The 72,089-nt window shown below is 43.3% G+C and overlaps 3 protein-coding genes, 1 long non-coding RNA gene and 1 pseudogene across 4 annotated transcripts; all 5 read left to right on the forward strand.

The window, feature by feature from the left end:
- The first annotated feature begins 2,471 nt into the window (after window positions 1–2,471).
- On the forward strand, window positions 2,472–4,878 carry LOC118964836 (vicilin-like seed storage protein At2g18540). The gene is made up of 2 exons (XM_036979320.1): window positions 2,472–3,306; window positions 3,890–4,878. Exons 1-2 carry the CDS (start codon window positions 2,493–2,495, stop codon window positions 4,438–4,440), a joined length of 1,365 nt encoding a protein of 454 aa, XP_036835215.1. The 5' UTR covers window positions 2,472–2,492; the 3' UTR covers window positions 4,441–4,878.
- Window positions 4,879–19,073: 14,195 nt separating this feature from the next.
- On the forward strand, window positions 19,074–19,615 carry LOC118936656. The gene is made up of 2 exons (XR_005052009.1): window positions 19,074–19,181; window positions 19,335–19,615. It is a non-coding gene; the product is annotated as an uncharacterized LOC118936656 (long non-coding RNA).
- A 9,133-nt stretch (window positions 19,616–28,748) lies between these two features.
- Window positions 28,749–34,411, forward strand: LOC118964795 (annotated as a pseudogene).
- Window positions 32,679–34,411, forward strand: LOC118964837 (reticulocyte-binding protein 2 homolog a-like). Its single transcript, XM_036979321.1, has 2 exons — window positions 32,679–32,838; window positions 33,423–34,411. The coding sequence occupies exon 2, from the start codon at window positions 33,455–33,457 to the stop codon at window positions 33,971–33,973; it is 519 nt and encodes a 172-aa protein (XP_036835216.1). The 5' UTR covers window positions 32,679–32,838; window positions 33,423–33,454; the 3' UTR covers window positions 33,974–34,411.
- Window positions 34,412–46,542: 12,131 nt separating this feature from the next.
- LOC118964838 (trichohyalin-like) lies at window positions 46,543–48,880 on the forward strand. Its single transcript, XM_036979322.1, has 2 exons — window positions 46,543–47,641; window positions 48,226–48,880. Exons 1-2 carry the CDS (start codon window positions 46,633–46,635, stop codon window positions 48,774–48,776), a joined length of 1,560 nt encoding a protein of 519 aa, XP_036835217.1. The 5' UTR covers window positions 46,543–46,632; the 3' UTR covers window positions 48,777–48,880.
- The last annotated feature ends 23,209 nt before the right edge of the window (window positions 48,881–72,089 follow it).

Below are 72,089 nucleotides of genomic sequence, written 5' to 3' on the forward strand. Positions count from 1 at the left end.
CGTTCTCTGCAAATCTTTTGAAAGTATGTCTTGGTAATAGATTATCACTAATTTAACCTTTTAAAATGAAGCAAGAGATTGAGAGATTGAGGCTATGGCAGAAAGTCATGGAGGATCAGCGACCAAGACTGGCCTGGAACAACAAACCTATTGAGACAGGAAGAGAGAGGGAAAGAGAGAGAGAAAAAGAGAGAGAAAGGGAGATGGAAAGGAAGAGAAAAGCAGAATTGGAAAGACAAGAAATGAAGAAGAAAGTGGAACAGGCAGAAGAAACGATAAAAGCGTTAGAACGAGAGATTGAGAGATTGAAAGAGATTGAGAAGGAAATCATATTTGAAAGAGAAAGAGACATGCGTATTGCAGAGAATGAGAAAGTCAAACTGGTTAACGAAAAGGTAAAAGAGTTAGAGAGAGAGGTTGAGAGACTGAAAGAAGATATGACAACAAAAGAGATTCAATACAAAATCAAATTTGAAAGAGCGAAAGAAGCGTTTAGAAGACAGAATGAGAGAGTGAAACAGGTTAACCAAAATGTACTAGTGTTAGACAGAGAGGTTGTGAGAATGAAAGAAGAGATTAGATTGAAAGACGAGACTGAACCAGAGAGAACATTTGATAGAGACAGAGAGAGAGAAAATGATTGGAGACGAAGTGAAGAGGAGTTGAAAAATAGAGTGGAGAGAGAGATGGAGATGGAGACAGCCCTCATCAATGACAAAAATACGTCTGAATTGGAGGAAGTCTTCAAGAAAATCAAGGAACAGCAGATAGAATTAGAAAATATGGAAACAGACAAATATAAATGGAAACAGAACCAAATGGACATGGAGGAGAAGATGGAGGGTGAGCACAACAAACAGAAAGAGGTAGAAAGAAAGAGAATGGAGAAAATACCAAAACAGAGACAAGAAGAAGATGAGAAGAAGAAGGAGATGGAGAGAGAAGAAGAAGAGGAGAGACGCAAACAGAAGCACATAGAGATGGAAGAGGAAGAAAGAGAGAGGGAGAAAGAGAGACAGAGACAGATCAAAAGGAAGAGAATGGAGAAGAGACAGAAAATTATGGAAAGAGAAGAAGAGAGACAGAGAGAGATTGAAAGAGAGATTGAAGAAGAAAGATGTAAACAGAAGCAAATAGAGATGGAAGAGGAAGAACGAGAAAGGGAGAAAGAGAGACAGAGAGAGATCAAAAGGAAGAGAATGGAGAAGAGACAGAAAATTATGGAAAGAGAAGAAGAGAGACAGAGAGAGATTGAAAGAGAGATTGAAGAAGAAAGATGTAAACAGAAGCAAATAGAGATGGAAGAGGAAGAAAGAGAGAGGGAGAAAGAGAGACAGAGAGAGATCAAAAGGAAGATAATGGAAAAGAGACAAAAACATATCGAAAGAGAAGAAGAGAGACAGAAAGAGATTGAAAGAGAGCACGCAGAAGAAAGATGTAAACAGAAGCAAATAGAGATGGAAGAGGAAGAACGAGAGAGGGAGAAGAGACAGAGAGAGATCAAAAGAAAGATAATGGAAAAGAGACAAAAACATATCGAAAGAAAAGAAGAGAGACAGAAAGAGATTGAAAGAGAGCACGAAGAAGAAAGATGTAAACAGAAGCAAATAGAGATGGAAGAGGAAGAACGAGAGAGGGAGAAAGAGAGACAGAGAGAGATCAAAAGAAAGAGAATGGAGAAGAGACAGAAAAACATGGAAAGAGAAGTGAGACAGAAAGAGATTGAAAGAGAGAATGAAGAACAACTATTTAAACAGAAGCAAATAGAGATGGAAGAGGAAGAAAGAGAAGAAGAGAGACAGAGAGAGATCAAAAGAGAGAATGATGAAGAAATGTGTAAACAGAAGCAAAAAGAGATGGAAGAGGAAGTACAAGAGAAGGAGAAAGAGAGACAGAGAGAGATCAAAAGAAAGATCATGGAAAAGAGACAAAAACATATCGGAAGAGAAGAAGAGAGACAGAAAGAGATTGAAAGAGAGAATGAAGAAGAAAGATGTAAACAGAAGAAAATAGAGATGGAAGAGAAAGAAAGAGAAGAAGAGAGACAGAAAGAGATTGAAAGAGAGAATGAAGAACAACTATTTAAACAGAAGCAAATAGAGATGGAAGAGGAAGAAAGAGAAGAAGAGAGACAGAGAGAGATCAAAAGAGAGAATGATGAAGAAAGATGTCAACAGAAGCAAATAGAGATGGAAGAGGAAGAAAGAGAAGAAGAGAGACAGAGAGCGATCGAAGAGAAAGAGAGACAGAGAGAGATTGGAGAGAAAGAAAGACGACAACAACAAGTGGAGAGAAAGATAATGTTTGAGAGAGATCAAGAAGAAGAAAATATATGGAAACAGAAGCAAATTGACATGGAGGAGGGAAGAGAGAGGGAGAACAAGAGACAGAGAGAGATAGAAGAGATACACAGACGACAACAACAAGAGGAGAGACAGAAACAAATGGAGAAGGAGAAAGAAAGAGAGAAAGACAATGACAATCAGAGAGAGATGGAATTAAAAGATCAGCAACAGAAAGAGATGGAGAAAGAAAAGATGATTATGAGAGAAAGGGAGGAAGCAGGAAGAAGAAAGGAAGGGCAGAAAAATATTTTGGGGGAAATTGAGGGACAGAATGAACTGGAGATAGAACAGGAGAGAGAGATGGAAGAAAAGCAGGAAGTGATTAAGGAAGCAGAGGAAGAGTACAGGGAAAGAGAAGAGAGAGGAAAGGAAGTAAGCATGAAGAAACATGTAGTAGTTAATGTTAAAGCAAAAGCACGGGAAGTCTTCAATAGGCGTAAAGAGAGGAGGTTAGAAGTGTTGAAGGGGGAACGAGAACACATAGAAAGAGGACAACAAATCAGGAGGGAGAAGGAGGAAAGACGGCTGGAGATGGAAAGAAAACAGGAGAGGGCAAGACAACAAGAGGAGCAGGATAAAAAACAAGAGATTGAAATTGCTAGACAGAAAGAAATGTTGAGACTACGAGAGGAGGAGAGGCAGAGAGAGGAAGAGAGAGAGGAGGAGAGAAAGAAAGCCATTAAATGCCATTTATCTTTAATCAGAGAGAGAGAAAAAATAATACAGGCAAAAAAAAGAGAGGAGATGGTGGAAGAGGAAAGAAGGGAGATCCTTGAGTACAAGAGGGGTGAGTTAGAGGAGGAAAAAGAAGATGTCAAGGAGGACATTCTCCCATCCGATAAAAGTATCCGAAGGAGAGCCGTGGGCTGGGTGAATAAAAAATGGGAGAAGAGGAACCTCAGAAAGATAGAGAGAACGTATCAGAGAGAGGCTGAGGAGGGCCATAAGATCGTCCACATAGGTAAGACCTGTTTTCCCTCTACTTATGACATTATCCTCTTTAGTCTCCTCTACACACATTTGTTCCACACCAGTCATCATGTTGCATCATTGTTTCAATATAAAACTACTGTCCAAAGAATATGTTAGCTGACATGGCTCATTGAGTGACTGACTGACATAACAAGAAAAATACTGCTGCTAACAACCACGTTTTTAAATGGTACCTTGTGTCATCTACTAGTCTAACTCTCAAGACTAAGTAGAGACCCAGAAAGAGTTCGTAAAAAACACACACAAAAACGTGTTTTGGGGGGATCCGGGGGCTACTAGTGGCCATGGGGCCCTAAGCGATCACATATGCCCTGGCACTATACAAAGAATAGGTGCCATTCTGGACTCATGTTCAACTTAGGGCCAGGTCAATTCAGGATGGGGATTATTGCACTTTATTGACAAATTCCATGCCTTGCTCAACTGAAAAGAGTAAAGAATCATTGAGATCCAATTGTGTTTTCTATTCTTCATTCCCTGTGTCCATTACATTTAAGTTGATACCAGATCCACTAAGATGAATGTGAACTCTACTTCTTCTCCCCTCCCAGCCATCCCTGGACACACAAGGCTAACATCCACCATGACCCGGGCAGAGAGAGAGAGGGAGAAGAGGAAGGAGCTGCTGAAGGCTGAGGAGAGAAGGAAGAAGATGGAGGATTTCAATAAGCAGTGGAGAGAGCGGTCCCTGCTTAAAAAACAGACTCATCAACAACTGAAGGAGGAGAGGGAGAGGATGAAGGAAAACTACCTGGATCAGATGAATCTGGAGGCTGATGCTCAAATCAACACCCGGTGTCTAACCACCCAACACAGCCACGATTACAACCACGGTCAGGAGTTGCCCGGGTGGGCCAATGGCCAACAAGTAAGCCAAGAGCCCACTGGATCTGCTGATGGCCACCAGGAAAGGCCAAGGAGGCAACAGGCATGGGCAGAGAACCAGGAGGGGAGTTCAGAGAACCATCAGGGGGGGCCAGAGAACCATCAGGGGGGGCCAGACAGCCAGCAGCTAGAAGCTCCAGAAGAGGTTGAAACATCAGAGCGAATATCCAAGACAAAGAAAAAGCCAAGCATCTGGAAGAAAATTAGGATGAGGTAAAGAATGTTTAAACATCTATTCATGTTTTACACTGTTAATATACATGTCATCACTTTAAAAAGTGACATTATCCAAATGTGAGGGTTTAGTGTACATGCAACACACATGTAAATATATAGATACTTACCTGTCTCTGTGATGTCTTACAGCCTCCCTGACGTGCTGTCTGCCTAGAGCTGGAACTCGATGAAGCCACAGTTCCACTGAGGTTACGTTGGTAATTAAAAGTGTCGCCCAATAATTCCTCCTCCTCTTTAAGTCATCGAGCCACATGTCCTCCTCAAAACATTATAGTCTCCTCAAGCCAGCAAGTATCCTCTTTATCAGGCAACAAACCATCGAAGGTCAGTGACCCTCCTCCCAAGAACAGAGACTCTCATCTGTATCCAAGTTAAATTAATCTCTGCTTACCACCTCTACAGTCCTAGAAAATATCCCCAAAATGGAAATGGTTTCAACAGAAGTCCTCCCCTCAGACCAGTGGCTCCACAGACCAGAGTTTCTCATCTTTATTCAAGTTGAATGCAACTCTGATCATTTTCACCACCTCTCCTGTTAAGGGGAGGTGCTGAAAAGGAGGTCTGGGAGGAGGTCTGCAGGTAGCCTGGACCGGACCGGTAGCAGCTAAGTTGCTGGCTCCATCCCCGGGCAGAGCTGCTCAAGTCAGGCCAGTGATGTTTGATGATGTCATTTTTGTTAGCAAAGTTTTACTCTTTAATAAAAGCATTTAGTAAAAAAGCAATGTTGTTGTTACGGTGTGGATTGTTTTGTTATTTATTAGAATTGAAACATCCAGTAGTCATGGTAGATGTTAGACTTTCAATGAGACACCTAACATTCCATCAGTTTGATACAATGTGTGACATGTTATATTAGAGAGGAGTCCTCTATACACATCTATTTTAGACCATAGGAGTAATATCAGATTGAAATAGCTTCTCTAAGAGTCTGAGGAGAGAGCAACAGTAGACGCATCGTTAGCTCTCCCACCTCCAGTTCAGTACTCGGGTCATTCCACCAATTGAGCACCTTTTGGGGGGTGTAACTTTATATTTCACCTAATTCTAACATTCTGTCATAAAGAGCACATGTTCAACTTAATACAAAACATGTTTTTCCATCTCAAAGTAACAAATACATACTATAGTAAGTGCCTATTAAGTGCCAAATAAAGTGACAGGGTTGACTGTAACAGAGTTGACTATTTCATCTAGAATCGACCATAGATCCCCATGTGACAGGGGGAATGGAATGCAAGCTTACCAAACACATGTAAATAGTTTAAACATTTCTAGACTGTCTATCTATAGGTAACAGGGTTGGTGTGTTATAATTCACCCACCCAGTGGTGATTGCAGCATGTACATCTTGGTGGGGAAAACTCCCCCAAAATGTTTTAGATGAATGCCAGCAAAGCCACTACACAACACAACACTAAACAATACATTAATTGCACTATAAATTTAACAAACGGTGCCCACAAACTGTTAGGGTCGACATAAAGCTGTCCCAACAGCAGAGCTTTCTTTTCAGCACCATGGAGAGAATCCTTTTTAAAAAACATAGCTGATATGGCTGACTTGCTTAAACAAATGTGGTTTCTACTGACAATTGAGATGTACAAACTATGGCATAAGGGGACAACGAGTGGACTACAGGATATCTGTAATTTAGATTAAGACAATGAGAGACCTAGGATGGACGTCGTCAATATAACTATTTGTTCAGCACTTTTGAAATGTACAGCGACAGAATTTTGAACATGGGCCATTCTTACAGTATTCTCCCTGTACACCAAGTCATAACTGCATATAAGCAGACAATGAAAGCTCTTACAATATTTGATGATTACATTTCTCTAAAACAGGCTATAGTCTACATGTACAAGACTCCCAAAATGTTATCAGCATATTGATTGCGCAACCAGGGGTGGAAAGACCTTGGATCATTGTTACTCTAACTTCCGCGACGCATATAAGGCCCTGCCACGCCCCCCTTTCGGAAAAGCTGACCACGACTCAATTTTGTTGATCCCTGCCTACAGACAGAAACTAAAACAAGAGGCTCCCACGCTGAGGTCTGTCCAACGCTGGTCCGACCAAGCTGACTCCACACTCCAAGACTGCTTCCATCACGTGGACTGGGACATGTTTCGTATTGCGTCAGACAACAACATTGACGAATACGCTGATTCGGTGTGCGAGTTCATTAGAACGTGCATTGAAGATGTCGTTCCCATAGCAACGATTAAAACATTCCCTAACCAGAAACCGTGGATTGATGGCAGCATTCGCGTGAAACTGAAAGCACGAACCACTGCTTTTAATCAGGGCAAGGTGTCTGGTAACATGACCGAATACAAACAGTGCAGCTATTCCCTCCGCAAGGCTATCAAACAAGCTAAGCGTCAGTACAGAGACAAAGTAGATCTCAATTCAACGGCTCAGACACAAGAGTCCTGTGGTCAGGTGTCTACAGTCATCACGGACTACAGGAAGAATCCAGCCCAGTCACGGACCAGGATGTCCTGCTCCCAGGCAGACTAAATAACTTTTTTGCCCGCTTTGAGGACAATACAGTGCCACTGACACGGCCTGCAACGAAACATGCGGTCTCTCCTTCACTGCAGCCGAGGTGAGTAAGACATTTAAACGTGTTAACCCTCGCAAGGCTGCAGGCCCAGACGGCATCCCCAGCCGCGCCCTCAGATCATGCGCAGACCAGCTGGCCGGTGTGTTTACTGACATATTCAATCAATCCCTATACCAGTCTGCTGTTCCCACATGCTTCAAGAGGGCCACCATTGTTCCTGTTCCCAAGAAAGCTAAGGTAACTGAGCTAAACGACTACCGCCCCGTAGCACTCACTTCCGTCATCATGAAGTGCTTTGAGAGACTAGTCAAGGACCCATATCACCTCCACCCTACCTGACACCCTAGACCCCACTCCATTTTGCTTACCGCCCAAATAGGTCCAGAGACGATGCAATCTCAACCACACTGCACACTGCCCTAACCCATCTGGACAAGAGGAATACCTATGTGAGAATGCTGTTCATTGACTACAGCTCGGCATTCAACACCATAGTACCCTCCAAGCTCGTCATCAAGCTCGAGACCCTGGTCTCGACCCGCCCTGTGCAACTGGGTACTGGACTTCCTGACGGGCCGCCCCAGGTGGTGAGGGTAGGCACAACATCTCCTCCCCGCTGATCCTCAACACTGGGGCCCCACAAGGGTGCGTTCTGAGCCCTCTCCTGTACTCCCTGTTCACCCACGACTGCGTGGCCACGCACGCCTCCAACTCAATCATCAAGTTTGCGGACGACACAACAGTGGTAGGCTTGATTACCAACAACGACGAGACGGCCTACAGGGAGGAGGTGAGGGCCCTCGGAGTGTGGTGTCAGGAAAATAACCTCACACTCAACGTCAACAAACTAAGGAATGATTGTGGACTTCAGAAACAGCAGAGGGACACCCCCCTATCCACATCGATGGAACAGTAGTGGAGAGGGTAGCAAGTTTTAAGTTCCTCGGCATACACATCACAGACAAACTGAATTGGTCCACTCACACAGACAGCATTGTGAAGAAGGCGCAGCAGCGCCTCTTCAACCTCAGGAGGCTGAAGAAATTCGGCTTGTCACCAAAAGCACTCACAAACTTCTACAGATGCACAATCGAGAGCATCCTGGCGGGCTGTATCACCGCCTGGTACGGCAACTGCTCCGCCCTCAACCGTAAGGCTCTCCAGAGGGTTAGTGAGGTCTGCACAACGCATCACCGGGGCAAACTACCTGCCCTCCAGGACACCTACACAAAACCCGATGTCACAGGAAGGCCATAAAGATCATCAAGGACATCAACCACCCGAGCCACTGCCTGTTCACCCCGCGATCATCCAGAAGGCGAGGTCAGTACAGGTGCATCAAAGCTGGGACCGAGAGACTGAAAAACAGCTTCTATCTCAAGGCCATCAGACTGTTAACAGCCACCACTAACATTGAGTGGCTGCTGCCAACACACTGACACTGACTCAACTCCAGCCACTTTAATAATGGGAATTGATGGGAAATTATGTAAATATATCACTAGCCACTTTAAACAATGCTACCTTATATAATGTTACTTACCCTACATTATTCATCTCATATGCATACGTATATACTGTACTATATCATCGACTGTATCCTTATGTAATACATGTATCACTAGCCACTTTAACTATGCCACTTTGTTTACATACTCATCTCATATGTTATACTGTACTCGATACCATCTACTGTATCTTGCCTATGCTGCTCTGTACCATCACTCATTCATATATCCTTATGTACATATTCTTTATCCCCTTACACTGTGTACAAGACAGTAGTTTTGGAATTGTTAGTTAGATTACTTGTTGGTTATTACTGCATTGTCAGAACTAGAAGCACATTCTTCTCCAAAGGTTAGCTCTGACATGCTTGTGCCACCAGTGGCACCCTCAGAATGTGGTGAGTTCTGAGGATGCTCCAACAGCTCATTGGGTATAAACGGCGGTACATTCGAAATCGTTACCCTTGATGACGGAGAGAAAGCGCCGTAACTTGAATAAACATTCCTTTAAGAAGTACGCCATGCTCAACCATACGATCTACAAGACTCTCTTCTTTAAGAAGTACGCCATGCTCAACCACGATCTACAAGACTCTCTTCTTTAAGAAGTACACCATGCTCACCATACGATCTACAAGACTCTCTTCTTTAAGAAGTACACCATGCTCAACCATAACGATCTACAAGACTCTCTTCTTTAAGAAGTACACCATGCTCAACCATACGATCTACAAGACTCTCTTCTTTAAGAAGTACGCCATGCTCAACCATACGATCTACAAGACTCTCTTCTTTAAGCAAAACCACCACCCCTTTATTCATCCGTGATGCATAAGCAACATTCTCATATCCCACCTTCTCTCCTACGGCGACCAGAAACTCCTCCACAGTGACAGTAGCGTCAGTAACACACCTGAAGCCGTGCTGAAGTGACAGGACGGCATCCCCATGTGGGTCGCCACCCCCGCCAAAGCCATTTTCAACACGAAAAAACAATGTACTTAATTCTACCCACAACACTAAATAAAAATACTGATAACCTCAATGATGCATAGGAAGAGAAAAAAGACACCACCAAGAAAAATAAATGTAAAGAAAAAGCAGGATATGTAACTCTACACAACACTCACTCATACAATTCCCAGCATGCACCAAACACTCTCAGCATGCAGAGAGAGATTGTCCAGACAGAATGTTTAACACTGTTAATTTGACCACCAGAGAAGAGAAAGAAAACTGTTATGAGCTGAACAATATGCCAGTGGAAAGGAGACCGTACCAGGTGACCCAATTGTGGTTTGTGACTATTATGATTTCCCATTTCAGCCAATTCAGTTGCAGTAATTCGGTTACAGATTTCTTGGTAATTCCACTAGCATTTTGGTAACGGAATTACGAGTTTTAATCACTTAATAATTCACGCAAAAAATATACATCAGAAAAATCACTAGAACTATTGTTAGCCCCACCATTACTTCTGTGAACTTTCATTATCCCCCTCCTCACAATGACAAATGTGAAAATATCTTGAAGTTATGTGGGTTTTTGGTAACGGAATTACAAGGCACAAGGTAATATTTCTGAAACTTAAAGAAGGTTAATGATTTCTCCAAACCAAATGTAAGTGTTGATATTAGTAGTCAGGGTCTTTATGTCAACATGATTCTGTTTTTATGTAGTTCTGATATTGGACCTTTTAAGACTTTTTCTGGTGATGTTTTCTAAGATCCCTTTTCCATCTGTTGACCCAGAAATCAAAGCCTTCACTGGTTGAAAAATGGATCTAGAATTACATTTACCAAAAATATACAGTCTTAGATTTCATTTGACAGCCAATTACACATGCTCCTATGAACGATGCGTTGGTGCTCAAATCAAATCAAATTTTACACTTCACAACACATGGTTAGCAAATGTTATTGCGACTGTAGCGAAATGCTTGTGCTTCTAGTTCTGAAAGTACAGCAATATCTAACAGTAATATCTAACAATTTCACAACCAATACCTAATAGACAATCATTTTACATGGAAATGCCTACTGTAACTCTAGAGATACTATCCAGCCCCAGCTAGTAATAAAGTGGTCAGGGTGGTTGCTACTGGCCTCTCCACAGCTTCAGCCTGAATCCCACCCATGATGAGAGGAGGTTTTCTGGACACACAGGACAGGGAGAAACTACAGTCTGAATCAAACCCATGATGAGAGGAGGTTTACTGGACACACAGGGAGAAACTACAGTCTGAATCACACCCATGATCAGAGGAGGTTTAGTGGACACACAGGAGAAACTACAGTCTGAATCACACCCATGATAAGAGGAGGTTTACTGGACACACAGGGAGAAACTACAGTATGAATCACACCCATGATTAGAGAGGTTTACTGGACACACAGGGAGAAACTACAGTCTGATGACTGATGAGACTACCTTTAAGGCTTAAGGGTTTGGTTAATGTTAGGGTTAAGGTTAGAGTCTGTTTTAAGTTTTGGCCAGATGGGCTGTCAATGGGATGTTGGTCAGAAAAGTCCATTTAGTCTTTCCCTTCTCAACCTGTCCTCCCCTAACCAGTTCATATCATGTATTCCACCACCAGCACACCTGATTCACTAATCAGAGGTTTGGATGATTAGTTGACCAGTGGTACAAAGTGGACTGGATCTAGGTGAACTATGTGGAGAGAGTCTTCCAGGGACAGTACAGTACAGACTGAGAAGCTAACAACAGTGTAGTTTACTCAACTCATTCAAACTATCATGAATATTGTTTAGAGAGAAGATCTGCACAAGGGCATAAAGTTTAAGATATAGCAAGAGAGGACAATATGGTGCAAGGTAGCCAAAGTGGAATCAAAAGTTATAGGCCTAATCATCAATCAAATATGAAATATAAAACCAAAAATAATCTACATAGAAAGACAACATGTCATCTACATGTGTTATAGAATAGCTCCCTTCTCACATCCCAGGTCATGTTTGGACTGGAACGTGACAACTCAACGGGCTATGCGCATCTCCCCAATAGCCTACAGACAACTTTCCTGAGTGCAATGTCATTAATGTGACCGATATGTACAGTATAATAAGCATAGTGAAGAAGGAAAAGATCCCACCTCTGACACACAGCAGAGACATTGCTGATGAGATTTCCCCTGGAGCAAGAGTCTCTCAAGAATTTAAAACAGTCATTGCGTTTCAATGAATGTCCTCCCCAAACGCTTGTTGCATCGTGAACTATCCTCCCAGTCCCTTGGAGTTCATCGGATGGATGATGCGCCGCTGCCATTTACTTGGATGAGAAGTTGGACGAACGCTCCTCCAGCTCACGATACGAAATGGTGGGAACTACAGTGTGGTGATGTGTCGTTCACGAACGAACGGCTCTTTTTGAACGGATCTTTTTGTTGAACCTCGGGAACCGAATTGCATCGGTGAAAGAGCCATTCCTCTGGCTCTATGATTTGCAAACTGCTACTACTGCTTGTTGAGATCAGAACAACGTTTTTCTGTAGATAAATTACAACATCATTATCTAAAGGGGTGAATCCTCACTGCAGAAACAATAAATAGTGGGGAGAGAGTTGTGATTGTATGTTTGTTTGTACAGTTATGGCTGTAATGTTATTATTTTGTGTTCTCACTAAACACCCACATTTGTATTTGTGTGGGAAATGTTTGTAGGCTTTGGTTGCTGTTTGTATTTCATTGAACTTTAGGCCCATACAAAGACAAATCACACAACATAGAATTCCAAATAACCTTAGGCAAAAATACACGAAATAAAAGTCAAGTGAAAATAGTTATAAATGACTTTATCAATTATGAGTAGCTAAACATTATCGACTTTTGGACACTGATGCGCAGGAGAACCCCTAGCTGTCAATCAAGCAGGCGCGGTGAACGGATTATGACGCTCAAGCGTTCCAAATGACGCAACAATACAGCTCCAGACCAGAGAAAGTTAATGCCGAGGATATTATTCGGTTCAACACTAAAACTGAGGTTTGACACGTGTGATTTGAGGTGAGTCAAATATTTACAAAAGTTTACAATACATTAACCATCCGCTTCGTTATTTCTGTTGCTATCAATCACTCCATCTGTATCTACTCTTCTGTCTGTCTGTCGGACTATCTGAATTGTCTGTGTACTGTCTAGCCACATATGCCAGAAAGGTTCTTTCACATAGGCTCATATTCACAAAGTCTCATAGAAGGAGTGCTGATCAATAATCAGTTTGGTCTTTTAAATTAAACTGAATACGTTTTGATGGACAGGAGGCGACCTGATCCTAGATCAGCACTCCTACCCTGAAACACTTTGTGAACACAATCCAGGTGTACTGTGATTATGAAGTTGTGATGAGTTTTATTATATTAGTTGTGCTGATGCATGATGGGTTGTAGGCTAGAGCTTGAGGACACAACTCTGAAGACTGTTTCTGAATTCACTGACCTGGTGAGTAAATGTTGTGTACAATGGCACCATCTAGTGACAGAAACATAGAAACACACATTGTTGCTGAACGAAGGCATCTCTTTATTTTCCAGAAATAAAACTTGTAGACCTTTCCTGCAGTCTCTGAGGAGATGGACACCTCTTCTTCTTCTGGACGATCTCCGTCTCCTACTGGGACTGTCTTCTTACCCCCTCCTATCATGTGGAACAGTCTGTAAGTCATTCATCACATAACCTAGCTCTGGTACAGGGCATTATGTGCGGCTTGCTGAAGGAAGGCTCAGTGTCTGCAAGCTGTACGTAACGCCCTGGACCAGAGTGACACATTACCCACCTCTGGCCATCATGGATAGTCAACTCATCACATTCACATACTGTAAGTCACAGTTGTGTGATTTGTGTTATTAAAGACAGTTAAATTGAGCAGAAGTTGAATTATTATTTTAATATTGTAGTAAATTGTCTGAGTTCACTTCCTAAATAATGTGTTGACATTCCTTTGCTCCCAGCTACAAGCAGGCAGAGATGGAGGTTCACTTCCTGAGAGAAGAGAAGAAGACCTGTACAGAGAAGGAAGCCCACATGCTTGAGTTGATGGGGAAGGATCGAACGATCCGAAATCAGAAGAAGGAGATGGACAGACTCCAAGTGTGCCTCTGGAGGAGGAAAAGAAGAAGAGGAATGGTGGAACGGAGAAGGACAAGATCATTGAACAATTACAGTTTGAGACAGACCATCTCCGAGCCCTTTTAAAAGATGAAAGGAGGAGAAGAAGAGTAGAAAGGGGTATCATGGAAGAGTGGAAAGACTGAAATCCTGAGACTGAGGGAGGCAGAGAGCCAGAGGGAGGCAGAGAGCCAGAGGGAGGCAGAGAGTCAGAGTGGAGGCAGAGAAGCCAGAGAGATGCAGAAAGACAGAGAGAAGCAGAGAGACAGAGAGAAGCAGAGAGACAGAGAGAAGACAGAGAGACAGAGAGAAGCAGAGAGGAAGAGGGAGGCCAGAGAGAGAGAGGGAAAGCAGCGACTACAGAGGGAAGCAGAGAGAGCACAGAAGCAATGGAGCACCAGAGAAAACTGCATGAGATCCACAGACTCAAACAACTTGCTGGAGCTACTGATGGTGGACCTACAACGGCCCACGTAAGACATGTCATTGTTATTATTAAAAGGCAGTGTATATTTACCCAGCTGAAAATGAATAGTGGCAGGACATCCGGTACGCTAACCAATGTTAACTTTTATTCCTTTCCTTAACCCTTACCTTAACCTCACTGAAACTATACCTAACCTTTACCTTAACCAACCCTAGGTCCTGAACCTAAACCTTCTTTATCTCAACCCCTATGCCTTTCTTCCTGCCGGTTGAATATCCACTTCCTTATTAACGTCATTACTGTTGTTGTTGTTGATAACTGTATCTGTGAAGGTTGTAAATAGTTGCATTAGTGAAGCATCATTTGTAGGAGTAATTTCTACAAGCATAAACATCAGAGGCAACATTGTTGTAACATCACACACAAATTGTAACAGGAATTTCTCAAACCCCTAACTGAATGAGCAAGAAGGTTGGGTGTTGTATTTGAACAACATTTTGGACATAATTGATTCCATAAAATGTCTCATAATTTTTCAAACCATGATAATACATTAATTGACAATGAATTGTCCAGATGAAATTTGATCAAAATGACCCTGCTATTGATGTGTCCAGTGTTTGATTCAATTACCTAGCTCTAGGTTATATTTCTGTGTATCGTTCTCTGCAATCTTTTTGAAAGTATGTACTTGTAATAGTATTATCACTAATTTAACCTTTTAAAATGAAGCAAGAGATTGAGAGATTGAGGCTATGGCAGAAAGTCATGAGGATCAGCGACAAGTACTGGCCTGGGACCAACAAACCTATTGAGACAGGAAGAGAGAGGGAAAGAGAGAGAGGAAAAAGAGAGAGAAAGGGAGATGGAAAGGAAGAGAAAAGCAGAATTGGAAAGACAAGAAATGAGAAGAAAGTGGAACAGGCAGAAGAAACGATAAAAGCGTTAGAACGAAGATTGAGAGATTGAAAGAGATTGAGAAGGAAATCATATTTGAAATGAGAAAGAGACATGCGTATTGCAGAGAATGAGAAGTCAAACTGGTTAACGAAAAGGTAAAAGAGTTAGAGAGAGAGGTTGAGAGACTGAAAGAAGATATGACAACAAAAGAGATTCAATACAAAATCAAATTTGAAAGAGCGAAAGAAGCGTTTAGAAGACAGAATGAGAGAGTGAAACAGGTTAACCAAAATGTACTAGTGTTAGACAGAGAGGTTGTGAGAATGAAGAAGAGATTTAGTTGAAAGACGAGACGAACCAGAGAGAACATTTGATAGAGACAGAGAGAGAGAAAATGATTGGAGACGAAGTGAAGAGGAGTTGAAAAATAGAGTGGAGAGAGAGATGGAGATGGAGACAGCCCTCATCAATGACAAAAATACGTCTGAATTGAGGAAGTCTTCAAGAAAATCAAGGAACAGCAGATAGAATTAGAAAATATGGAAACAGACAAATATAAATGGAAACAGAACCAAAATGGACATGGAGGAGAAGATGGAGGGTGAGCACAACAAACAGAAAGAGGTAGAAAGAAAGAGAATGGAGAAAATACCAAAACAGAGACAAGAAGAAGATGAGAAGAAGAAGGAGATGGGAGAGAGAAGAAGAAGAGGAGAGACGCAAACAGAAGCACATAGAGATGGAAGAGGAAGAAAGAGAGAGGGAGAAAGAGAGACAGAGACAGATCAAAAGGAAGAGAATGGAGAAGAGACAGAAAATTATGGAAAGAGAAGAAGAGAGACAGAGAGAGATTGAAAGAGAGATTGAAGAAGAAAGATGTAAACAGAAGCAAATAGAGATGGAAGAGGAAGAACGAGAAAGGGAGAAAGAGAGACAGAGAGAGATCAAAAGGAAGAGAATGGAGAAGAGACAGAAAATTATGGAAAGAGAAGAAGAGAGACAGAGAGAGATTGAAAGAGAGATTGAAGAAGAAAGATGTAAACAGAAGCAAATAGAGATGGAAGAGGAAGAAAGAGAGAGGGAGAAAGAGAGACAGAGAGAGATCAAAAGGAAGATAATGGAAAAGAGACAAAAACATATCGAAAGAGAAGAAGAGAGACAGAAAGAGATTGAAAGAGAGCACGCAGAAGAAAGATGTAAACAGAAGCAAATAGAGATGGAAGAGGAAGAACGAGAGAGGGAGAAGAGACAGAGAGAGATCAAAAGAAAGATAATGGAAAAGAGACAAAAACATATCGAAAGAAAAGAAGAGAGACAGAAAGAGATTGAAAGAGAGCACGAAGAAGAAAGATGTAAACAGAAGCAAATAGAGATGGAAGAGGAAGAACGAGAGAGGGAGAAAGAGAGACAGAGAGAGATCAAAAGAAAGAGAATGGAGAAGAGACAGAAAAACATGGAAAGAGAAGTGAGACAGAAAGAGATTGAAAGAGAGAATGAAGAACAACTATTTAAACAGAAGCAAATAGAGATGGAAGAGGAAGAAAGAGAAGAAGAGAGACAGAGAGAGATCAAAGAGAGAATGATGAAGAAATGTGTAAACAGAAGCAAAAAGAGATGGAAGAGGAAGTACAAGAGAAGGAGAAAGAGAGACAGAGAGAGATCAAAAGAAAGATCATGGAAAAGAGACAAAACATATCGGAAGAGAAGAAGAGAGACAGAAAGAGATTGAAAGAGAGAATGAAGAAGAAAGATGTAAACAGAAGAAAATAGAGATGGAAGAGAAAGAAAGAGAAGAAGAGAGACAGAAAGAGATTGAAAGAGAGAATGAAGAACAACTATTTAAACAGAAGCAAATAGAGATGGAAGAGGAAGAAAGAGAAGAAGAGAGACAGAGAGAGATCAAAAGAGAGAATGATGAAGAAAGATGTCAACAGAAGCAAATAGAGATGGAAGAGGAAGAAAGAGAAGAAGAGAGACAGAGAGCGATCGAAGAGAAAGAGAGACAGAGAGAGATTGGAGAGAAAGAAAGACGACAACAACAAGTGGAGAGAAAGATAATGTTTGAGAGAGATCAAGAAGAAGAAAATATATGGAAACAGAAGCAAATTGACATGGAGGAGGGAAGAGAGAGGGAGAACAAGAGACAGAGAGAGATAGAAGAGATACACAGACGACAACAACAAGAGGAGAGACAGAAACAAATGGAGAAGGAGAAAGAAAGAGAGAAAGACAATGACAATCAGAGAGAGATGGAATTAAAAGATCAGCAACAGAAAGAGATGGAGAAAGAAAGATGATTATGAGAGAAAGGGAGGAAGCAGGAAGAAGAAAGGAAGGGCAGAAAAATATTTTGGGGAAATTGAGGGACAGAATGAACTGGAGATAGAACAGGAGAGAGAGATGGAAGAAAAGCAGGAAGTGATTAAGGAAGCAGAGGAAGAGTACAGGGAAAGAGAAGAGAGAGGAAAGGAAGTAAGCATGAAGAAACATGTAGTAGTTAATGTTAAAGCAAAAGCACGGGAAGTCTTCAATAGGCGTAAAGAGAGGAGGTTAGAAGTGTTGAAGGGGAACGAGAACACATAGAAAGAGGACAACAAATCAGGAGGGAGAAGGAGGAAAGACGGCTGGAGATGGAAAGAAAACAGGAGAGGGCAAGACAACAAGAGGAGCAGGATAAAAAACAAGAGATTGAAATTGCTAGACAGAAAGAAATGTTGAGACTACGAGAGGAGGAGAGGCAGAGAGAGGAAGAGAGAGAGGAGGAGAGAAAGAAAGCCATTAAATGCCATTTATCTTTAATCAGAGAGAGAGAAAAAATAATACAGGCAAAAAAAAGAGAGGAGATGGTGGAAGAGGAAAGAAGGGAGATCCTTGAGTACAAGAGGGGTGAGTTAGAGGAGGAAAAAGAAGATGTCAAGGAGGACATTCTCCCATCCGATAAAAGTATCCGAAGGAGAGCCGTGGGCTGGGTGAATAAAAAATGGGAGAAGAGGAACCTCAGAAAGATAGAGAGAACGTATCAGAGAGAGGCTGAGGAGGGCCATAAGATCGTCCACATAGGTAAGACCTGTTTTCCCTCTACTTATGACATCATCCTCTTTAGTCTCCTCTACACACATTTGTTCCACACCAGTCATCATGTTGCATCATTGTTTCAATATAAAACTACTGTCCAAAGAATATGTTAGCTGACATGGCTCATTGAGTGACTGACTGACATAACAAGAAAAATACTGCTGATAACAACCACGTTTTTAAATGGTACCTTGTGTCATCTACTAGTCTAACTCTCAAGACTAAGTAGAGACCCAGAAAGAGTTCGTAAAAAACACACACAAAAACGTGTTTTGGGGGGATCCGGGGGCTACTAGTGGCCATGGGGCCCTAAGCGATCACATATGCCCTGGCACTATACAAAGAATAGGTGCCATTCTGGACTCATGTTCAACTTAGGGCCAGGTCAATTCGGGATGGGAATTATTGCACTTTATTGACAAATTCCATGCCTTGCTCAACTGAAAAGAGTAAAGAATCATTGAGATCCAATTGTGTTTTCTATTCTTCATTCCCTGTGTCCATTACATTTAAGTTGATACCAGATCCACTAAGATGAATGTGAACTCTACTTCTTCTCCCCTCCCAGCCATCCCTGGACACACAAGGCTAACATCCACCATGACCCGGGCAGAGAGAGAGAGGGAGAAGAGGAAGGAGCTGCTGAAGGCTGAGGAGAGAAGGAAGAAGATGGAGGATTTCAATAAGCAGTGGAGAGAGCGGTCCCTGCTTAAAAAACAGACTCATCAACAACTGAAGGAGGAGAGGGAGAGGATGAAGGAAAACTACCTGGATCAGATGAATCTGGAGGCTGATGCTCAAATCAACACCCGGTGTCTAACCACCCAACACAGCCACGATTACAACCACGGTCAGGAGTTGCCCGGGTGGGCCAATGGCCAACAAGTAAGCCAAGAGCCCACTGGATCTGCTGATGGCCACCAGGAAAGGCCAAGGAGGCAACAGGCATGGGCAGAGAACCAGGAGGGGAGTTCAGAGAACCATCAGGGGGGGCCAGAGAACCATCAGGGGGGGGCCAGACAGCCAGCAGCTAGAAGCTCCAGAAGAGGTTGAAACATCAGAGCGAATATCCAAGACAAAGAAAAAGCCAAGCATCTGGAAGAAAATTAGGATGAGGTAAAGAATGTTTAAACATCTATTCATGTTTTACACTGTTAATATACATGTCATCACTTTAAAAAGTGACATTATCCAAATGTGAGGGTTTAGTGTACATGCAACACACATGTAAATATATAGATACTTACCTGTCTCTGTGATGTCTTACAGCATTCTGCCTAGAGCTGGAACTCGATGAAGCCACAGTTCCACTGAGGTTACGTTGGTAATTAAAAGTGTCGCCCAATAATTCCTCCTCCTCTTTAAGTCATCGAGCCACATTTCCTCCTCAAAACATTATAGTCTCCTCAAGCCAGCAAGTATCCTCTTTATCAGGCAACAAACCATCGAAGGTCAGTGACCCTCCTCCCAAGAACAGAGACTCTCATCTGTATCCTAGTTAAATTCATCTCTGCTTACCACCTCTACAGTCCTAGAAAATATCCCAAAAATGGAAATGGTTTCAACAGAAGTCCTCCCCTCAGACCAGTGGCTCCACAGACCAGAGTTTCTCATCTTTATTCAAGTTGAATGCAACTCTGATCATTTTCACCACCTCTCCTGTTAAGGGGAGGTTCTGAAAAGGAGGTCTGGGAGGAGGTCTGCAGGTAGCCTGGACCGGACAAGTAGCAGCTAAGTTGCTGGCTCCATCCCCGGGCAGAGCTGCTCAAGTCAGGCCAGTGATGTTTGATGATGTCATTTTTGTTTGCAAAGTTTTACTCTTTAATAAAAGCATTTATTAAAAAAGCAATATTGTTGTTACGGTGTGGATTGTTTTGTTATTTATTAGAATTGAAACATCCAGTAGTCATGGTAGATGTTAGACTTTCAATGAGACACCTAACATTCCATCAGTTTGATACAATGTGTGACATGTTATATTAGAGAGGAGTCCTCTATACACATCTATTTTAGACCATAGGAGAAATATCAGATTGAAATAGCTTCTCTAAGAATCTGAGGAGAGAGCAACAGTAGAAGCATCGTTAGCTCTCCCACCTCCAGTTCAGTACTCCTCCAGTTCAGTACCAATTGAGTACCTTTGGGGAGTGTAACTTTTATTTCACCTAATTCTAACATTCTGTCATAAAGAGCACATGTTCAACTTAATATAAAACATGTTTTCCATCTCAAAGTAACAAATACATACTATAGTAAGTGCCTATTAAGTGTCAAATAAAGTGACAGGGTTGACTGTAACAGAGTTGACTATTTCATCTAGAATCAACCATAGATCCCCATGTGACAGGGGGAATGGAATGCAAGCTTACCAAACACATGTAAATAGTTTAAACATGTCTAGACTGTCTATCTATAGGTAACAGGGTTGGTGTGTTATAATTCACCCACCCAGTGGTGATTGCAGCATGTACATCTTGGTGGGGAAAACCTCCCCAAAATGTTTTAGATGAATGCCAGCAAAGCCACTACACAACACAACACTAAACAATACATTAATTGCACTATAAATTTAACAAACGGTGCCCACAAACTGTTAGGGTCGACATAAAGCTGTCCCAACAGCAGAGCTTTCTTTTCAGCACCATGGAGAGGATCCTTTTTAAAAAACATAGCTGATATGGCTGACTTGCTTAAACAAATGTGGTTTCTACTGACAATTGAGATGTACAAACTATGGCATAAGGGGACAACGAGTGGACTACAGGATATCTGTAATTTAGATTAAGACAATGAGAGACCTAGGATGGACGTCGTCAATATAACTATTTGTTCAGCACTTTTGAAATGTACAGCGACAGAATTTTGAACATGGGCCATTCTTACAGTATTCTCCCTGTACACCAAGTCATAACTGCATATAAGCAGACAATGAAAGCTCTTACAATATTTGATGATTACATTTCTCTAAAACAGGCTATAGTCTACATGTACAAGACTCCCAAAATGTTATCAGCATATTGATTGCGCAACCAGGGGTGGAAAGACCTTGGATCATTGTTACTCTAACTTCCGCGACGCATATAAGGCCCTGCCACGCCCCCCTTTCGGAAAAGCTGACCACGACTCAATTTTGTTGATCCCTGCCTACAGACAGAAACTAAAACAAGAGGCTCCCACGCTGAGGTCTGTCCAACGCTGGTCCGACCAAGCTGACTCCACACTCCAAGACTGCTTCCATCACGTGGACTGGGACATGTTTCGTATTGCGTCAGACAACAACATTGACGAATACGCTGATTCGGTGTGCGAGTTCATTAGAACGTGCATTGAAGATGTCGTTCCCATAGCAACGATTAAAACATTCCCTAACCAGAAACCGTGGATTGATGGCAGCATTCGCGTGAAACTGAAAGCACGAACCACTGCTTTTAATCAGGGCAAGGTGTCTGGTAACATGACCGAATACAAACAGTGCAGCTATTCCCTCCGCAAGGCTATCAAACAAGCTAAGCGTCAGTACAGAGACAAAGTAGAATCTCAATTCAACGGCTCAGACACAAGAGGCATGTGGCAGGGTCTACAGTCAATCACGGACTACAGGAAGAAATCCAGCCCAGTCACGGACCAGGATGTCCTGCTCCCAGGCAGACTAAATAACTTTTTTGCCCGCTTTGAGGACAATACAGTGCCACTGACACGGCCTGCAACGAAAACATGCGGTCTCTCCTTCACTGCAGCCGAGGTGAGTAAGACATTTAAACGTGTTAACCCTCGCAAGGCTGCAGGCCCAGACGGCATCCCCAGCCGCGCCCTCAGATCATGCGCAGACCAGCTGGCCGGTGTGTTTACGGACATATTCAATCAATCCCTATACCAGTCTGCTGTTCCCACATGCTTCAAGAGGGCCACCATTGTTCCTGTTCCCAAGAAAGCTAAGGTAACTGAGCTAAACGACTACCGCCCCGTAGCACTCACTTCCGTCATCATGAAGTGCTTTGAGAGACTAGTCAAGGACCATATCACCTCCACCCTACCTGACACCCTAGACCCACTCCATTTTGCTTACCGCCCAAATAGGTCCAGAGACGATGCAATCTCAACCACACTGCACACTGCCCTAACCCATCTGGACAAGAGGAATACCTATGTGAGAATGCTGTTCATTGACTACAGCTCGGCATTCAACACCATAGTACCCTCCAAGCTCGTCATCAAGCTCGAGACCCTGGGTCTCGACCCCGCCCTGTGCAACTGGGTACTGGACTTCCTGACGGGCCGCCCCCAGGTGGTGAGGGTAGGCAACAACATCTCCTCCCCGCTGATCCTCAACACTGGGGCCCCACAAGGGTGCGTTCTGAGCCCTCTCCTGTACTCCCTGTTCACCCACGACTGCGTGGCCACGCACGCCTCCAACTCAATCATCAAGTTTGCGGACGACACAACAGTGGTAGGCTTGATTACCAACAACGACGAGACGGCCTACAGGGAGGAGGTGAGGGCCCTCGGAGTGTGGTGTCAGGAAAATAACCTCACACTCAACGTCAACAAAACTAAGGAGATGATTGTGGACTTCAGGAAACAGCAGAGGGAACACCCCCCTATCCACATCGATGGAACAGTAGTGGAGAGGGTAGCAAGTTTTAAGTTCCTCGGCATACACATCACAGACAAACTGAATTGGTCCACTCACACAGACAGCATTGTGAAGAAGGCGCAGCAGCGCCTCTTCAACCTCAGGAGGCTGAAGAAATTCGGCTTGTCACCAAAAGCACTCACAAACTTCTACAGATGCACAATCGAGAGCATCCTGGCGGGCTGTATCACCGCCTGGTACGGCAACTGCTCCGCCCTCAACCGTAAGGCTCTCCAGAGGGTAGTGAGGTCTGCACAACGCATCACCGGGGGCAAACTACCTGCCCTCCAGGACACCTACACCACCCGATGTCACAGGAAGGCCATAAAGATCATCAAGGACATCAACCACCCGAGCCACTGCCTGTTCACCCCGCGATCATCCAGAAGGCGAGGTCAGTACAGGTGCATCAAAGCTGGGACCGAGAGACTGAAAAACAGCTTCTATCTCAAGGCCATCAGACTGTTAAACAGCCACCACTAACATTGAGTGGCTGCTGCCAACACACTGACACTGACTCAACTCCAGCCACTTTAATAATGGGAATTGATGGGAAATTATGTAAATATATCACTAGCCACTTTAAACAATGCTACCTTATATAATGTTACTTACCCTACATTATTCATCTCATATGCATACGTATATACTGTACTATATCATCGACTGTATCCTTATGTAATACATGTATCACTAGCCACTTTAACTATGCCACTTTGTTTACATACTCATCTCATATGTATATACTGTACTCGATACCATCTACTGTATCTTGCCTATGCTGCTCTGTACCATCACTCATTCATATATCCTTATGTACATATTCTTTATCCCCTTACACTGTGTACAAGACAGTAGTTTTGGAATTGTTAGTTAGATTACTTGTTGGTTATTACTGCATTGTCAGAACTAGAAGCACATTTCTTCTCCAAAGGTTAGCTCTGACATGCTTGTGCCACCAGTGGCACCCTCAGAATGTGGTGAGTTCTGAGGGATGCTCCAACAGCTCATTGGGTATAAACGGCGGTACATTCGAAATCGTTACCCTTGATGACAGAGAGAAAAGCGCCGTAACTTGAATAAACATTCCTTTAAGAAGTACGCCATGCTCAACCATACGATCTACAAGACTCTCTTCTTTAAGAAGTACGCCATGCTCAACCATACGATCTACAAGACTCTCTTCTTTAAGAAGTACACCATGCTCAACCATACGATCTACAAGACTCTCTTCTTTAAGAAGTACACCATGCTCAACCATACGATCTACAAGACTCTCTTCTTTAAGAAGTACACCATGCTCAACCATACGATCTACAAGACTCTCTTCTTTAAGAAGTACGCCATGCTCAACCATACGATCTACAAGACTCTCTTCTTTAAGCAAAACCACCACCCCTTTATTCATCCGTGACGCATAAGCAACATTCTCATATCCCACCTTCTCTCCTACGGCGACCAGAAACTCCTCCACAGTGACAGTAGCGTCAGTAACACACCTAAAGCCGTGCTGAAGTGACAGGGACGGCATCCCCATGTGGGTCGCCACCCCCGCCAAAGCCAATTTCAACACGAAAAACAATGTACTTAATTCTACCACAACAACTAAATAAAAATACTGATAACCTCAATGATGCATAGGAAGAGAAAAAAGACACCACCAAGAAAAATACATGTAAAAGAAAAAGCAGGATATGTAACTCTACACAACACTCACTCATACAATTCCCAGCATGCACCAAACACTCTCAGCATGCAGAGAGAGATTGTCCAGACAGAATGTTTTAACACTGTTCATTTGACCACCAGAGAAGAGAAAGAAAACTGTTATGAGCTGAACAATATGCCAGTGGAAAGGAGGACAGTACCAGGTGACCCAATTGTGGTTTGTGACTATTATGATTTCCCATTTCAGCCAATTCAGTTGCAGTAATTCGGTTACAGATTTCTTGGTAATTCCACTAGCATTTTGGTAACGGAATTACGAGTTTTAATCACTTAATAATTCACGCAAAAAATATACATCAGAAAAATCACTAGAACTAATTGTTAGCCCCACCATTACTTCTGTGAACTTTCATTATCCCCCTCCTCACAATGACAAATGTGAAAATATCTTGAAGTTATGTGGGTTTTTGGTAACGGAATTACAAGGCACAAGGTAATATTTCTGAAACTTAAAGAAGGTTAATGATTTCTCCAAAACCAAATGTAAGTGTTGATATTAGTAGTCAGGGGTCTTTATGTCAACATGATTCTGTTTTTATGTAGTTCTGATATTGGATATTGGACCTTTTTAGACTTTTTCTGGTGATGTTTTCTAAGATCCCTTTTCCATCTGTTGACCCAGAAATCAAAGCCTTCACTGGTTGAAAAATGTATCTAGAATTACATTTACCAAAAATATACACTCTTAGATTTCATTTGACACCCAATTACACATGCTCCTATGAACGATGCGTTGGTGCTCAAATCAAATCAAATTTTACTCTTCACAACACATGGTTAGCAAATGTTATTGCGACTGTAGCGAAATGCTTGTGCTTCTAGTTCTGAAAGTACAGCAATATCTAACAAGTAATATCTAACAATTTCACAACCAATACCTAATAGACATTCATTTTACATGGAAATGCCTTACTGTAACTCTAGAGATACTATCCAGCCCCAACTAGTAATAAAGTGGTCAGGGTGGTTGCTACTGGCCTCTCCAGCTTCAGCCTGAATCCCACCCATCATGAGAGGAGGTTTACTGGACACACAGGGAGAAACTACAGTCTGAATCACACCCATGATGAGAGGAGGTTTACTGGACACACAGGGAGAAACTACAGTCTGAATCACACCCATGATGAGAGGAGGTTTACTGGACACACAGGGAGAAACTACAGTCTGAATCACACCCATGATGAGAGGAGGTTTACTGGACATACAGGGAGAAACTACAGTCTGATGACTGATGAGACTACCTTTAAGGCTTAAGGGTTTGGTTAATGTTAGGGTTAAGGTTAGAGTCCTTTTTAAGTTTTGGCCAGATGGGCTGTCAATGGGATGCTGGTCAGAAAAGTCCATTTAGTCTTTCCCTTCTCAAACCTGTCCCCTAACCAGTTCATATCATGTATTCCACCACCAGCACACCTGATTCACTAATCAGAGGTTTGGATGATTAGTTGACCAGTGGTACAAAGTGGACTGGATCTAGGTGAACTATGTGGAGAGTCTTCCAGGGACAGTACAGTACAGACTGAGAAGCTAACAACAGTGTAGTTTACTCAACTCATTCAAACTATAATGAATATTGTTTAGAGAGAAGATCTGCACAAGGGCATAAAGTTTAAGATATAGCAAGAGAGGACAATATGGTGCAAGGTACCCAAAGTGGAATCAAAAGTCATAGGCCTAATCTTCAATCAAATATGAAATATAAAACCAAAATATAATCTACATATAAAGACAACATGTCATCTACATGTGTTATAGAATAGCTCCCTTCTCACATCCCAGGTCATGTTTGGACTGGAACGTGACAACTCAACGGGCTATGCGCATCTCCCCAATAGCCTACAGACAACTTTCCTGAGTGCAATGTCATTATTGTGACCGATATGTATAGAATAATAAGCAGAGTGAAGAAGGAAAAGATCCCACCTCTGACGCACAGCAGAGACATCGCTGCTGAGATTTCCCCTGGAACAAGAGTCCCTCAAGAATTTAAAAACAGTCATTGCGTTACAATGAATGTCCTCCCCAAACGCTTGTTGCATCGTGAACTATCCTCCCAGTCCCTTGGGAGTTCATCGGATGGATGATGCGCCGCTGCCATTTACTTGGATGAGAAGTTGGACGAACGCTCCTCCAGCTCACGTTACGAAATGGTGGAGAACTACAGTGTAATGATGTGTCGTTCACGAACGAACGGCTCTTTTTGAACGGATCTTTTTGTTGAACCTCGGGAACCGAATTGCATCGGTGAAAGAGCCATTCATCTGGCTCTATGATTTGCAAACTGCTACTACTGCTTGTTGAGATCAGAACAACGTTTTTCTGTAGATAAATTACAACACCATTATCTAAAGGGGGTGAATCCTCACTGCAGAAATAATAAATAGTGGGGAGAGAGTTGTGATTGTATGTTTGTTTGTACAGTTATGGCTGTAATGTTATTATTTTGTGTTCTCACTAAACACCCACATTTGTATTTGTGTGGGAAATGTTTGTAGGCTATGGTTGCTGTTTGTATTTCATTGAACTTTAGGCCCATACAAAGACAAATCACACAACATATAATTCCAAATAACCTTAGGCAAAAATACACGAAATAAAAGTCAAGTGAAAATAGTTATAAATGACTTTATCAATTATGAGTAGCTAAACATTATCGACTTTTGGACACTGATGCGCAGGAGAACCCCTAGCTGTCAATCAAGCAGGCGCGGTGAACGGATTATGACGCTCAAGCGTTCCAAATGACGCAACAATACAGCTCCAGACCAGAGAAAGTTAATGCCGAGGATATTATTCGGTTCAACACTAAAACTGAGGTTTGACACGTGTGATTTGAGGTGAGTCAAATATTTACAAAAGTTTACAATACATTAACCATCCGCTTCGTTATTTCTGTTGCTATCAATCACTCCATCTGTATCTACTCTTCTGTCTGTCTGTCGGACTATCTGAATTGTCTGTGTACTGTCTAGCCAGCATATGCCAGAAAGGTTCTTTCACATAGGCTCATATTCACAAAGTCTCATAGAAGGAGTGCTGATCAATAATCAGTTAGGTCTTTTAAATTAAACTGAATACGTTTTGATGGACAGGAGGTCGACCTGATCCTAGATCAGCACTCCTACCCTGAAACACTTTGTGAACACAATCCAGGTGTACTGTGATTATGAAGTTGTGATGAGGTATTATTATATTAGTTGTGCTGATGCATGATGGGTTGTAGGCTAGAGCTTGAGGACTCAACTCTGAAGACTGTTTCTGAATTCACTGACCTGGTGAGTAAATGTTGTGTACAATGGCATCATCTAGTGACAGAAACATAGAAACACAGATTGTTGCTAAATGAAGGCATCTCTTTATTTTCCAGAAATAAAACTTGTAGACCTTTCCTGCAGTCTCTGAGGAGATGGACACCTCTTCTTCTTCTGGACGATCTCCGTCTCCTACTGGGACTGTCTTCTTACCCCCTCCTATCATGTGGAACAGTCTGTAAGTCATTCATCACATAACCTAGCTCTGGTCCAGGGCATTATGTGCGGCTTGCTGAAGGAAGGCTCAGTGTCTGCAAGCTGTACGTAACGCCCTGGACCAGAGTGACACATTACCCACCTCTGGCCATCATGGACAGTCAACTCATCACATTCACGTACTGTAAGTCACAGTTGTGTGATTTGTGTTATTAAAGACAGTTAAATTGAGCAGAAGTTGAATTATTATTTTAATATTGTAGTAAATTGTCTGAGTTCACTTCCTAAATAATGTGTTGACATTCCTTTGCTCCCAGCTACAAGCAGGCAGAGATGGAGGTTCACTTCCCGAGAGAAGAGAAGAAGACCTATACAGAGAAGGAAGCCCACATGCTTGAGTTGAGGGGGAAGAATCGAACAATCCGAAATCAGAAGAAGGAGATGGACAGACTCCAAGTGTGCCTCTGGGAGGAGGAAAAGAAGAAGAGGAATGGTGGAACGGAGAAGGACAAGATCATTGAACAATTACAGTTTGAGACAGACCATCTCCGAGCCCTTTTAAAAGATGAAAGGAGGAGAAGAAGAGTAGAAAGGGGTATCATGGAAGAGTGGAAGGCTGAGATCCTGAGACTGAGGGAGGCAGAGAGCCAGAGGGAGGCAGAGAGCCAGAGGGAGGCAGAGAGTCAGAGGGAGGCAGAGAGCCAGAGAGATGCAGAAAGACAGAGAGAAACAGAGAGACAGAGAGAAGCAGAGAGACAGAGAGAAGCAGAGAGACAGAGAGAAGCAGAGAGACAGAGGGAGGCAGAGAGAGAGAGGGAAGCAGCGAGACAGAGGGAAGCAGAGAGAGCCACAGAAGCAATGGAGCACCAGAGAAAACTGCAGGAGATCCACAGACTCAAACAACTGCTGGATCTACTGATGGTGGACCTACAACTGGCCCACGTAAGACATGTCATTGTTATTATTAAAAGGCAGTGTATATTTACCCAGCTGAAAATGAATAGTGGCAGACAGCGGTACGCTAACCCAATGTTAACTTTTATTCCTTTCCTTAACCCTTACCTTAACCTCACTGAAACTATACCTAACCTTTACCTTAACCCAACCCTAGGTCCTGAACCTAACCTTCATTTATCTCAACCCCTATGCCTTTCTTCTGCCGGTTGAATATCCACTTCCTTATTAACGTCATTACTGTTGTTGTTGTTGATAACTGTATCTGTGAAGGTTGTAAACAGTTGCATTAGTGAAGCATCATTTGTAGAAGTAATTTCTACAAGCATAAACATCAGAGGCAACATTGTTGTAACATCACACAAATTGTAACAGGAATTTCTCAAACCCCTAACTGAATGAGCAAGAAGGTTGTGTGTTTGTATTTGAACACATTTTGGACATAATTGATTCCATAAAATGTCTCATAATTTTTTCAAACCATGATAATACATTAATTGACAATGAATTGTCCAGATGAATTGATCAAAATGACCCTGCTATTGATGTTGTCCAGTGTTTGATTCAATTACCTAGCTCTAGGTTATATTTCTGTGTATCGTTCTCTGCAAATCTTTTGAAAGTATGTCTTGGTAATAGATTATCACTAATTTAACCTTTTAAAATGAAGCAAGAGATTGAGAGATTGAGGCTATGGCAGAAAGTCATGGAGGATCAGCGACCAAGACTGGCCTGGAACAACAAACCTATTGAGACAGGAAGAGAGAGGGAAAGAGAGAGAGAAAAAGAGAGAGAAAGGGAGATGGAAAGGAAGAGAAAAGCAGAATTGGAAAGACAAGAAATGAAGAAGAAAGTGGAACAGGCAGAAGAAACGATAAAAGCGTTAGAACGAGAGATTGAGAGATTGAAAGAGATTGAGAAGGAAATCATATTTGAAAGAGAAAGAGACATGCGTATTGCAGAGAATGAGAAAGTCAAACTGGTTAACGAAAAGGTAAAAGAGTTAGAGAGAGAGGTTGAGAGACTGAAAGAAGATATGACAACAAAAGAGATTCAATACAAAATCAAATTTGAAAGAGCGAAAGAAGCGTTTAGAAGACAGAATGAGAGAGTGAAACAGGTTAACCAAAATGTACTAGTGTTAGACAGAGAGGTTGTGAGAATGAAAGAAGAGATTAGATTGAAAGACGAGACTGAACCAGAGAGAACATTTGATAGAGACAGAGAGAGAGAAAATGATTGGAGACGAAGTGAAGAGGAGTTGAAAAATAGAGTGGAGAGAGAGATGGAGATGGAGACAGCCCTCATCAATGACAAAAAGACGTCTGAATTGGAGGAAGTCTTCAAGAAAATCAAGGAACAGCAGATAGAATTAGAAAATATGGAAACAGACAAATATAAATGGAAACAGAACCAAATGGACATGGAGGAGAAGATGGATGGTGAGCACAACAAACAGAAAGAGGTAGAAAGAAAGAGAATGGAGAAAATACCAAAACAGAGACAAGAAGAAGATGAGAAGAAGAAGGAGATGGAGAGAGAAGAAGAAGAGGAGAGACGCAAACAGAAGCACATAGAGATGGAAGAGGAAGAAAGAGAGAGGGAGAAAGAGAGACAGAGACAGATCAAAAGGAAGAGAATGGAGAAGAGACAGAAAATTATGGAAAGAGAAGAAGAGAGACAGAGAGAGATTGAAAGAGAGATTGAAGAAGAAAGATGTAAACAGAAGCAAATAGAGATGGAAGAGGAAGAACGAGAAAGGGAGAAAGAGAGACAGAGAGAGATCAAAAGGAAGAGAATGGAGAAGAGACAGAAAATTATGGAAAGAGAAGAAGAGAGACAGAGAGAGATTGAAAGAGAGATTGAAGAAGAAAGATGTAAACAGAAGCAAATAGAGATGGAAGAGGAAGAAAGAGAGAGGGAGAAAGAGAGACAGAGAGAGATCAAAAGGAAGAGAATGGAAAAGAGACAAAAACATATCGAAAGAGAAGAAGAGAGACAGAAAGAGATTGAAAGAGAGCACGAAGAAGAAAGATGTAAACAGAAGAAAATAGAGATGGAAGAGAAAGAAAGAGAAGAAGAGAGACAGAGAGAGATTGAAAGAGAGCACGAAGAAGAAAGATGTAAACAGAAGCAAATAGAGATGGAAGAGGAAGAACGAGAGAGGGAGAAGAGACAGAGAGAGATCAAAAGAAAGATAATGGAAAAGAGACAAAAACATATCGAAAGAAAAGAAGAGAGACAGAAAGAGATTGAAAGAGAGCACGAAGAAGAAAGATGTAAACAGAAGCAAATAGAGATGGAAGAGGAAGAACGAGAGAGGGAGAAAGAGAGACAGAGAGAGATCAAAAGAAAGAGAATGGAGAAGAGACAGAAAAACATGGAAAGAGAAGTGAGACAGAAAGAGATTGAAAGAGAGAATGAAGAACAACTATTTAAACAGAAGCAAATAGAGATGGAAGTGGAAGAAAGAGAAGAAGAGAGACAGAGAGAGATCAAAAGAGAGAATGATGAAGAAATGTGTAAACAGAAGCAAAAAGAGATGGAAGAGGAAGTACAATAGAAGGAGAAAGAGAGACAGAGAGAGATCAAAAGAAAGATCATGGAAAAGAGACAAAAACATATCGGAAGAGAAGAAGAGAGACAGAAAGAGATTGAAAGAGAGAATGAAGAAGAAAGATGTAAACAGAAGAAAATAGAGATGGAAGAGAAAGAAAGAGAAGAAGAGAGACAGAAAGAGATTGAAAGAGAGAATGAAGAACAACTATTTAAACAGAAGCAAATAGAGATGGAAGAGGAAGAAAGAGAAGAAGAGAGACAGAGAGAGATCAAAAGAGAGAATGATGAAGAAAGATGTCAACAGAAGCAAATAGAGATGGAAGAGGAAGAAAGAGAAGAAGAGAGACAGAGAGCGATCGAAGAGAAAGAGAGACAGAGAGAGATTGGAGAGAAAGAAAGACGACAACAACAAGTGGAGAGAAAGATAATGTTTGAGAGAGATCAAGAAGAAGAAAATATATGGAAACAGAAGCAAATTGACATGGAGGAGGGAAGAGAGAGGGAGAACAAGAGACAGAGAGAGATAGAAGAGATACACAGACGACAACAACAAGAGGAGAGACAGAAACAAAAGGAGAAGGAGAAAGAAAGGGAGAAAGACAATGACAATCGGAGAGAGATGGAATTAAAAGATCAGCAACAGAAAGAGATGGAGAAAGAAAAGATGATTATGAGAGAAAGGGAGGAAGCAGGAAGAAGAAAGGAAGGGCAGAAAAATATTTTGGGGGAAATTGAGGGACAGAATGAACTGGAGATAGAACAGGAGAGAGAGATGGAAGAAAAGCAGGAAGTGATTAAGGAAGCAGAGGAAGAGTACAGGGAAAGAGAAGAGAGAGGAAAGGAAGTAAGCATGAAGAAACATGTAGTAGTTAATGTTAAAGCAAAAGCACGGGAAGTCTTCAATAGGCGTAAAGAGAGGAGGTTAGAAGTGTTGAAGGGGGAACGAGAACACATAGAAAGAGGACAACAAATCAGGAGGGAGAAGGAGGAAAGACGGCTGGAGATGGAAAGAAAACAGGAGAGGGCAAGACAACAAGAGGAGCAGGATAAAAAACGAGAGATTGAAATTGCTAGACAGAAAGAAATGTTGAGACTAAGAGAGGAGGAGAGGCAGAGAGAGGAAGAGAGAGAGGAGGAGAGAAAGAAAGCCATTAAATGCCTTTTATCTTTAATCAGAGAGAGAGAAGAAATAATACAGGCAAAAAAAGAGAGGAGATGGTGGAAGAGGAAAGAAGGGAGATCCTTGAGTACAAGAGGGGTGACTTAGAGGAGGAGGAGAAGGAAGATGACAAGGAGGACATTCTCCCACCCGATAAAAGTATCCGAAGGAGAACCGTGGGCTGGGTGAATAAAAAATGGGAGAAGAGGAACCTCAGAAAGATAGAGAGAACGTATCAGAGAGAGGCTGAGGAGGGCCATAAGATCGTCCACATAGGTAAGACCTGTTTTCCCTCTACTTATGACATTATCCTCTTTAGTCTCCTCTACACACATTTGTTCCACACCAGTCATCATGTTGCATCATTGTTTCAATATAAAACTACTGTCCAAAGAATATGTTAGCTGACATGGCTCATTGAGTGACTGACTGACATAACAAGAAAAATACTGCTGATAACAACCACGTTTTTAAATGGTACCTTGTGTCATCTACTAGTCTAACTCTCAAGACTAAGTAGAGACCCAGAAAGAGTTCCTAAAAACACACACACAAAAACGTGTTTTGGGGGGATCCGGGGGCTACTAGTGGCCATGCGGCGCTAAGCGATCACATATGCCCTGGCACTATACAAAGAATAGGTGCCATTCTGGACTCATGTTCAACTTAGGGCCAGGTCAATTCGGGATGGGGATTATTGCACTTTATTGACAAATTCCATGCCTTGCTCAACTGAAAAGAGTAAAGAATAATTGAGATCCAATTGTGTTTTCTATTCTTCATTCCCTGTGTCCATTACATTTAAGTTGATACCAGATCCACTAAGTTGAATGTAAACTCTACTTCTTCTCCCCTCCCAGCCATCCCTGGACACACAAGGCTAACATCCACCATGACCCGGGCAGAGAGAGAGAGGGAGAAGAGGAAGGAGCTGCTGAAGGCTGAGGAGAGAAGGAAGAAGATGGAGGATTTCAATAAGCAGTGGAGAGAGCGGTCCCTGCTTAAAAAACAGACTCATCAACAACTGAAGGAGGAGAGGGAGAGGATGAAGGAAAACTACCTGGAGCAGATGAATCTGGAGGCTGATGCTCAAATCAACAACCGGTGTCTAACCACCCAACACAGCCACGATTACAACCACGGTCAGGAGTTGCCCTGCTGGGCCACAGGCCAACAAGTAAGCCAAGAGCCCACTGGATCTGCTGATGGCCACCAGGAAAGGCCAAGGAGGCAACAGGCATGGGCAGAGAACCAGGAGGGGAGTTCAGAGAACCAGCAGGAGGGGCCAGAGAACCATCAGGGGGGGCCAGACAGCCAGAAGCTAGAAGCTCCAGAAGAGGTTGAAACATCAGAGCGAATATCCAAGACAAAGAAAAAGCCAAGCATCTGGAAGAAAATTAGGATGAGGTAAAGAATGTTTAAATATCTATTCATGTTTTACACTGTTAATATACATGTCATCACTTTAAAAAGTGACATTATCCAAATGTGAGGGTTTAGTGTACATGCAACACACATGTAAATATATAGATACTTACCTGTCTCTGTGATGTCTTACAGCCTCCCTGACGTGCTGTCTGCCTAGAGCTGGAACTCGATGAAGCCACAGTTCCACTGAGGTTACGTTGGTAATTAAAAGTGTCGCCCAATAATTCCTCCTCCTCTTTAAGTCATCGAGCCACATGTCCTCCTCAAAACATTATAGTCTCCTCAAGCCAGCAAGTATCCTCTTTATCAGGCAACAAACCATCGAAGGTCAGTGACCCTCCTCCCAAGAACAGAGACTCTCATCTGTATCCAAGTTAAATTAATCTCTGCTTACCACCTCTACAGTCCTAGAAAATATCCCCAAAATGGAAATGGTTTCAACAGAAGTCCTCCCCTCAGACCAGTGGCTCCACAGACCAGAGTTTCTCATCTTTATTCAAGTTGAATGCAACTCTGATCATTTTCACCACCTCTCCTGTTAAGGGGAGGTGCTGAAAAGGAGGTCTGGGAGGAGGTCTGCAGGTAGCCTGGACCGGACCGGTAGCAGCTAAGTTGCTGGCTCCATCCCCGGGCAGAGCTGCTCAAGTCAGGCCAGTGATGTTTGATGATGTCCTTTTTGTTTGCAAAGTTTTACTCTTTAATAAAAGCATTTAGTAAAAAAGCAATATTGTTGTTACAGTGTGGATTGTTTTGTTATTTATTAGAATTGAAACATCCAGTAGTCATGGTAGATGTTAGACTTTCAATGAGACACCTAACATTCCATCAGTTTGATACAATGTGTGACATGTTATATTACAGAGGAGTCCTCTATACACATCTATTTTAGACCATAGGAGTAATATCAGATTGAAATAGCTTCTCTAAGAATCTGAGGAGAGAGCAACAGTAGACGCATCGTTAGCTCTCCCACCTCCAGTTCAGTACTCGGGTCATTCCACCAATTGAGCACCTTTTGGGGGGTGTAACTTTATATTTCACCTAATTCTAACATTCTGTCATAAAGAGCACATGTTCAACTTAATACAAAACATGTTTTTCCATCTCAAAGTAACAAATACATACTATAGTAAGTGCCTATTAAGTGCCAAATAAAGTGACAGGGTTGACTGTAACAGAGTTGACTATTTCATCTAGAATCGACCATAGATCCCCATGTGACAGGGGGAATGGAATGCAAGCTTACCAAACACATGTAAATAGTTTAAACATTTCTAGACTGTCTATCTATAGGTAACAGGGTTGGTGTGTTATAATTCACCCACCCAGTGGTGATTGCAGCATGTACATCTTGGTGGGGAAAACTCCCCCAAAATGTTTTAGATGAATGCCAGCAAAGCCACTACACAACACAACACTAAACAATACATTAATTGCACTATAAATTTAACAAACGGTGCCCACAAACTGTTAGGGTCGACATAAAGCTGTCCCAACAGCAGAGCTTTCTTTTCAGCACCATGGAGAGAATCCTTTTTAAAAAACATAGCTGATATGGCTGACTTGCTTAAACAAATGTGGTTTCTACTGACAATTGAGATGTACAAACTATGGCATAAGGGGACAACGAGTGGACTACAGGATATCTGTAATTTAGATTAAGACAATGAGAGACCTAGGATGGACGTCGTCAATATAACTATTTGTTCAGCACTTTTGAAATGTACAGCGACAGAATTTTGAACATGGGCCATTCTTACAGTATTCTCCCTGTACACCAAGTCATAACTGCATATAAGCAGACAATGAAAGCTCTTACAATATTTGATGATTACATTTCTCTAAAACAGGCTATAGTCTACATGTACAAGACTCCCAAAATGTTATCAGCATATTGATTGCGCAACCAGGGGTGGAAAGACCTTGGATCATTGTTACTCTAACTTCCGCGACGCATATAAGGCCCTGCCACGCCCCCCTTTCGGAAAAGCTGACCACGACTCAATTTTGTTGATCCCTGCCTACAGACAGAAACTAAAACAAGAGGCTCCCACGCTGAGGTCTGTCCAACGCTGGTCCGACCAAGCTGACTCCACACTCCAAGACTGCTTCCATCACGTGGACTGGGACATGTTTCGTATTGCGTCAGACAACAACATTGACGAATACGCTGATTCGGTGTGCGAGTTCATTAGAACGTGCATTGAAGATGTCGTTCCCATAGCAACGATTAAAACATTCCCTAACCAGAAACCGTGGATTGATGGCAGCATTCGCGTGAAACTGAAAGCACGAACCACTGCTTTTAATCAGGGCAAGGTGTCTGGTAACATGACCGAATACAAACAGTGCAGCTATTCCCTCCGCAAGGCTATCAAACAAGCTAAGCGTCAGTACAGAGACAAAGTAGAATCTCAATTCAACGGCTCAGACACAAGAGGCATGTGGCAGGGTCTACAGTCAATCACGGACTACAGGAAGAAATCCAGCCCAGTCACGGACCAGGATGTCCTGCTCCCAGGCAGACTAAATAACTTTTTTGCCCGCTTTGAGGACAATACAGTGCCACTGACACGGCCTGCAACGAAAACATGCGGTCTCTCCTTCACTGCAGCCGAGGTGAGTAAGACATTTAAACGTGTTAACCCTCGCAAGGCTGCAGGCCCAGACGGCATCCCCAGCCGCGCCCTCAGATCATGCGCAGACCAGCTGGCCGGTGTGTTTACGGACATATTCAATCAATCCCTATACCAGTCTGCTGTTCCCACATGCTTCAAGAGGGCCACCATTGTTCCTGTTCCCAAGAAAGCTAAGGTAACTGAGCTAAACGACTACCGCCCCGTAGCACTCACTTCCGTCATCATGAAGTGCTTTGAGAGACTAGTCAAGGACCATATCACCTCCACCCTACCTGACACCCTAGACCCACTCCATTTTGCTTACCGCCCAAATAGGTCCAGAGACGATGCAATCTCAACCACACTGCACACTGCCCTAACCCATCTGGACAAGAGGAATACCTATGTGAGAATGCTGTTCATTGACTACAGCTCGGCATTCAACACCATAGTACCCTCCAAGCTCGTCATCAAGCTCGAGACCCTGGGTCTCGACCCCGCCCTGTGCAACTGGGTACTGGACTTCCTGACGGGCCGCCCCCAGGTGGTGAGGGTAGGCAACAACATCTCCTCCCCGCTGATCCTCAACACTGGGGCCCCACAAGGGTGCGTTCTGAGCCCTCTCCTGTACTCCCTGTTCACCCACGACTGCGTGGCCACGCACGCCTCCAACTCAATCATCAAGTTTGCGGACGACACAACAGTGGTAGGCTTGATTACCAACAACGACGAGACGGCCTACAGGGAGGAGGTGAGGGCCCTCGGAGTGTGGTGTCAGGAAAATAACCTCACACTCAACGTCAACAAAACTAAGGAGATGATTGTGGACTTCAGGAAACAGCAGAGGGAACACCCCCCTATCCACATCGATGGAACAGTAGTGGAGAGGGTAGCAAGTTTTAAGTTCCTCGGCATACACATCACAGACAAACTGAATTGGTCCACTCACACAGACAGCATTGTGAAGAAGGCGCAGCAGCGCCTCTTCAACCTCAGGAGGCTGAAGAAATTCGGCTTGTCACCAAAAGCACTCACAAACTTCTACAGATGCACAATCGAGAGCATCCTGGCGGGCTGTATCACCGCCTGGTACGGCAACTGCTCCGCCCTCAACCGTAAGGCTCTCCAGAGGGTAGTGAGGTCTGCACAACGCATCACCGGGGGCAAACTACCTGCCCTCCAGGACACCTACACCACCCGATGTCACAGGAAGGCCATAAAGATCATCAAGGACATCAACCACCCGAGCCACTGCCTGTTCACCCCGCGATCATCCAGAAGGCGAGGTCAGTACAGGTGCATCAAAGCTGGGACCGAGAGACTGAAAAACAGCTTCTATCTCAAGGCCATCAGACTGTTAAACAGCCACCACTAACATTGAGTGGCTGCTGCCAACACACTGACACTGACTCAACTCCAGCCACTTTAATAATGGGAATTGATGGGAAATTATGTAAATATATCACTAGCCACTTTAAACAATGCTACCTTATATAATGTTACTTACCCTACATTATTCATCTCATATGCATACGTATATACTGTACTATATCATCGACTGTATCCTTATGTAATACATGTATCACTAGCCACTTTAACTATGCCACTTTGTTTACATACTCATCTCATATGTATATACTGTACTCGATACCATCTACTGTATCTTGCCTATGCTGCTCTGTACCATCACTCATTCATATATCCTTATGTACATATTCTTTATCCCCTTACACTGTGTACAAGACAGTAGTTTTGGAATTGTTAGTTAGATTACTTGTTGGTTATTACTGCATTGTCAGAACTAGAAGCACATTTCTTCTCCAAAGGTTAGCTCTGACATGCTTGTGCCACCAGTGGCACCCTCAGAATGTGGTGAGTTCTGAGGGATGCTCCAACAGCTCATTGGGTATAAACGGCGGTACATTCGAAATCGTTACCCTTGATGACGGAGAGAAAAGCGCCGTAACTTGAATAAACATTCCTTTAAGAAGTACGCCATGCTCAACCATACGATCTACAAGACTCTCTTCTTTAAGAAGTACGCCATGCTCAACCATACGATCTACAAGACTCTCTTCTTTAAGAAGTACACCATGCTCAACCATACGATCTACAAGACTCTCTTCTTTAAGAAGTACACCATGCTCAACCATACGATCTACAAGACTCTCTTCTTTAAGAAGTACACCATGCTCAACCATACGATCTACAAGACTCTCTTCTTTAAGAAGTACGCCATGCTCAACCATACGATCTACAAGACTCTCTTCTTTAAGCAAAACCACCACCCCTTTATTCATCCGTGACGCATAAGCAACATTCTCATATCCCACCTTCTCTCCTACGGCGACCAGAAACTCCTCCACAGTGACAGTAGCGTCAGTAACACACCTAAAGCCGTGCTGAAGTGACAGGGACGGCATCCCCATGTGGGTCGCCACCCCCGCCAAAGCCAATTTCAACACGAAAAACAATGTACTTAATTCTACCACAACAACTAAATAAAAATACTGATAACCTCAATGATGCATAGGAAGAGAAAAAAGACACCACCAAGAAAAATACATGTAAAAGAAAAAGCAGGATATGTAACTCTACACAACACTCACTCATACAATTCCCAGCATGCACCAAACACTCTCAGCATGCAGAGAGAGATTGTCCAGACAGAATGTTTTAACACTGTTCATTTGACCACCAGAGAAGAGAAAGAAAACTGTTATGAGCTGAACAATATGCCAGTGGAAAGGAGGACAGTACCAGGTGACCCAATTGTGGTTTGTGACTATTATGATTTCCCATTTCAGCCAATTCAGTTGCAGTAATTCGGTTACAGATTTCTTGGTAATTCCACTAGCATTTTGGTAACGGAATTACGAGTTTTAATCACTTAATAATTCACGCAAAAAATATACATCAGAAAAATCACTAGAACTAATTGTTAGCCCCACCATTACTTCTGTGAACTTTCATTATCCCCCTCCTCACAATGACAAATGTGAAAATATCTTGAAGTTATGTGGGTTTTTGGTAACGGAATTACAAGGCACAAGGTAATATTTCTGAAACTTAAAGAAGGTTAATGATTTCTCCAAAACCAAATGTAAGTGTTGATATTAGTAGTCAGGGGTCTTTATGTCAACATGATTCTGTTTTTATGTAGTTCTGATATTGGATATTGGACCTTTTTAGACTTTTTCTGGTGATGTTTTCTAAGATCCCTTTTCCATCTGTTGACCCAGAAATCAAAGCCTTCACTGGTTGAAAAATGTATCTAGAATTACATTTACCAAAAATATACACTCTTAGATTTCATTTGACACCCAATTACACATGCTCCTATGAACGATGCGTTGGTGCTCAAATCAAATCAAATTTTACTCTTCACAACACATGGTTAGCAAATGTTATTGCGACTGTAGCGAAATGCTTGTGCTTCTAGTTCTGAAAGTACAGCAATATCTAACAAGTAATATCTAACAATTTCACAACCAATACCTAATAGACATTCATTTTACATGGAAATGCCTTACTGTAACTCTAGAGATACTATCCAGCCCCAACTAGTAATAAAGTGGTCAGGGTGGTTGCTACTGGCCTCTCCAGCTTCAGCCTGAATCCCACCCATCATGAGAGGAGGTTTACTGGACACACAGGGAGAAACTACAGTCTGAATCACACCCATGATGAGAGGAGGTTTACTGGACACACAGGGAGAAACTACAGTCTGAATCACACCCATGATGAGAGGAGGTTTACTGGACACACAGGGAGAAACTACAGTCTGAATCACACCCATGATGAGAGGAGGTTTACTGGACATACAGGGAGAAACTACAGTCTGATGACTGATGAGACTACCTTTAAGGCTTAAGGGTTTGGTTAATGTTAGGGTTAAGGTTAGAGTCCTTTTTAAGTTTTGGCCAGATGGGCTGTCAATGGGATGCTGGTCAGAAAAGTCCATTTAGTCTTTCCCTTCTCAAACCTGTCCCCTAACCAGTTCATATCATGTATTCCACCACCAGCACACCTGATTCACTAATCAGAGGTTTGGATGATTAGTTGACCAGTGGTACAAAGTGGACTGGATCTAGGTGAACTATGTGGAGAGTCTTCCAGGGACAGTACAGTACAGACTGAGAAGCTAACAACAGTGTAGTTTACTCAACTCATTCAAACTATAATGAATATTGTTTAGAGAGAAGATCTGCACAAGGGCATAAAGTTTAAGATATAGCAAGAGAGGACAATATGGTGCAAGGTACCCAAAGTGGAATCAAAAGTCATAGGCCTAATCTTCAATCAAATATGAAATATAAAACCAAAATATAATCTACATATAAAGACAACATGTCATCTACATGTGTTATAGAATAGCTCCCTTCTCACATCCCAGGTCATGTTTGGACTGGAACGTGACAACTCAACGGGCTATGCGCATCTCCCCAATAGCCTACAGACAACTTTCCTGAGTGCAATGTCATTATTGTGACCGATATGTATAGAATAATAAGCAGAGTGAAGAAGGAAAAGATCCCACCTCTGACGCACAGCAGAGACATCGCTGCTGAGATTTCCCCTGGAACAAGAGTCCCTCAAGAATTTAAAAACAGTCATTGCGTTACAATGAATGTCCTCCCCAAACGCTTGTTGCATCGTGAACTATCCTCCCAGTCCCTTGGGAGTTCATCGGATGGATGATGCGCCGCTGCCATTTACTTGGATGAGAAGTTGGACGAACGCTCCTCCAGCTCACGTTACGAAATGGTGGAGAACTACAGTGTGGTGATGTGTCGTTCACGAACGAACGGCTCTTTTTGAACGGATCTTTTTGTTGAACCTCGGGAACCGAATTGCATCGGTGAAAGAGCCATTCATCTGGCTCTATGATTTGCAAACTGCTACTACTGCTTGTTGAGATCAGAACAACGTTTTTCTGTAGATAAATTACAACACCATTATCTAAAGGGGGTGAATCCTCACTGCAGAAATAATAAATAGTGGGGAGAGAGTTGTGATTGTATGTTTGTTTGTACAGTTATGGCTGTAATGTTATTATTTTGTGTTCTCACTAAACACCCACATTTGTATTTGTGTGGGAAATGTTTGTAGGCTATGGTTGCTGTTTGTATTTCATTGAACTTTAGGCCCATACAAAGACAAATCACACAACATATAATTCCAAATAACCTTAGGCAAAAATACACGAAATAAAAGTCAAGTGAAAATAGTTATAAATGACTTTATCAATTATGAGTAGCTAAACATTATCGACTTTTGGACACTGATGCGCAGGAGAACCCCTAGCTGTCAATCAAGCAGGCGCGGTGAACGGATTATGACGCTCAAGCGTTCCAAATGACGCAACAATACAGCTCCAGACCAGAGAAAGTTAATGCCGAGGATATTATTCGGTTCAACACTAAAACTGAGGTTTGACACGTGTGATTTGAGGTGAGTCAAATATTTACAAAAGTTTACAATACATTAACCATCCGCTTCGTTATTTCTGTTGCTATCAATCACTCCATCTGTATCTACTCTTCTGTCTGTCTGTCGGACTATCTGAATTGTCTGTGTACTGTCTAGCCAGCATATGCCAGAAAGGTTCTTTCACATAGGCTCATATTCACAAAGTCTCATAGAAGGAGTGCTGATCAATAATCAGTTAGGTCTTTTAAATTAAACTGAATACGTTTTGATGGACAGGAGGTCGACCTGATCCTAGATCAGCACTCCTACCCTGAAACACTTTGTGAACACAATCCAGGTGTACTGTGATTATGAAGTTGTGATGAGGTATTATTATATTAGTTGTGCTGATGCATGATGGGTTGTAGGCTAGAGCTTGAGGACTCAACTCTGAAGACTGTTTCTGAATTCACTGACCTGGTGAGTAAATGTTGTGTACAATGGCATCATCTAGTGACAGAAACATAGAAACACAGATTGTTGCTAAATGAAGGCATCTCTTTATTTTCCAGAAATAAAACTTGTAGACCTTTCCTGCAGTCTCTGAGGAGATGGACACCTCTTCTTCTTCTGGACGATCTCCGTCTCCTACTGGGACTGTCTTCTTACCCCCTCCTATCATGTGGAACAGTCTGTAAGTCATTCATCACATAACCTAGCTCTGGTCCAGGGCATTATGTGCGGCTTGCTGAAGGAAGGCTCAGTGTCTGCAAGCTGTACGTAACGCCCTGGACCAGAGTGACACATTACCCACCTCTGGCCATCATGGACAGTCAACTCATCACATTCACGTACTGTAAGTCACAGTTGTGTGATTTGTGTTATTAAAGACAGTTAAATTGAGCAGAAGTTGAATTATTATTTTAATATTGTAGTAAATTGTCTGAGTTCACTTCCTAAATAATGTGTTGACATTCCTTTGCTCCCAGCTACAAGCAGGCAGAGATGGAGGTTCACTTCCCGAGAGAAGAGAAGAAGACCTATACAGAGAAGGAAGCCCACATGCTTGAGTTGAGGGGGAAGAATCGAACAATCCGAAATCAGAAGAAGGAGATGGACAGACTCCAAGTGTGCCTCTGGGAGGAGGAAAAGAAGAAGAGGAATGGTGGAACGGAGAAGGACAAGATCATTGAACAATTACAGTTTGAGACAGACCATCTCCGAGCCCTTTTAAAAGATGAAAGGAGGAGAAGAAGAGTAGAAAGGGGTATCATGGAAGAGTGGAAGGCTGAGATCCTGAGACTGAGGGAGGCAGAGAGCCAGAGGGAGGCAGAGAGCCAGAGGGAGGCAGAGAGTCAGAGGGAGGCAGAGAGCCAGAGAGATGCAGAAAGACAGAGAGAAACAGAGAGACAGAGAGAAGCAGAGAGACAGAGAGAAGCAGAGAGACAGAGAGAAGCAGAGAGACAGAGGGAGGCAGAGAGAGAGAGGGAAGCAGCGAGACAGAGGGAAGCAGAGAGAGCCACAGAAGCAATGGAGCACCAGAGAAAACTGCAGGAGATCCACAGACTCAAACAACTGCTGGATCTACTGATGGTGGACCTACAACTGGCCCACGTAAGACATGTCATTGTTATTATTAAAAGGCAGTGTATATTTACCCAGCTGAAAATGAATAGTGGCAGACAGCGGTACGCTAACCCAATGTTAACTTTTATTCCTTTCCTTAACCCTTACCTTAACCTCACTGAAACTATACCTAACCTTTACCTTAACCCAACCCTAGGTCCTGAACCTAACCTTCATTTATCTCAACCCCTATGCCTTTCTTCTGCCGGTTGAATATCCACTTCCTTATTAACGTCATTACTGTTGTTGTTGTTGATAACTGTATCTGTGAAGGTTGTAAACAGTTGCATTAGTGAAGCATCATTTGTAGAAGTAATTTCTACAAGCATAAACATCAGAGGCAACATTGTTGTAACATCACACAAATTGTAACAGGAATTTCTCAAACCCCTAACTGAATGAGCAAGAAGGTTGTGTGTTTGTATTTGAACACATTTTGGACATAATTGATTCCATAAAATGTCTCATAATTTTTTCAAACCATGATAATACATTAATTGACAATGAATTGTCCAGATGAATTGATCAAAATGACCCTGCTATTGATGTTGTCCAGTGTTTGATTCAATTACCTAGCTCTAGGTTATATTTCTGTGTATCGTTCTCTGCAAATCTTTTGAAAGTATGTCTTGGTAATAGATTATCACTAATTTAACCTTTTAAAATGAAGCAAGAGATTGAGAGATTGAGGCTATGGCAGAAAGTCATGGAGGATCAGCGACCAAGACTGGCCTGGAACAACAAACCTATTGAGACAGGAAGAGAGAGGGAAAGAGAGAGAGAAAAAGAGAGAGAAAGGGAGATGGAAAGGAAGAGAAAAGCAGAATTGGAAAGACAAGAAATGAAGAAGAAAGTGGAACAGGCAGAAGAAACGATAAAAGCGTTAGAACGAGAGATTGAGAGATTGAAAGAGATTGAGAAGGAAATCATATTTGAAAGAGAAAGAGACATGCGTATTGCAGAGAATGAGAAAGTCAAACTGGTTAACGAAAAGGTAAAAGAGTTAGAGAGAGAGGTTGAGAGACTGAAAGAAGATATGACAACAAAAGAGATTCAATACAAAATCAAATTTGAAAGAGCGAAAGAAGCGTTTAGAAGACAGAATGAGAGAGTGAAACAGGTTAACCAAAATGTACTAGTGTTAGACAGAGAGGTTGTGAGAATGAAAGAAGAGATTAGATTGAAAGACGAGACTGAACCAGAGAGAACATTTGATAGAGACAGAGAGAGAGAAAATGATTGGAGACGAAGTGAAGAGGAGTTGAAAAATAGAGTGGAGAGAGAGATGGAGATGGAGACAGCCCTCATCAATGACAAAAAGACGTCTGAATTGGAGGAAGTCTTCAAGAAAATCAAGGAACAGCAGATAGAATTAGAAAATATGGAAACAGACAAATATAAATGGAAACAGAACCAAATGGACATGGAGGAGAAGATGGATGGTGAGCACAACAAACAGAAAGAGGTAGAAAGAAAGAGAATGGAGAAAATACCAAAACAGAGACAAGAAGAAGATGAGAAGAAGAAGGAGATGGAGAGAGAAGAAGAAGAGGAGAGACGCAAACAGAAGCACATAGAGATGGAAGAGGAAGAAAGAGAGAGGGAGAAAGAGAGACAGAGACAGATCAAAAGGAAGAGAATGGAGAAGAGACAGAAAATTATGGAAAGAGAAGAAGAGAGACAGAGAGAGATTGAAAGAGAGATTGAAGAAGAAAGATGTAAACAGAAGCAAATAGAGATGGAAGAGGAAGAACGAGAAAGGGAGAAAGAGAGACAGAGAGAGATCAAAAGGAAGAGAATGGAGAAGAGACAGAAAATTATGGAAAGAGAAGAAGAGAGACAGAGAGAGATTGAAAGAGAGATTGAAGAAGAAAGATGTAAACAGAAGCAAATAGAGATGGAAGAGGAAGAAAGAGAGAGGGAGAAAGAGAGACAGAGAGAGATCAAAAGGAAGAGAATGGAAAAGAGACAAAAACATATTGAAAGAGAAGAAGAGAGACAGAAAGAGATTGAAAGAGAGCACGAAGAAGAAAGATGTAAACAGAAGAAAATAGAGATGGAAGAGAAAGAAAGAGAAGAAGAGAGACAGAGAGAGATTGAAAGAGAGCACGAAGAAGAAAGATGTAAACAGAAGCAAATAGAGATGGAAGAGGAAGAACGAGAGAGGGAGAAGAGACAGAGAGAGATCAAAAGAAAGATAATGGAAAAGAGACAAAAACATATCGAAAGAAAAGAAGAGAGACAGAAAGAGATTGAAAGAGAGCACGAAGAAGAAAGATGTAAACAGAAGCAAATAGAGATGGAAGAGGAAGAACGAGAGAGGGAGAAAGAGAGACAGAGAGAGATCAAAAGAAAGAGAATGGAGAAGAGACAGAAAAACATGGAAAGAGAAGTGAGACAGAAAGAGATTGAAAGAGAGAATGAAGAACAACTATTTAAACAGAAGCAAATAGAGATGGAAGTGGAAGAAAGAGAAGAAGAGAGACAGAGAGAGATCAAAAGAGAGAATGATGAAGAAATGTGTAAACAGAAGCAAAAAGAGATGGAAGAGGAAGTACAAGAGAAGGAGAAAGAGAGACAGAGAGAGATCAAAAGAAAGATCATGGAAAAGAGACAAAAACATATCGGAAGAGAAGAAGAGAGACAGAAAGAGATTGAAAGAGAGAATGAAGAAGAAAGATGTAAACAGAAGAAAATAGAGATGGAAGAGAAAGAAAGAGAAGAAGAGAGACAGAAAGAGATTGAAAGAGAGAATGAAGAACAACTATTTAAACAGAAGCAAATAGAGATGGAAGAGGAAGAAAGAGAAGAAGAGAGACAGAGAGAGATCAAAAGAGAGAATGATGAAGAAAGATGTCAACAGAAGCAAATAGAGATGGAAGAGGAAGAAAGAGAAGAAGAGAGACAGAGAGCGATCGAAGAGAAAGAGAGACAGAGAGAGATTGGAGAGAAAGAAAGACGACAACAACAAGTGGAGAGAAAGATAATGTTTGAGAGAGATCAAGAAGAAGAAAATATATGGAAACAGAAGCAAATTGACATGGAGGAGGGAAGAGAGAGGGAGAACAAGAGACAGAGAGAGATAGAAGAGATACACAGACGACAACAACAAGAGGAGAGACAGAAACAAAAGGAGAAGGAGAAAGAAAGGGAGAAAGACAATGACAATCGGAGAGAGATGGAATTAAAAGATCAGCAACAGAAAGAGATGGAGAAAGAAAAGATGATTATGAGAGAAAGGGAGGAAGCAGGAAGAAGAAAGGAAGGGCAGAAAAATATTTTGGGGGAAATTGAGGGACAGAATGAACTGGAGATAGAACAGGAGAGAGAGATGGAAGAAAAGCAGGAAGTGATTAAGGAAGCAGAGGAAGAGTACAGGGAAAGAGAAGAGAGAGGAAAGGAAGTAAGCATGAAGAAACATGTAGTAGTTAATGTTAAAGCAAAAGCACGGGAAGTCTTCAATAGGCGTAAAGAGAGGAGGTTAGAAGTGTTGAAGGGGGAACGAGAACACATAGAAAGAGGACAACAAATCAGGAGGGAGAAGGAGGAAAGACGGCTGGAGATGGAAAGAAAACAGGAGAGGGCAAGACAACAAGAGGAGCAGGATAAAAAACGAGAGATTGAAATTGCTAGACAGAAAGAAATGTTGAGACTAAGAGAGGAGGAGAGGCAGAGAGAGGAAGAGAGAGAGGAGGAGAGAAAGAAAGCCATTAAATGCCTTTTATCTTTAATCAGAGAGAGAGAAGAAATAATACAGGCAAAAAAAAGAGAGGAGATGGTGGAAGAGGAAAGAAGGGAGATCCTTGAGTACAAGAGGGGTGACTTAGAGGAGGAGGAGAAGGAAGATGACAAGGAGGACATTCTCCCACCCGATAAAAGTATCCGAAGGAGAACCGTGGGCTGGGTGAATAAAAAATGGGAGAAGAGGAACCTCAGAAAGATAGAGAGAACGTATCAGAGAGAGGCTGAGGAGGGCCATAAGATCGTCCACATAGGTAAGACCTGTTTTCCCTCTACTTATGACATTATCCTCTTTAGTCTCCTCTACACACATTTGTTCCACACCAGTCATCATGTCGCATCATTGTTTCAATATAAAACTACTGTCCAAAGAATATGTTAGCTGACATGGCTCATTGAGTGACTGACTGACATAACAAGAAAAATACTGCTGATAACAACCACGTTTTTAAATGGTACCTTGTGTCATCTACTAGTCTAACTCTCAAGACTAAGTAGAGACCCAGAAAGAGTTCCTAAAAACACACACACAAAAACGTGTTTTGGGGGGATCCGGGGGCTACTAGTGGCCATGGGGCGCTAAGCGATCACATATGCCCTGGCACTATACAAAGAATAGGTGCCATTCTGGACTCATGTTCAACTTAGGGCCAGGTCAATTCGGGATGGGAATTATTGCACTTTATTGACAAATTCCATGCCTTGCTCAACTGAAAAGAGTAAAGAATCATTGAGATCCAATTGTGTTTTCTATTCTTCATTCCCTGTGTCCATTACATTTAAGTTGATATCAGATCCACTAAGTTGAATGTAAACTCTACTTCTTCTCCCCTCCCAGCCATCCCTGGACACACAAGGCTAACATCCACCATGACCCGGGCAGAGAGAGAGAGGGAGAAGAGGAAGGAGCTGCTGAAGGCTGAGGAGAGAAGGAAGAAGATGGAGGATTTCAATAAGCAGTGGAGAGAGCGGTCCCTGCTTAAAAAACAGACTCATCAACAACTGAAGGAGGAGAGGGAGAGGATGAAGGAAAACTACCTGGAGCAGATGAATCTGGAGGCTGATGCTCAAATCAACACCCGGTGTCTAACCACCCAACACAGCCACGATTACAACCACGGTCAGGAGTTGCCCTGCTGGGCCACAGGCCAACAAGTAAGCCAAGAGCCCACTGGATCTGCTGATGGCCACCAGGAAAGGCCAAGGAGGCAACAGGCATGGGCAGAGAACCAGGAGGGGAGTTCAGAGAACCAGCAGGAGGGGCCAGAGAACCATCAGGGGGGGCCAGACAGCCAGCAGCTAGAAGCTCCAGAAGAGGCTGAAACATCAGAGCCAATCTCCAAGACAAAGAAAAAGCCAAGCATCTGGAAGAAAATTAGGATGAGGTAAAGAATGTTTAAACATCTATTCATGTTTTACACTGTTAATATACATGTCATCACTTTAAAAAGTGACATTATCCAAATGTGAGGGTTTAGTGTACATGCATCACACATGTAAATATATAGATACTTACCTGTCTCTGTGATGTCTTACAGTCTTCCTGACGTGCTGTCTGCCTAGAGCTGGAACTCGATGAAGCCACAGTTCCACTGAGGTTACGTTGGTAATTAAAAGTGTCGCCCAATAATTCCTCCTCCTCTTTAAGTCATCGAGCCACATTTCTTCCTCAAAACATTATAGTCTCCTCAAGCCAGCAAGTATCCTCTTTATCAGGCAACAAACCATCGAAGGTCAGTGACCCTCCTCCCAAGAACAGAGACTCTCATCTGTATCCTAGTTAAATTCATCTCTGCTTACCACCTCTACAGTCCTAGAAAATATCCCAAAAATGGAAATGGTTTCAACAGAAGTCCTCCCCTCAGACCAGTGGCTCCACAGACCAGAGTTTCTCATCTTTATTCAAGTTGAATGCAACTCTGATCATTTCCACCACCTCTCCTGTTAAGGGGAGGTGCTGAAAAGGAGGTCTGGGAGGAGGTCTGCAGGTAGCCTGGACCGGACCGGTAGCAGCTAAGTTGCTGGCTCCATCCCCGGGCAGAGCTGCTCAAGTCAGGCCAGTGATGTTTGATGATGTCATTTTTGTTTGCAAAGTTTTATTCTTTAATAAAAGCATTTATTAAAAAAGCAATATTGTTGTTACGGTGTGGATTGTTTTGTTATTTATTAGAATTGAAACATCCAGTAGTCATGGTAGATGTTAGACTTTCAATGAGACACCTAACATTCCATCAGTTTGATACAATGTGTGACATGTTATATTACAGAGGAGTCCTCTATACACATCTATTTTAGACCATAGGAGAAATATCAGATTGAAATAGCTTCTCTAAGAGTCTGAGGAGAGAGCAACAGTAGAAGCATCGTTAGCTCTCCCACCTCCAGTTCAGTACTCGGGTCATTCCACCAATTGAGTACCTTTTGGGGGGTGTAACTTTATATTTCACCTAATTCTAACATTCTGTCATAAAGAGCACATGTTCAACTTAATATAAAACATATTTTCCCATCTCAAAGTAACAAATACATACTATAGTAAGTGCCTATTAAGTGCCAAATAAAGTGACAGGGTTGACTGTAACAGAGTTGACTATTTCATCTAGAATCAACCATAGATCCCCATGTGACAGGGGGAATGGAATGCAAGCTTACCAAACACATGTAAATAGTTTAAACATGTCTAGACTGTCTATCTATAGGTAACAGGGTTGTGGTGTTATTATTAAAAGATTAGTTCACCGTTTTTATTGGTAAATCAAAATTGGTTGATTCAATCATACATTGTTTTACAGAGGTGAAGTTAGCTTTATGTTAAAGATTCAGACTTTGCTCTTCAATAATACCTCAAATAAAAAAAAAATTATATATAAATGTAATATTCTAAATTGGCTGATGATAGTGAATAAGTTAAACCCCTTGTTTTTACCATTCGGTGTCATAATCACTTTTTGGAGGTGAAATGTAGCTAAAAATGTGCCATCCTCTGTTCAGAGGGTTAAGGGACCGTCTTAAAACTGCATCGCATACAATTGCCTCTAAATGAAAAATATCAATACCTTCTCAACGACATGACATAGAGATCTCAAACAAATTTGACACTGTAAAGAGACCTCTTTTCTCGAATGCAATTAGTTACATTATTTTTACTTCTTAAAATCTACAAAATGTAAAATAAATCACTTTACAATAAAAACATCAATATCTTCCCCTCCATATAACTTTCATGAATACAACCAACTGTTATTGGTTCAGGGACCTCATGCCTCCAATCAATAGCAATGTCACGCCCTGACCATAGTTTACTTTGTATTTTCTATGTTTTGATTGGTCAGGGTGTGATCTGGGTGGGCATTCTATGTTGGATGTCTTGTTTGTCTATTTCTATGTCTGGCCTGATATGGTTCTCAATCAGAGGCAGGTGTTAGTCATTGTCTCTGATTGGGAACCATATTTAGGTAGCCTGGGTTTCACTGTGTGTTTGTGGGTGATTGTTCCTGTCTATGTGTTTTCACCAGATAGGCTGTTTAGGTTTTCGTTACGTTTATTGTTTTTGTACTGATTCGTGTTTTACGTTTTTTCATTAAACATGAATCGCAATCGACACGCTGCATTTTGGTCCGACTCTCCTTCTCACGAAGAAAACCGTTACAGAATCACCCACCACCAACGGACCAAGCAGCGTGTCAACAGGCAGGAGCAGCGCGAGGAGACGCGCAATAAGGACTTCTGGACATGGGAGGAAATCCTCGACGGGAGAGGACCCTGGGCTAAACCAGGGGAGTGTAGCCGCACTAAGGTGCAGCGGGAGAAGAAACAACAGGAACAGCCCAAAGAGGAGTACAGTATGGAGTATACTACTTGGGAGGAGATCGACAGGTGGGCGGCCGACCCAGGGAGAGTGCCGGAGCCCGCCTGGGATTCGCTGGAGCAGTGCGAGGAAGGTTACCGTAGAATGGAGGCGGTGAAAGCAGAGAGGCGCTGGTATGAGAAGGCAGCTCGGCGACGCGGATGGAAGCTTGAGAGGCAGCCCCAAAAATTTCTTGGGGGGGGGCTAACAGGGAGTATGGCTATGCCAGGTAGGAGACCTGGGCAGACTCCCTGTGCTTACCGGGGGGCTAGAGAGACCGGACAGGCACCGTGTTATGCAGTGGTGCGCACGGTGTCTCCAGTGCGGGTGCATAGCCCGGTGCGGTATATTCCAGCTCCGCGTGTCTGCCGGGCTAGATTGAGCGTCGAGCCTAATGCCATGAAGCCGGCTCTACGCAGCTGGTCCCCAGTGCGTCTCCTTGGGCCGGTTTACATGGCACCAGCCTTGCGCTTGGTGTCTCCGGTTCGCCTGCATAGTCCAGTGCGGGCTATTCCACCTCGCCGCACTGGCAGGGCGACCGTGAGCATTCAACCAGGGAAGGTTGGGCAGGCTCGGTGCTCAAGAGCTCCAGTGCGCCTGCACGGTCCGGTTTTTCCAGTACCACCTCCACACCCCAGCCCTCCGGTAGCAGCTCCCCGCACCAGGCTTCCTGTGCGTGTCCTCGGCCCAGTACCACCAGTGCCAGCACCACGCATCAGGCCTACAGTGCGCCTCGCCTGTCCAGCGCTGTCGGAGCCCTCTACCTCTCCAGCGCTGTCGGAGTCTCCCGCCTGTTTAGCGCTGTTAGAGCCTGCCTTCTCTACAGCGCTGCCGGAGTCTCCCGCCTGTTCAGAACTGCCAGTTAGCATAGAGCTGCCAGTTAGCATAGAGCTGCCAGTTAGCATAGAGCTGCCAGTTAGCATAGAGCTGCCAGTTAGCATAGAGCTGCCAGTCTGCAAGGAGCTGCCAGTCTGCAAGGAGCTGCCAGTCTGCAAGGAGCTGCCAGTCTGCATGGAGCTGCCAGTCTGCAAGGAGCCGCCAGAGCTGCCAGTCTGCAGGATGCCGCCAAAGCTGCCAGTCTGCAAGGAGCCGCCAGAGCTGCCAGTCTGCAAGGAGCCGCCAGAGCTGCCAGTTAGCATGGAGCAGCCAGGGCCGCCAGTCAGCATGGAGCAGCCAGGGCCGCCAGTCAGCATGGAGCAGCCAGGGCCGCCAGTCAGCATGGAGCAGCCAGGGCCGCCAGTCAGCATGGAGCAGCCAGTCAGCATGGAGCAGCCAGTCAGCATGGAGCAGCCAGAGCAACCAGTCAGCATGGAGCGGCCAGAGCTGCCAGTCAGCATGGAGCAGCCAGTCAGCATGGAGCAGCCAGAGCTGCCAGTCAGTATGGAGCAGCCAGTCAGCATGGAGCAGCCAGAGCTACCAGTCATCATGGAGCAGCCAGAGCAGTCTGCCAGCATGGAGCAGCCAGAGCTGTCAGTCAGCATGGAGCAGCCAGAGCAGCCAGTCTGTGTCGACCAGTCTCTTCCAGATCTGCCAGTCATCCAGACTCTTCCAGATCTGCCAGTCGTCCAGACTCTTCCAGATCTGCCAGTCGTCCAGACTCTTCCAGATCTGCCAGTCGACCAGACTCTTCCAGATCTGCCAGTCGACCAGACTCTTCCAGATCTGCCCGTCGTCCAGACTCTTCCAGATCTGCCCGTCGTCCAGACTCTTCCAGATCTGCCAGTCGTCCAGACTCTTCCAGATCTGCCAGTCGTCCAGACTCTTCCAGATCTGCCAGTCGTCCAGACTCTTCCAGATCTGCCAGTCGTCCAGATTCTCCCAGATTTGCCAGTCGTCCAGATTCTCCCAGATTTGCCAGTCGTCCAGATTCTCCCAGATTTGCCAGTCGTCCAGATTCTCCCAGATCCGCCAGTCAGCCAGGATCTTCCAGATCCGCCAGCCAGCCAGGATCTGCCGGATCTAACCACCTGCCTGAGCTTCTTCTCAGTGCTGAGCTTCTTCTCAGTGCTGAGCTTCTTCTCAGTGCTGAGCTTCCTCTCAGGGCTGAGCTACCCATCTGTCCCGAGTTACCTCTGTCCCGAGCTGTCCCTCTGTCCCATGTTATCATTGTGGTGGGTAACCTATTTAGGGACGTTTAGGAGGGGGATTAAAACTGTCATGGAGTGGGGTCCACGTCCAGCGCCAGAGCCGCCACCGCGGACAGATGCCCACCCAGACCCTCCCCTATAGGTTCAGGTTTTGCGGCCGGAGTCCGCACCTTGGGGGGGGGGTACTGTCACGCCCTGACCATAGTTTACTTTGTATTTTCTATGTTTTGATTGGTCAGGGTGTGATCTGGGTGGGCATTCTATGTTGGATGTCTTGTTTGTCTATTTCTATGTCTGGCCTGCTATGGTTCTCAATCAGAGGCAGGTGTTAGTCATTGTCTCTGATTGGGAACCATATTTAGGTAGCCTGGGTTTCACTGTGTGTTTGTGGGTGATTGTTCCTGTCTATGTGTTTTCACCAGATAGGCTGTTTAGGTTTTCGTTACGTTTATTGTTTTTGTACTGATTCGTGTTTTACGTTTTTTCATTAAACATGAATCGCAATCGACACGCTGCATTTTGGTCCGACTCTCCTTCTCACGAAGAAAACCGTTACAAGCAATAACTTTTGTATTTTTTGACTTTGGTGATATTCTACCAACTTAAATTGACTTTATGTTAAAAATACTTTCTTAAAACGTCAATAACATATCCGTTATTTTACCAGGTAAATTGACTGAGAATACGTTCTCATTTGCAGTAATGACCTGGGGAATAGTTACAGGGGAGAGGAGGGGATGAATGAGCTAATTGTAAACTGGGGATTATTAAGTGACTGAAATGGTTTGAGGGCCAGATTGGGAATTTAGCCAGGACACCGGGGTTAACACCTTTACTCTTACGATCAGTGTCATGGGATCTTTAATGACCTCAGAGAGTCAGGACACCCGTTTAACATCCCAGCCAAAAGACAACACCCTACACAGGGCAGTGTCCCCAATCACTGCCCTGGGGTATTGGGATATATATAGATATATATACCGGCTATGCCGGTAATACTGTAAATCCCGGTATGAGAGAAGGATGGTATGACAATATGAAAATCTGGATACCGCCCAAGCCTAATCACCACAACTACCACGCCTACATACCTCATCTACCAAACCTACCTACCACAACTACCTACCACAACTACCACACCTACCTATCACAACTACCACATCTACCTACCACAACTACTATAACTACCACTCCTACCTACACACCTACCTACCACAACTACCACATCTACCTACCACGCCTACCTACTACAACTACCACACCTACCAACCACAACTACCACACCTACCTACTACAACTACCACACCTATCTATCACAACTACCACATCTACCTACCACAACTACCACGCCTACGTACCACATCTACCAAACCTACATACCACAACTATCACGCCTACCTACCACAACTGCCACACCTACCTACTATTGTGTTAAATGTACTATGGTGTTAAATGCTGAGCTGTAGTCGATAAACAGCATTCTTACATAGGTATTCCTCTTGTCCAGATGGGTTAGGGCAGTGTGCAGTGTGATTGTGATTGCCTACCACAACTACCACACCTACCTACCACACCTACCTACCACTACTACCACACCTACCTACCACAACTACTACACCAACCTACCACATCGACCATCACCACAACTAAAAAACCTACCATCAACAAACCCACCTAACACAACTACCACATATACCTACCACAACTACCTACCACAACTACCACACTTACCTAGCACAACTACCACACTTACCTAGCACAACTACCACAACTACCACATCTACCTACCACAACTTCCACGCCTACGTACCACATCTACCAAACCTACCTACCACAACTACCATGCCTATGTACCACATCTACCAAACCTACCTACTACAACTACCACACCTACCAACCACAACTACCACACCTACCTACTACAACTACCACACCTACCTACCCCAACTACCACACCTACCTACCACAACTACCACCCAATGTACCACAACTACCCCACCTACCTACCAAAACTACCATACCTACCTACCACAACTACTACACCAACCTACCACAACTACCATCACCACACCTACCAAACCTACCATCACCACACCTACCATCCCTACCATCCCCACACCTACCATACCTAACTTCACCACACGTACCCTCCCTACCATCACCACACCTGCCAACACCACACCTACCACACCTACCATCACCACACCTGCCATCACCACACCTGAGTAGAGTACCACATCACTGCTTGCCTTTCTTTACACAGCAGCTTTAATGGGAAATCCAACACTGACCAATAATGTGTTATTTTGACTTTTTTACTTTTAAAAGATTAAATACATCACTTTGTCTTTTGTTTTGTTGTCTGTGAAAGTAATGCCAGTATAGTCTTGGAGTGCAGAGTGTTTTTGTTGTCTGTGAAAGTAATGCCAGTATAGTCTTGGAGTGCAGAGTGTTTTTGTTGTCTGTGAAAGTAATGCCAGTATAGTCTTGGAGTGCGGAGTGTTTTTGTTGTCTGTGAAAGTAATGCCAGTATAGTCTTGGAGTGCAGAGTGTTTTTGTTGTCTGTGAAAGTAATGCCAGTATAGTCTTGGAGTGCTGAGTGTTTTTGTTGTCTGTGAAAGTAATGCCAGTATAGTCTTGGAGTGCGGAGTGTTTTTGTTGTCTGTGAAAGTAATGCCAGTATAGTCTTGGAGTGCAGAGTGTTTTTGTTGTCTGTGAAAGTAATGCCAGTAAGTGAGCATGACTTGAGTAAGTCTTGAGTAAGTCTAAAAGTGTTTGGTTTAAAATATACTTAAGTATCAAACGTAAATGTACAAGTATAAATAATTTCAAATTCCTTTTATTAAGCAAAGCAGATGGACACATTTTCTACTTTTTAAAATTGTATTTACAGATAGCCACACTCAGACATCATTTACAGATAGCCACACTCAGACATCATTTACAGATAGCCACACTCAGACATCATTTACAGATAGCCACACTCAGACATCATTTACAGATAGCCACACTCAGACATCATTTACTAACGAAGCATCTCTGTTTAGTGAGTCTACCAGATCAGAGGCAGTAGGGATGACCAGGGATGTTATCTTGATAAGTGTGTGAATTTGAATATTTTACTGTCCTACTAAGCATTCAAAATATAACGAGTATTTCAGAGGCAGTAGGGATGACCAGGGATGTTCTCTGTTTAGTGAGTCCTCCAGATCAGAGGCAGTAGGGATGACCAGGGATGTTCTCTGTTTAGTGAGTCCTCCAGATCAGAGGCAGTAGGGATGACCAGGGATGTTCTCTGTTTAGTGAGTCCCCAAGATCAGAGGCAGTAGGGGTGACCAGGGATGTTCTCTGTTTAGTGAGTCCTCCAGATCAGAGGCAATAGGGATGACCCTACTTGATTAGGGATGTTCTCTTGATAAGTGTGTGAATTTGAATATTTTCCTGTCCTACTAAGCATTCAAAATATAACAAGTATTTTTGGGATGTTTAGGGAAAATGTATGGAGTAAAAAGTACATCATTTTCTTCAGGAATGTAGTGAAGTAAAAGTAAAAGTTGTCAGAAATATAAATAGTAAAGTACAGATACCACAAAAAAGTACTTAAGTAGTACTTGAAAGTATTCTACTTTTCCCCTTTCTCTGTTTCTCATCTCTCGTCCTCATTTTTCATCTCTGTTTCTCATCTCTCGTCCTCATTTTTCATCTCTGTTTCTCATCTCTCGTCCTCATTTTTCATCTCTGTTTCTCATCTCTCGTCCTCATTTTTCATCTCTGTTTCTCATCTCTCGTCCTCATTTTTCATCTCTGTTTCTCATCTCTCGTGCTCATTTTTCATCTCTGTTTCTCATCTCTCGTCCTCATTTTTCATCTCTGTTTCTCATCTCTCGTCCTCATTTTTCATCTCTGTTTCTCATCTCTCGTCCTCATTTTTCATCTCTGTTTCTCATCTCTCGTCCTCATTTTTCATCTCTGTTTCTCATCTCTCGTCCTCATTTTTCATCTCTGTTTCTCATCTCTCGTCCTCATTTTTCATCTCTGTTTCAGAGCATGTGCTTTGCAGAAGTTTATTTTTCAGATTGGTGAAAAACACCATGGCATTTCGTATCTAGGATTTTTCGATCACAGCTTTGCTTTCAATATTTTGGAGAAATGTAATGCCACAGAATGATTGTAATACAATACGCCACGTCACTGGAAGATGTAATGCTCTTTTAAACAGCTGCAGTATTCTTCACCCTTCCTCATGTCCTCCTCCACTCTGGTTTTGGTTTCTGGAACACTTTCTCCCTCACCACCAGGCAACTGGACTTGTTTTTTGGATGGAGTGAACCACAGAGTGAACATCAGAGTGGCCATCAGAGTGAACATCAGAGTCAACTGCAGACTGAACGGCAGAGTGAACATCAGAGTGACCATCAGAGTGAACCGCACAGTGAACCGCGAATGAACATCAGAGTGAACTGCAGAGTGAACCGCAGAGTGAAAATCAGAGTGAACATCAGAGTGAACTGCAGACTGAACATCAGAGTGAACATCAGAGTGACCATCAGAGTGAACATCAGAGTGACCATCAGAGTGAACTGCAGAGTGACCATCAGAGTGAACCGCACAGTGAACCGCAGAGTGAACATCAGAGTGAACTGCAGAGTGAACCGCAGAGTGAAAATCAGAGTGAACATCAGAGTGAACTGCAGACTGAATGGCAGAGTGAACATCAGAGTGACCATCAGAGTGAACCGCAGAGTGAACATCAGAGTGAACTGCAGAGTGAACCGCAGAGTGAAAATCAGAGTGAACATCAGAGTGAACTGCAGAGTGAACATCAGAGTGACCATCAGAGTGAACATCAGAGTGACCATCAGAGTGAACATCAGAGTGACCATCAGAGTGAACATCAGAGTGACCATCAGAGTGAACATCAGAGTGACCATCAGAGTGAACATCAGAGTGACCATCAGAGTGAACATCAGAGTGAACATCAGAGTGACCATCAGAGTGAACATCAGAGTGAACATCAGAGTGACCATCAGAGTGAACATCAGAGTGACCATCAGAGTGAACCACAGAGTGAACATCAGAGTGAACATCAGAGTGACCATCAGAGTGAACATCAGAGTGACCGTCAGAGTGAACTGCAGAGTGACCATCAGAGTGAACCGCAGAGTGAACATCAGAGTGAACATCAGAGTGAACTGCAGAGTGAACCGCAGTGAAAATCAGAGTGAACATCAGAGTGAACATCTGAGTGAACTGCAGGCTGAACGGCAGAGTGAACATCAGAGTGAACATCTGAGTGAACTGCAGACTGAACGGCAGAGTGAACATCAGAGTGACCATCAGAGTGAACATCAGAGTGAACATCAGAGTGAACTGCAGGCTGAACGGCAGAGTGAACATCAGAGTGACCATCAGAGTGAACTGCTGAGTGACCATCAGAGTGAACCGCACAGTGAACCGCAGACTGAACATCAGAGTGAACCGCAGAGTGAACCGCACAGTGAACCGCAGACTGAACATCAGAGTGAACCGCAGAGTGAACATCTGAGTGAACTGCAGACTGAACGGCAGAGTGAACATCAGACTGAACTGCAGAGTGAACATCAGAGTGAACCACAGAGTGAACATCAGAGTGACCATCAGAGTGACCATCAGAGTGACCATCAGAGTGACCATCAGAGTGAACATCAGAGTGAACATCAGACTGAACATCAGAGTGACCATCAGAGTGAACATCAGAGTGACCATCAGAGTGACCATCAGAGTGAACATCAGAGTGAACATCAGAGTGACCATCAGAGTGACCATCAGAGTGACCATCAGAGTGAACATCAGAGTGAACATCAGACTGAACATCAGAGTGACCATCAGAGTGAACATCAGAGTGAACATCAGACTGAACATCAGAGTGACCATCAGAGTGACCATCAGAGTGAACATCAGAGTGAACATCAGAGTGACCATCAGAGTGACCATCAGAGTGACCATCAGAGTGAACATCAGAGTGAACATCAGACTGAACATCAGAGTGACCATCAGAGTGAACATCAGACTGAACATCAGAGTGACCATCAGAGTGAACATCAGAGTGAACATCAGACTGAACATCAGAGTATGTTCCTCACCTGCCTTTATCTGCTGTTTTGTATTCCTCCTATTTCATTCAGTTGATCTGTTACTTTGGCAGCCTGTCCTTCTCTTTACTCTTGTTACCAGTACTTGTTCTGGTCTGGAAGAGGACTTTCATGCACTTTCATGACATGACATCTTTGTCTATCTTAGTCTCCCTCTTTTTTTTCTCTCTCTCTCTCTCTCTCTCTCTCTCTCTCTCTCTCTCTCTCTCTCTCACTCTCTCTCTCTCTAATGTGTCATTTCAATAATACATGTGCTGCTGTTCTTTTGCCTGGTCGAATAAATAGAAGAGAATTAAAGAGTTGTTTTAGTACAGACCGTCTGCACTGGTTCTCTGTTAGTTGGCCACTAGATGGAGCTCTAGGCTCTCACTTTTTCAACCTTCTGCCTGCCAGGCGTTCAACTCACTGTCATTCAAACTTTTCATCGTTCTTCTGCCTGTGTCCTTCATTATTTACATTTGCAGTTTTTCTCTGATTGCTCAGGCACCATCTTTGAAACTATAGGCTCTTTTGGCAAAACTCTACACTCTAACCACAAAACCTTACACCAAAACAGCAAAATGTTATACATCTCTTGCAAAAACAAACAATTCTTTCAAAACTCTTAATTTTTTTTGGTTTTGTTACGTCAATACAGTAGACACAAACCATTGTTTGAGTAAAACCCACGAAGCACCAACCACTCACTGATAGTATAAACGAAAAACACTTGTGGCTTTTGTTTGTTCCGCGTGCAGGGCATAGCAGTTTGCAATCAGGTTTTGTCAGACATGTAATACACACACACACACACACACACACACACACACACACACACACACACACACACACACACACACACACACACACACACACACACACACACACACACACACACACACACACACACACAGGTATCCACATGTGTGAAGTATGAATGTGTAATCTGAACAAAACACTCTATCAGTACAAATAAAACGTGGTGTCTCGACGAAGGCACCGTGGACGGTATCACTAAAAAGCCTCCTCCATTGCCTGTAGATGGGGTAAGGGGTATGTCTTGATGGGGCTGGCGATCATACACCATCCAACGCCATGCAGAGGAGAATAGGATTCAACAATGGAGAGTATGGGGGGGGGAAGATTGAGTGCGATGGAAAGTGGATGACCTGTGAACCATTTGCGGAACACAGCAGCCCGGTGGAAACTAACATTGTCCCAGATGATAACGTACCTGGGCTGCTCTGGGTCCCTGGTCATTAGGCTTTAGTCTGTATGTGGAGGGGTGTCCAGAAATGTGATAAGGTGTGCAGTGTTGTACGGGCCTAGGATTGCATGATGGTGAAGGACACCGTTTTGACTAATAGCCGCACACATTGTTTATGTTGCCACTACGTTGTCCCGGTACGTTGATGACGGCACGGTGTCTGATGATATTTCTGCCGCTGCCCCTTGTTTTTTTGCAAGGTTGAAACCTGCCTCGTCCACATATATTAGCTCACGATGCACTGCATCTGCTTCTAGCTCCATGACTCTCTGAAAGAGACAAGACCAAACAAATGTAACGCAGTAGGAAAAGACAGGGATCAGTCACTACGATGTAGCACCATACACCTCCAGATCCAGTACCAATGATAGAATAGTATAGCTTACCTGCACATATTCATATCTCAGTTGTTTTACGACGGTCTGAGTTTCTTTTCGAAAGGGACTCTGTACAGCTGCTTCATCCTAATTCTATTGTGTTTCAGTAGACGAGACAGTGCAGAGAGACTCACTCTGTTTCAGTAGACGAGACACCGCAGAGAGACTCACTCTGTTTCAGTAGACGAGACACCGCAGAGAGACTCACTCTGTTTCAGTAGATGAGACAGTGCAGAGAGACTCACTCTGTTTCAGTAGACGAGACACCGCAGAGAGACTCACTCTGTTTCAGTAGACGAGACAGTGCAGAGAGACTCACTCTGTTTCAGTAGACGAGACAGTGCAGAGAGACTCACTCTGTTTCAGTAGACGAGACAGTGCAGAGAGACTCACTCTGTTTCAGTAGATGAGACAGTGCAGAGAGACTCACTCTGTTTCAGTAGATGAGACAGTGCAGAGAGACTCACTCTGTTTCAGTAGATGAGACAGTGCAGAGAGACTCACTCTGTTTCAGTAGATGAGACAGTGCAGAGAGACTCTCTCTGGAATATGGTGCTATCTGCCATTATGTCTATCTGACTCCTCTGAGTCTGGGTGTTATCTGTCATTATGTGGTCCTGCAGTTCTCTGAGTCTGGGTGTTATCTGTCATTATGTGGTCCTGCAGCTCTCTGAGTCTGGGTGTTATCTGTCATTATGTGGTCCTGCAGCTCTCTGAGTCTGGGTGCTATCTGTCATTATGTGGTCCTGCAGCTCTCTGAGTCTGGGTGCTATCTGTCATTATGTGGTCCTGCAGCTCTCTGAGTCTGGGTGTTATCTGTCATTATGTGGTCCTGCAGCTCTCTGAGTCTGGGTGTTATCTGTCATTATGTGGTCCTGCAGCTCTCTGAGTCTGGGTGTTATCTGTCATTATGTGGTCCTGCAGCTCTCTGAGTCTGGGTGTTATCTGTCATTATGTGGTCCTGCAGCTCTCTGAGTCTGGGTGCTATCTGTCATTATGTGGTCCTGCAGCTCTCTGAGTCTGGGTGTTATCTGTCATTATGTGGTCCTGCAGTTCTCTGAGTCTGGGTGCTATCTGTCATTATGTGGTCCTGCAGCTCTCTGAGTCTGGGTGTTATCTGTCATTATGTGGTCCTGCAGCTCTCTGAGTCTGGGTGCTATCTGTCATTATGTGGTCCTGCAGCTCTCTGAGTCTGGGTGCTATCTGTCATTATGTGGTCCTGCAGCTCTCTGAGTCTGGGTGCTATCTGTCATTATGTGGTCCTGCAGCTCTCTGAGTCTGGGTGCTATCTGTCATTATGTGGTCCTGCAGTTCTCTGAGTCTGGGTGCTATCTGTCATTATGTGGTCCTGCAGCTCTCTGAGTCTGGGTGCTATCTGTCATTATGTGGTCCTGCAGCTCTCTGAGTCTTGGTGCTATCTGTCATTATGTGGTCCTGCAGCTCTCTGAGTCTTGGTGCTATCTGTCATTATGTGGTCCTGCAGCTCTCTGAGTCTGGGTGCTATCTGTCATTATGTGGTCCTGCAGTTCTCTGAGTCTGGGTGCTATCTGTCATTATGTGGTCCTGCAGCTCTCTGAGTCTGGGTGCTATCTGTCATTATGTGGTCCTGCAGCTCTCTGAGTCTGGGTGCTATCTGTCATTATGTGGTCCTGCAGCTCTCTGAGTCTGGGAGCTATCTGTCATTATGTGGTCCTGCAGCTCTCTGAGTCTGGGTGCTATCTGTCATTATGTGGTCCTGCAGCTCTCTGAGTCTGGGTGCTATCTGTCATTATGTGGTCCTGCAGCTCTCTGAGTCTGGGTGCTATCTGTCATTATGTGGTCCTGCAGTTCTCTGAGTCTGGGTGTTATCTGTCATTATGTGGTCCTGCAGCTCTCTGAGTCTGGGTGTTATCTGTCATTATGTGGTCCTGCAGCTCTCTGAGTCTGGGTGCTATCTGTCATTATGTGGTCCTGCAGCTCTCTGAGTCTGGGTGTTATCTGTCATTATGTGGTCCTGCAGCTCTCTGAGTCTGGGTGTTATCTGTCATTATGTGGTCCTGCAGCTCTCTGAGTCTGGGTGTTATCTGTCATTATGTGGTCCTACAGCTCTCTGAGTCTGGGTGCTATCTGTCATTATGTGGTCCTGCAGCTCTCTGAGTCTGGGTGTTATCTGTCATTATGTGGTCCTACAGCTCTCTGAGTCTGGGTGTTATCTGTCATTATGTGGTCCTGCAGCTCTCTGAGTCTGGGTGTTATCTGTCATTATGTGGTCCTACAGCTCTCTGAGTCTGGGTGCTATCTGTCATTATGTGGTCCTGCAGCTCTCTGAGTCTGGGTGTTATCTGTCATTATGTGGTCCTACAGCTCTCTGAGTCTGGGTGTTATCTGTCATTATGTGGTCCTGCAGTTCTCTGAGTCTGGGTGCTATCTGTCATTATGTGGTCCTGCAGCTCTCTGAGTCTGGGTGTTATCTGTCATTATGTGGTCCTACAGCTCTCTGAGTCTGGGTGCTATCTGTCATTATGTGGTCCTGCAGCTCTCTGAGTCTGGGTGCTATCTGTCATTATGTGGTCCTGCAGCTCTCTGAGTCTGGGTGCTATCTGTCATTATGTGGTCCTGCAGCTCTCTGAGTCTGGGTGTTATCTGTCATTATGTGGTCCTGCAGTTCTCTGAGTCTGGGTGCTATCTGTCATTATGTGGTCCTGCAGTTCTCTGAGTCTGGGTGTTATCTGTCATTATGTGGTCCTGCAGTTCTCTGAGTCTGGGTGCTATCTGTCATTATGTGGTCCTGCAGCTCTCTGAGTCTGGGTGTTATCTGTCATTATGTGGTCCTGCAGCTCTCTGAGTCTGGGTGCTATCTGTCATTATGTGGTCCTGCAGTTCTCTGAGTCTGGGTGCTATCTGTCATTATGTGGTCCTGCAGCTCTCTGAGTCTGGGTGCTATCTGTCATTATGTGGTCCTGCAGCTCTCTGAGTCTGGGTGTTATCTGTCATTATGTGGTCCTGCAGCTCTCTGAGTCTGGGTGCTATCTGTCATTATGTGGTCCTGCAGCTCTCTGAGTCTGGGTGCTATCTGTCATTATGTGGTCCTGCAGCTCTCTGAGTCTGGGTGTTATCTGTCATTATGTGGTCCTGCAGCTCTCTGAGTCTGGGTGCTATCTGTCATTATGTGGTCCTGCAGCTCTCTGAGTCTGGGTGCTATCTGTCATTATGTGGTCCTGCAGCTCTCTGAGTCTGGGTGCTATCTGTCATTATGTGGTCCTGCAGCTCTCTGAGTCTGGGTGTTATCTGTCATTATGTGGTCCTGCAGCTCTCTGAGTCTGGGTGTTATCTGTCATTATGTGGTCCTGCAGCTCTCTGAGTCTGGGTGTTATCTGTCATTATGTGGTCCTGCAGCTCTCTGAGTCTGGGTGTTATCTGTCATTATGTGGTCCTGCAGCTCTCTGAGTCTGGGTGTTATCTGTCATTATGTGGTCCTGCAGCTCTCTGAGTCTGGGTGCTATCTGTCATTATGTGGTCCTGCAGCTCTCTGAGTCTGGGTGTTATCTGTCATTATGTGGTCCTGCAGCTCTCTGAGTCTGGGTGCTATCTGTCATTATGTGGTCCTGCAGCTCTCTGAGTCTGGGTGTTATCTGTCATTATGTGGTCCTGCAGCTCTCTGAGTCTGGGTGTTATCTGTCATTATGTGGTCCTGCAGCTCTCTGAGTCTGGGTGTTATCTGTCATTATGTGGTCCTGCAGTTCTCTGAGTCTGGGTGCTATCTGTCATTATGTGGTCCTGCAGCTCTCTGAGTCTGGGTGTTATCTGTCATTATGTGGTCCTGCAGTTCTCTGAGTCTGGGTGCTATCTGTCATTATGTGGTCCTGCAGTTCTCTGAGTCTAGGTGCTATCTGTCATTATGTGGCCCTGCAGTTCTCTGAGTCTGGGTGCTATCTGTCATTATGTGGTCCTGCAGCTCTCTGAGTCTGGGTGCTATCTGTCATTATGTGGTCCTGCAGCTCTCTGAGTCTGGGTGTTATCTGTCATTATGTGGTCCTGCAGCTCTCTGAGTCTGGGTGTTATCTGTCATTATGTGGTCCTGCAGCTCTCTGAGTCTGGGTGCTATCTGTCATTATGTGGTCCTGCAGCTCTCTGAGTCTGGGTGTTATCTGTCATTATGTGGTCCTGCAGCTCTCTGAGTCTGATGCAGTTAATTGCATTGACCATATTTACAATGTGGGTCTCCTGCTCTGGGGTGAACAGTCAACCTCTTCCACCAGATACTGGTTTTCTTGCAGTTCTGTAATAACATTTGAATGGTTTTAGTGATAGATCCTTCTCATTATGAAAGTACAGTACATATTACTGTACCATTAAGACTACAGCTCTTACAGTTACTTACCGGTTCTCATTTAGAAATGTCTTAATGATACCTGCAACAGTATAGCGGCTCAGATTTGGTTGAACCTGTTGCCCAGCCTCCCTCATGCTCATCCCATGGTTGACAACATGGTTAACCACAGTTATTCTGATTTCATCCGTTATTGTATTCCTGACTCCCCTTCCTCTTCCTTATCCTCTCATTATTTCCTGTCCTACTTCACCTCTTCCTCCTCCTCCTCCTACTTCTTCACCTCCTCATCCTCCTCTTCCTCTTCCTTCTCCTTGTCCTCCTCTAGTTCTCACCCCTCTTTACTCTCTGTCCCATATTGGCCTCCATTGTTGTCCAAACCGAATGTTTACCTGTCGCCTATTTAGCTGAAGCTCTGATTTGTAAGTGAACTCATTATCTGAAAGTGTTTTCACGTGTCAATGTGGAAAGGCAATTGGCAAAATAGTGTAGCATTGTAAAGACCAATGTTTACAGTTTTGCTAGAAGTGTGTTATTAAATTGCAAACTGAGTGTAAAGCAGAGTTGTGCATTCAGTTTGGCACACTTGGTAAATGCATTGGCTACAAGTGTTAATGGTGTCAGATATAGTGCTTCAAGAATCACTGTCAGTGTTTAACCAGGGCTAGGGGTCCCGCTAGTGGGACAACTTCCGGTGAATATGGAGGGCGCGCAATTCAAATAAATATTCAAAATATTCTTCCACCGCCATTTCATACATTCACATAAAACAATTAAATATTCACTTACTTTTGGAAAATCTTCCTCTGATTTCTCATCCAAAGGGTCCCAGCTATAACATGTAGTGTTGTTTTGTTAGATAAAATCCTTCTTTATCTCCCAAAAAGTAAATTTCGTTGGCGCCATCGATTTGAGTAATCCAATCGTTCAACTTGCAGAGAAAGGAATCTGAAAATATTCCTCTAAACTATGTTTCAACAAGTCAAAATACATTTCTATTTACTCCTCAGATACCCTAAAATGTAATCAAACTATAATATTTATTTCAGGAAGAAGTATGTTCAATAGGAAACCGATTTTAGCAGGTGTGTAATGTCTTCATGGCGCGCGCAAAACGAATTTCCAAGACTGTGTCCCTCAACTAAATCTCTTATTTCTTATTCGTTTTTGAAGTTACAAGCCTGAAACCTTGAACATAGACTGCTGACACAATGTGGAAGCCATAGGAATTATATCCAGGGAGCTCATTTTCAATATGAACTTTCTCTTGAACTTGTAAGTGGATGGTCTCTCTAAAAAAAAAGATCTGGTTGTTTTTTCTTTGGATTTTCTCCAACCCTATATATTATGTTATATTCTCCTACATTGTCTTAACATTTCTACAAATTTCAAAAGCGTTTTCTTTCCAATTCGACCAATTATATGTATATCCTGGCTTCATGGCCTGAGGCACAGGCAGTTTACTTTGGGCATGTCACTTCAGGCAGGAAGTGGAGAAAAAATGGCCTAGCCCTAAGACATTTTTAAGCATTCAAAAAAAAATGTAATCCTCGCTGACGTTAATTAACGTCTGACCGAAAAATCAAACCCAGAATAAAAAGAATGAAATAAATGTTTGTCATCTTATCCCACTAAGCCATGGTTTTATAAATCCCATCCAATATTGAGAAAGTTAATCATTATGAATTTAACACAGCACTTAATCTACATCACATCAGCCCTCGGGCTCAACTAGAATATACTTTTTTTCATATGGAGTTTTGATTCAGAACATTTCAATTAGAACATTTCATTCAGAACATTTCAATTAGAACATTTCATTCAGAACATTTCAATTAGAACATTTCATTCAGAACATTTCAATTAGAACATTTCATTCAGAACATTTCAATTAGAACATTTCATTCAGAACATTTCAATTAGAACATTTCATTCAGAACATTTCAATTAGAACATTTCAATTAGAACATTTCAATTAGAACATTTCATTCAGAACATTTCAATTAGAACATTTCAATTAGAAGCACTGTGCACCTGTAACAGTATAACTTTAGACCGTCCCCTCGCCCATACCCGGGCGCGAACCAGGGACCCTCTGCACACATCAACAACAGTCACCCTCGAAGCATCGTTACCCATCGCTCCACAAAAGCCGCGGCCCTTGCAGAGCAAGGGGAACTACTACTTCAAGGTCTCAGAGCAAGTGACGTCACCGATTGAAATGCTATTTAGCGCGCACCGCTAACTAAGCTAGCCGTTTCACATCCGTTACACTAGCACCACCGCTAACTAAGCTAGCCGTTTCACATCCGTTACGCTAGCACCACCGCTAACTAAGCTAGCCGTTTCACATCCGTTACGCACCATCATAAGCATTTGTTATGGTATGGAACATATGATTTGATCATTTGGGGAGAAAAAGGGAGTGAAGTTGGCCGCTACTGTTATTATTTTGGCATAATAATGAGATTATTAATTTAACAAACATAATTTATATTCTCATCCAGACCTCCACTGTGCTCTCTATTCTCAACAAATCCTCACTGTTGCCAAAGGGGTTTGATAGTTAATAATTGTAATAATAATAATAATATAATACAAATAATAATAATCAAAAAATAATAACCATAATAATATTAAAACATAATTATTCTACTAATAATAGTACCACTTTCCTTGAAAAGCAAGTTGCTATTTGGCTTGTTACCCAACTGTCATGGCTGCCTGTCTAATTAATTGGCTAGCAGTGTTATAAATGTTTCGCATTCTTTAAAAAAAACAGGAGAAAGGTGGAGAAATGTAACCTTTATTCAAAAGTAGAAAAAGTGAGATGACGTTACAACGAGCAGCAACGCAGATATTGAGATGAGCGTGATGCAAGAATTCTGCGCATGTGCACGTCGCGCTGCTAGAAAGCAGCAGCTATGGGACCAAAACAGGGGAGAAGTTTAGCCTCTCGCTTCGAACACACCGACTGTGTCGTTGCGTCAACGCTGCGTAATATTTTGCGCTGCTAGGCAACTATACCGTATTTTTTTTGCAGACGGTCGCATGATGGAGGAGAGAATCATGTTCGCAGTATCCTCAAAATAATTTATTTTTAACACAAATGTAGACAGCTACAGGGACATAAACACAAAAAAATGCTGTTTGGAGACTAGTGTCCAGTTAGTAGGATTGCCAGGTCAATTTAGTAGTGAGTTAGCTAGCTAGCTAACCTAGCCAATGAGGTGTGTGTGTGTGAAATAAATAGTAATATAAATTATGCTAGTTACTACCCCTGATAACTTGCCCAAATAATCATGTTTGAAAGAGTGAGACTGTGAAATAGTAATATAAATTATGCTAGTTACTACCCCTGATAACTTACCCAAATAATCATGTTTGAAAGAGCGAGAGTGTGTATGTCAGATAAATAGAAATGGTAGATAATACTGTACCCCTGATAATTTGATCATATAACCATGTGTGTCTATGTGTACAGTAGGTGACATGTCCATGATAGCTGTCTAGTAACTATAGTTATGCTAGGTAATGGTTTGGTATATCATGTTCATGTCTATTGTAGAAGAAGACTAGGAGGAAGTGGAGAGGACTCAGGGACAGGTATCAGAGAGAGAGAGAAGAAGAGGTCTGGGTCAGCAGCTTCAGGCCTTCAGGCACTTCTGCCACATTCCTGTGTTATTGACTCTACGCTTGTTTACTCCATGTGTAACTCTGTTGTTGTTTGTGTCGCACTGCTTTGCTTTTTCTTGGCCAGGTCGCAGTAAATGAGAACTTGTACTCAACTGGTTAACATGGTTAAATAAAGATGAAATAAATTAAAAAAACATTTTTTGAAATAAAATTATTTATTTTCTGGATCCATTTATTGTGCAACGAGTGGCAATTTTACAGCCAGACCCTTCACGTCATCTACTAGTGCGACCACCGCCTCCACCGGTGCAGCGAGACCCTCTACAACATCTACATCATACACAAGTAAGATCACCACCTGTGCAGCCATGGAAGATGATGAAATGGAGGAAGCACCTCTGGGACTATTATGACCCTCACAGAAGTAACCGCTGAGGACCTTGTTGAACAGGATGTGGCCGTGGAGACCTCGCACCTCTGCACATTGATCTGGTACTGGTACTCCCTGTATATAGCTCCACATTGATCTGGTACTGGTACTCCCTGTATATAGCTCCACATTGATCTGGTACTGGTACTCCCTGTATATAGCTCCACATTGGTCTAGTACTGGTACTCCCTGTATATAGCTCCACATTGATCTAGTACTGGTACTCCCTGTATATAGCTCCACATTGGTCTAGTACTGGTACTCCCTGTATATAGCTCCACATTGATCTGGTACTGGTACTCCCTGTATATAGCTCCACATTGATCTGGTACTGGTACTCCCTGTATATAGCTCCACATTGATCTGGTACTGGTACTCCCTGTATATAGCTCCACATTGATCTGGTACTGGTACTCCCTGTATATAGCTCCACATTGATCTGGTACTGGTACTCCCTGTATATAGCTCCACATTGATCTGGTACTGGTACTCCCTGTATATAGCTCCACATTGATCTGGTACTGGTACTCCCTGTATATAGCTCCACATTGATCTGGTACTGGTACTCCCTGTATATAGCTCCACATTGGTCTAGTACTGGTACTCCCTGTATATAGCTCCACATTGATCTGGTACTGGTACTCCCTGTATATAGCTCCACATTGATCTAGTCTGCTTATTTCTTCCCTACACCTTTGCAGATCTAAGACAAGATGAAAGTAAAAACACATTCTCTTCCTAATTAGTTTTTTTTCCACCTGTATTTTGTCAGGCCAGTGAACATGGTGGTAAACTGTACTATTTGTATGGACCCTAGGTTACCTAGGTTACCCTTTCCCTTTGTTATCATACTAACTGTATGTCGTATAACCTTAATTAGTGCTCCCGCTCACCTGATGTACCATGCCAGGCGTGTATAATACTGATGTTAATTGGAGACGGAAGGTGTGGTCTAACTTCCAAATGAAGAGAGACAATGAGACATAAAATAATCTGGGGGACAAAATGCAATTTTATGGACAACGGAGGATGGTTCTTAAAATAACCTTTGTGGTAAGGGGCTCTTCAGAGAGATGTTTCACTCCACGGCATACTGCCATGGGACTTCACCTGCTGGCGATGACAAGTAGGTGGTCAGCTTCTCCCTCACCTGGAGTGCCTGTCTGGGGGCGTTGTTGGCACCTGCCCTGGTGACATCAGGAAGGTGACCATTTGGCGTGCCCATCTCCATCCGGAGCGGCTCCTGGAATGACCTCCGCAGGTAGTTGTGGAGAACACATGTGGCGATGCAGATGGGAGCAGGTCCCCGGTCTTCAGCCCCAGGGAGTGATGCAGATGGGAACAGGTCCCAGGTCTTCAGCCCCAGGGAGTGATGCAGATGGGAACAGGTCCCAGGTCTTCAGCCCCAGGGAGTGGTGCAGGGGGGAACAGGTCCCAGGTCTTCAGCCCCAGGGAGTGATGCAGATGGGAACAGGTCCCAGGTCTTCAGCCCCAGGGAGTGGTGCAGGGGGGAACAGGTCCCAGGTCTTCAGCCCCAGGGAGTGATGCAGATGGGAACAGGTCCCAGGTCTTCAGCCCCAGGGAGTGATGCAGATGGGAACAGGTCCCAGGTCTTCAGCCCCAGGGAGTGATGCAGATGGGAACAGGTCCCAGGTCTTCAGCCCCAGGGAGTGGTGCAGATGGGAACAGGTCCCAGGTCTTCAGCCCCAGGGAGTGATGCAGATGGGAACAGGTCCCAGGTCTTCAGCCCCAGGGAGTGATGCAGATTGGAACAGGTCCCAGGTCTTCAGCCCCAGGGAGTGATGCAGATGGGAACAGGTCCCAGGTCTTCAGCCCCAGGAAGTGATGCAGTGATGTGGAATCTCCAAGGTGCCATCCTGAAGTGCCTAGCCGAAGGCAGAGTCTCGGAGGGTCCCGCCATCACTTCCCTTGCCGTAAGCACCAACCCTGACGACACGGAAACAGTAGAAGGCATCTACTACAGCCAAGAGTACAACTGAATATGTACCCTTGTAGTAGCACGGTGGAACCTGGATTACTACATGTTTCCAGTCAATGGAGCCAAGACAGTTGAGGAAATTCCACCTCTCTAGGAACTCGGCAGCGATGGCCCTCCAGTCTTCCTCCTTGGGGACAGGCATGTATTCACCTACCAGACAGTTCCAAATGGCTTGTGCCACAGAGGGGACAATGCCTGCCACCGTGGATTGCCAAGAATCTGACATATAATTCAAAATAATTATCAATATCGTGTGTGACTTGAAATTCCACCCAGATATTCTATCTACTCATTTATCTACCTCATTACTGTTTATTATGCTCTACTAATTATATTGTAATACTCATCAACCATCATTAACAATGCCTTGAAACAGTACAATTCAGTCTATGACTGTATTCTATGACTGTATCAATAAACTGTAGCCCAGGCCAACTCTACTCTTAGAAAAATTAAGGTGCTATCTAGAACCTAAAAGGGTTCTCCGGCTGTCCCCATAGGAGAACCCTTTGAAGAACCCTTTTTGGTTCCAAGTAGAACCATATTCGGTTCCATGTAGAACCTTTTTCCCAAAGGGTTCTACCTGGAACCAGGTTATCCTTTGGGGAAAGCAGGACACTATTGGAACCCTTTTTTCTAA

Source organism: Oncorhynchus mykiss, chromosome 6, assembly GCF_013265735.2.
Source record: "Oncorhynchus mykiss isolate Arlee chromosome 6, USDA_OmykA_1.1, whole genome shotgun sequence".
NCBI lineage: Eukaryota > Metazoa > Chordata > Actinopteri > Salmoniformes > Salmonidae > Oncorhynchus > Oncorhynchus mykiss.

What these genes read in the sequence shown, in the direction of transcription:
- LOC118964836 (XM_036979320.1), top strand. Translation starts at nt 2,493, where the DNA reads ATGGAATTAAAAGATCAGCAACAGAAAGAGATGGAGAAAGAAAAGATG. An exon ending in CCATAAGATCGTCCACATAG is followed by an intron (nt 3,307 to 3,889) that starts GTAAGACCTGTT and finishes CTCCCCTCCCAG; the next exon opens with CCATCCCTGGACACACAAGG.
- LOC118964837 (XM_036979321.1), top strand. Translation starts at nt 33,455, where the DNA reads ATGACCCGGGCAGAGAGAGAGAGGGAGAAGAGGAAGGAGCTGCTGAAG.
- LOC118964838 (XM_036979322.1), top strand. Translation starts at nt 46,633, where the DNA reads ATGTTTGAGAGAGATCAAGAAGAAGAAAATATATGGAAACAGAAGCAA. An exon ending in CCATAAGATCGTCCACATAG is followed by an intron (nt 47,642 to 48,225) that starts GTAAGACCTGTT and finishes CTCCCCTCCCAG; the next exon opens with CCATCCCTGGACACACAAGG.